General features: G+C 35.4%; 1 protein-coding gene across 1 annotated transcript; it reads right to left on the bottom strand.

Annotated features, from left to right (window-relative positions):
* Positions 1-11,148: 11,148 nt before the first annotated feature.
* Positions 11,149-51,112, bottom strand: LOC136027755 (repetitive organellar protein-like). Its single transcript, XM_065705213.1, has 10 exons — positions 50,852-51,112; positions 49,317-49,427; positions 46,313-46,435; positions 36,069-36,192; positions 33,888-34,067; positions 27,669-27,832; positions 23,623-25,209; positions 18,297-18,511; positions 15,376-15,503; positions 11,149-11,535 (listed from the first exon to the last, which is right to left on the bottom strand). Exons 1-10 carry the CDS (start codon positions 51,110-51,112, stop codon positions 11,504-11,506), a joined length of 2,925 nt encoding a protein of 974 aa, XP_065561285.1. The 3' UTR covers positions 11,149-11,503.
* Positions 51,113-72,089: the final 20,977 nt, after the last annotated feature.

Here is a 72,089-nt window from a genome sequence, read left to right on the forward strand (position 1 = left end):
GGGAAAAAATTAGTTTGTTTTGTTCTGTTGGTATTATTATTAGTTTTCTATTATTATTAGTTTTCATAACTAATTAGTTTTCCTAGTTTTTTTCCCAGTTTATTTTCCCATTGTTCAACGGGTATTAATACTTGTCATTTCTGCTAAGAGGGCAGTTAAATGCTTTGTATGTTTGTAAAAACAGTTTTTTATAAATGACTGCATGAATAAAATTGTTCTTATGTTCAAGTTGTGTTTCATATGTAACCAATGTAGCCTGTAACTTAAACGAAGAAGGGAAACTTTTTTCATTATATATTAGTGCTACCCACTACCAAGTGCTGCCCACAGATGAGAATGTTTCTGAGTCTGAAATAATCTTGTTAAAACATACTTTTCCATTAACTAGCTTACCTCGTATTCAAAGCCGTATCCTGGACATTTTTTTTTGGGGGGGGGTATCATATAAATGGAAAAGAAGGGGTTTGCCTTCCCTGCCTGGCTGTTTTAAGAAAGGGTTTTGTTTACTTGCATTCATAAGACAAATTTACAAGTCACAGCTTCTCAGTTTTTTAGAAAGATAGATTCCAGCTACATTTTTCAGTTGAATTTACGAGTCAGAGGCATATTTCAGGGAGGGACGTGCACGTATTGAAATATAGATGGGGTGCCGTGTCTCATTAAAAGCCGATTCAAGAAATTAGGAGGTCTGTATGAAAGTTCTTATCTGGGGTCCTTTTTTAGACGAAATTTCTCAAATATGCTATCATAGTACATTTGTCGACGGAAGGGAGCTTCATGCTTCTGCTTTTGAAACCCACTTTATTATTGGGAGGTGTTTCATTGGTTTTTGGCCACTCTAGCTTGAAATGGGTATTATCTCGTTTGGGTGACCAGGAGCAGAAAAACGCTTCTGTTACGTTAGCAATCCCTACAGTTATCTCCGTGTCATAATTGCAACCTTATGTTAAAACACCGTCAAGATACCGAAATTCGCCAAATTCTTCAATGTCTAAATGCCAAACATGAAGGCCAGCCACGAAATTATAACTATTGAACAGGACTTGTTTTGCTGGCATTGATCTGCAGGCCAGTGGGGATCGCCTTCTCTGCTAGCTGATCTATATTTTTCTGCATATCTTCTTGTAAAGGCGATAGATGGGCTACATCATCTTTATAATCCCTGTCGCAGAGCGACCGCTCAGCATTCAGTTCAATTCCTTTATGAGTGTTGTAAGCTCTTAAAACCATTTCAAAGATTATAGCAAAAAGTATCGTGGATAAGACCGTCCCTGCCAAACAATAGTTTTGACAAAAATCAGTTAGTAAAGCCTTTCTCAGTTTACGCTGTGCACAGCTGTTCCTCGTAGATATTTAATCAGTTGCTTCTTCATTTAATTCAGTTGCTTCTTCAAACATTTGCCTCAAGTCAAAACATTAGGTCAGAGCACGACCTAATAGGACGGAAGCCATACCGCTGGTTTCTAAGCAATTCATTAACTCGCAACTGTATTCTATTCCAAATAATCTGGTAGTGTCTTGCTGCCGGTGGACTGAAAAGTAATTCCTGTCCCTTTATCACTTAATGACCGTTTCCTCCCTTTAAGCAGTTTAAAAATAACACTCTTTTTCCATTTACAGGATGCTATACCATCAATCCATACACAGAATAATCCCCCAAAATATCTTCATTAACTCAATATATGACTTGGAGTTTGGTCGTAAAATCAATAAGGCTAGTGATTTTGGAATGGCATAAACTAGCCCAACCTTGTCTACATTAATAGGGATAAAAGCAAACAAGTAAATCTACTTTTTGGAAACGAGTTTGACTTTTTCCTTAGGTAGGATATGCATTAAAACCTAGTTATAATCAATACACTATTTGGTCATAAAATAGCCCATAAGTTAACATAGTATTCACATGATGGTAAGACAGCTCACCTTATTGATTATGTTACAGGTTCAATACAAGATACTAGGGTATATAAGAGTTCTGTTATTGATTCTAAAGGTAAAAATCATCATCTAGTAGTGTCTAGGGTTAATTTAAAGCTGAAATCTAGGAAGGGTAACTACCTTCCGGGAAGTGTTGGCGTTGGTAGACTCCAAAATGAGAATTCGAGCGAAACTCTCGAGTAAAAGTTGAATACTAAACTGGAGAGTTTAAAATTTGACAATGAAGAAGATGGATGGAATAATTTATAGAAACTAATTCTTAAAGTCGTTGATGGTGTCTTGGGGAAGGATTTTAGAACTACATCTTCTTTACGATAAGATAAAATAAAATTTATTTTTAAAAGTCAGCAAAACACTTTGCAGCACCTGCTAAGAAAGCATCAAAAAGTTTGTTGGCAGCAGGTGGCAGTCTTCTCTACTCTACATAGTACTAAATACAAACAAATAAACTACATAAAAACATACTATTCTTTTGCAAGGAAAAATCTCTTAACTGCAGCCTTGAAGGATGCCAGACGACTCGGAATTTCTTATTTCAATTGGAATAATATCACATATAGAGGGGCAAAATTTCTGATTACAAAAGAAGCTCTAACTGTATTTCTAAATGGGTGCACCAGATTTGATGCCCCTCATGTCAGATTTTTGTTAGATTTTGACCGATTTTTTTACATGTTGTATACAATTTTTTCCGGTCCGACTGATACTAAAATCAAAACTTCTGCAATTTGTTTGAGGTAACTTCCAAAATTATATTGGATTGACTACTATAAGGGTAATTAAAATAGTCTATCAATTCTATGAGCTAACGGCAATTGGAGACTAACGTGCAACTTCAGGAGCGAATGCGCAACCACAAGCCATTATGGATCTGAATTTGGGATGCTCTGTCTGATGATGCTAACTTCAAATAAATGTACATACCTTTCGTGTTATGGAATGATTCTTTCTCTGTCCAAAGTTGTTGAGGAATTCGAAGAGCTTAATTCAAATTCAAATTGCACAACTTAAACCCTTTCCCCAAGGGCTGTTGTGGGTCATGTTATTCCCAAAGAAATAATTATTGGATCTTTCAGCTATGCTGATTCAAATGGTTATCTCAAAATTTTAATCGGAGGTCTTTGGAGAAAAAGGGGTGTGGGATGGGGGCTAGTTACCCTCTTATCTTTTTGGTCACTCAAGAAGGGCACTATAACTTCTTATTTTCGTTCAAATGAGCCCTCTCCCGATCTTCTCTAACCATTGGTTTGAGACAATCCTTCGTGGGGTTAAAAAACAACACCAAAAATAAATAACCAAACTTCCATGATCTTTCTTGTAGCAAAAAAACACAAAATTCTACATTTTTGTAGACAGGAGCTTGAAACAACTGATGAGAATTTCTCCGATATGTTGAATCTCGTGGTGTGATTCTCATTAAGATCGCCTGACTATTTGGGGTTGTTTTTCCCCCTTTCTGATAATCGGGCTTTTTGATGGGTAACATTAAACTTAATGAATCTTATATATTTGGGAACGGCATAAAAAGCCAGTTTTTATGGTTTATCAATTGTTGTCAATATTCCATTTTTGGGGCTTTGATTACTACTGGGCTGACTCGGTCTTTACTTACAGTTCATCAACACAAACTGTTTGATTTTAAAACTACTAAGATTTAGCTAGCTCTAATTTGAGTCAATCATATTTTTCACAGCACTTTCTGATTGGCTGAAAAATTCTATGAAAAATACAGTGTTGATGATAACTGTCAATGCACTTTAATGTAAAACTTAAGGAGTTTTTTTTATTGCTTCTGTATTAAGCACTGAAAGTCTATAGCTTCTACTGTCCAAAATATAGAAGTTGAAACGCTGACTCTAAACCCCAACAGTAGAACTTCTTTGGACACTTCTCTCTGGATACTTTCTCGCAGTGGCAGGTACATTACATTTTGTTGAAATTAGAATCAGGCAAGGATTTGGAATGTGTATGACCGGACCTCCTGTATGTGTAAACTCTCATCATAGGCTCTCAATGAGAGGGGGAGGGAAGAAACACCTGTGGTAAACAAGAAGATATAGAACTATATATAAAAACAGGAAAATAAGATATTCCAATTGAAATTTCGTTTTTCGTTTTATTTTTCCTTGGAGTCAATCCAAAAATAGAAGCAAGTCTTGCAGAATAAAAAACAAATAATAAATCCTGGATTTATTATAGATAGTAAATTCTCAACCTTTGTTTTCAAATATTGTTTCATTATCTAAGGAAACAAGACGAAAAGTATAAACTGATGTTTTCCATTAATTTAGTATATTATTGCTTTGATCGACTTGCAATGTACAGGTTCTATCTGCTAACAATTGTTAATTTGGCGGTTATCTCTCCCATTTGGTATGCCTTTCAGTTACTTTTAGAACCTCAGGCGACTTGAATTCTAGTATTACTTTTGAGAGTTCTTTTCTTTTTACGATACCACTTCAAATGCCGCCACTAGTGGCAGTTATAATACCACTATTTGTAAGACAAAAGAAAGAAAAAACAATAACTTCCTTATCTATATAGTTCTACTAGGAAGCAATACTAATTATTGTTGTCATGTCAGTGGTCATCCAACCAAGAAGTGATTTTCTATAGCAATAAAAATTGATTACATTGAAAGCAATGAAAAAAATTGAAAACAAAATTTGAAAACATAAATCTGGAAAAATAGGAGCTAGTGGCTTAGTTGGAGATGTTTCCATACCCCTAGTCTAAGAATCTAAAATATATATTTGTTGATACACAAATTTAGTAAATAATTCACACATCCAAGGAGACTCACGGGCCACGCAACCATCCCAAATACCCGTTTTTTCGCAATTTAAATGCTTTATATTTATCGTGTTGCAACTTTATTAATTATACGACACGTTATGACAACTTGTCATTGGAACATATTAGCTTGGAAAGCAATTTTCATGGATGAATTGGTCATAACATGTTGATAGAGCGAAGGACGTGAGGAATTTAATTCTTTGGACAAAGTTTAGTAGAGAAGATTTGGTAATTAGTATGATTATGACAGCATAAAAATACCAGAAAAGTGATTATTGTGATGATGATGTCATGAACTACTAGAAGTGATTATGTCATGACTACTTGTCTTTGGAACATATTAGCTTGGAAAGCAATATTCATGGATGAATTGGTCATAACATGTTGATAGAGCAAAGGGCGTGAGGAGTCTAATTCTTTGTGCAAAGGAATCACTATGACGTTCGAGGTCAATAAAAATGGAGTCACAAATTCTGAAAAAGAGTAAGAATTTTCAAACTCAAGTAAAATAATAACACAAAAAAATATCTATTAATCACAACAGTGGTGTGAATATGGCATACCACCTACTTGTAGCACGACACAAGCTCGTTCGCCATCCTCAATGGCATGATATGGTAGACTAGAACCAATTCAGGACAATACAGGGAAGTGTCTAGTATATATGAAGCAATCGTGACATGCAATTGAAAAAAGTTTAAGTAGGCTTTTCTTAAAATTAACTTTTTAAAAAGTTTTTGAAAAAGAGCTTTCCCAAGAAACGCAAAGGGTCGTATAAAACTTGAAATCAGCAGAAATAAATTTATATAATAATTTAAACAGAGAACGTTCAGATATTACTGCTAAGAAACAAATGAAAACCAAAACCGAGAGAAATTAAATTAAACGATTATAGCAAAAATAAAGATAACAGGTACCAATACAGATTAATAAACAAATCTTGAAACGAGTAAAAATTGAATTGAGCATTCAAGTCAAACATAACGAAGAAAAATCACTAGAAACAGGAGATTGGCTACTGCCCCCTACTTAACCTTAAAAGTCTAAAGCCTATTGTGTCATTTGTGTTTAATTGGAAACTATATGTGTCTTGTTTTTTAAAATATCGACAACAAACAAACAATATATCGCTATAATAATCAAGATGACTGGTCAGAACTAATGAACATACACTGAAAATTTAATATATGATTATATTAGTTCCTGGCAACTAAGCAATTCAAGATCACACTTCGATGTCTACAAGGAAATACCAAATTGACTGAAGAGCAGGCAAAAAACGGACTCCTTAACGAACGCTACAGATGGGCTGATGCTACGGTTCCTTACGTCATAAGTGGTGACTTTAGTAAGTCCTTTAACCTCAGATACATCTAGAATAGCATCGTTTTTAAAGTAAATACTTTTTAAATGATGTTAAGGATGTGAAAAAAAGAGCATTGCAAATATTTTAATTTTTTACTTTAATAAATTGAAAACTATTAAAACTAGTATATGTACACTAAGATGAAAATCCACAGTCATTTAGTTTTTTCTTTTTCAGTAAAGTGTAAATTGTATTCTGTTCTTGAGAAGAAATGGGGGTTGTCAGTTCTAATCGTGATAGTTTTTGCTCGTTCTGTTATTTGACTGGCTTATTTATTGCAATTTCTTATCTTTTTGGGTTTCATTTATTTATTGACGGCGATTTGTGATAGTCTTACACTTGGAAGATTATAAGAGTTTATTTCTGCTAATTTTTGGTTTAACGTAGCTCTTTTTTTACTTTTCTTTGAAGAACTTGTTTTGTGGAAAAAAGTATTTTTATAATTTTTGTCTTGTATTTACATAGTCTTTTTCATGGAAAAGAAAATATATTTATACCTTTTCGGGTTTTCTATAAGAATCCATCGTTTGGCTTGCTATTTGTATGCTGGAGGAATTTTCTCTACAACTTTTAATCCTGACACACATAGCATTGTTTAATTTAATGATATACCTCCTCAAGTTAACCTTAAAAATAAAACTCAATACCATTCCCAATAAATTCTATCTATACTCATTGACAACCTAGATACCCTTATACTATTTTATTTTGTTTAAGTTGTGAGAGCAGAAGTAATAATAGTAGTAGCCCGGAAAGTTTCAAATTAATTTCCCCAGTCGTTCTCGATCCATTAATGAGGTGTCTTATTGGCAACCATACACAGAGTGTCTTTTGATTTAGTTTTAAAGCATACTCGGCCAATTGCAGAATTGTGAGGGGGTTGACATATACAATATCTCTAGAGATATACTTACTGGACCGCTCTACCATACTAACTTATTTACTTAAGTCCCGTCCATCCTCGTGGGACGTTTAGGGGCCACTCCTTTTGACAGGGCATGAACTAGGGCTCGGTGCGTTGTTCTATCGTGTGCAGTTCGATTCGAATCTACGATGCACTTTCGGTCAAATTTTCAATCCACCCCTTGTGAGGTCTTCCTCGCGGTCGAGACCCATCTATTGTTCCTTCGAGGGAGATTTTTGGTAGACGGTCGTGGTCCATTCTCTTGACATGCCCAAGGCATCGCATTTGTTGTAGTTTGATTTTATTTAGGAGTGTGTCGAAGGACTTCAGCCGTCTTCGCACCTCCTCATTGGTCACTTGTTCAGTGTAGGTGATTCTTGCGATGCGGCGGGGACATCTAATCTCGAATGCAAGTAGGTTGCGCTCATTTTCAATCTTCAGGGTCCAGGTCTCACATCTGTATATAGCAATTGGCACAATCAGGCTGTTGAAAAGTTGAACTCTCAGTTGGTTTGACAAGTTTCGGCATTTCCAGATATTTGTGAGTCTCTTAAAACTGGAGCTAGTAAGAGCTAGGCAGCGTTGGATGTCAGAGGTATGACAATTGTCTGCTGCGAGGAGAATACTCATGTAGACAAGTTGGTTGACCGTTTCAACTGGCTGGCTGGCAATCATTATGGAGGGAGACGCTGCTTGTTTTTCGCGTGACGTGACCATAACTTCCTTTTTTTTTATCGTTAATTCGCATGCCGAAAGGTTTTGTGGCTTCGTTGAGGTAGTCTGCTTGTCTTTGGAGATCAGGGGCTGTTGTAGAAAACTGATCGATGTCGTCAACATAGGTAAGCTTGTTGATAAGGACTCAACCTATTTTGGTTCCATGTTTGTCTATCAGTGACAGTATGGCGTGAAGAAACAAGTTGAATAGGTAAGGCGACAGGATATATAAGAAAGAATTTGTTTATGTAGTGACTATCAAAGAAAAAAATCTTCCACTGAGATTATCAAAAGCACAAGACCTGTTGCAATAATAACTGTATCAATAGTCATGTAATCAACATTCATGATAAGCAAAAGTATGTTAAAGTGACCTGCCTGTTCATTAAATCCAAGAACCTCTCCCCCTCCACCTGCCAACAAAAGTTGGCGATATATTTAACTACCAAGGCAATCTGAAGTAGAATTGAATGAGATCTTTTAAACCAGGTTTTTATATAGAATTTGGGTAATAAGCTTGGATGTCACTATTTCTTATAGAGAACTTGTTCGGAAAACATTGCTGAGAAAAGAACGCCTATCTGTTTTACTTGAAAGTCAGGGCTGGTGGACCCCTTTTCTGTTTGTCAGGAGAAATAAATATTTTTATGAACAAAAATTAACGATTCTCAGAATCGTTTTAGCCTGGCATAAAGTGCACAAAAAGCAAACATGGAGAAAATTTTTAATAGCTTGTTGGAATAGCCTTTCTCTGATGATATTTGTAAGACAAAATAGATCATTTGACCTCTAGCTCATCTTCATGATTTTCCAGTGGCCTCGTGGCATTCGGAGAAAAAGTGGGACACATCAGTGCAGTAAATACAAAATGATTTTTTTTTTAACCTAGGGGACAGTAAATAACTATTAGTACTGGCGGAAAGATAAAAGGGAGGAGATGCATCAGTACTACCCATGGGAAAACGGCTTTCTTGCTTTTTCAAGAAAGAGGGTGTAAACCTCCAATTTTTGGTTTCCGACGATTGGGATTTCTATGATGTACATTAGTTTTATTTTTATTCCACGACATGTATGATGTTGAGTCATCGACTCCAGTCATTTCTTTTTAAAACCCCTTTTAAAATTTTTCAGCTGTATATTTAAATGTTCGGGCCATGTTTTTCTCCTCACAATGATATTATGATATTCCAGCCAACTGTTAGTACTGGCGGAAAGATAAAAGGGAGGAGATGCATCAGTACTACCCATGGGAAAACGGCTTTCTTGCTTTTTCAAGAAAGAGGGTGTAAACCTCCAATTTTTGGTTTTCGGCGATTGGGATTTCTATGATGTAAATTAGTTTCATTTTTATTCCACGACATGTATGATGTTGAGTCAAATTCAAGCCTCAGATTCTGTGATATTTCAGGCAAATTTGAGTGGGATATTGAACTAAACCAGAAGACACTATTTGTATCCAAAATATCAGAAGGGTGCATCTGCAATATTCCAGGAACGACTAAGTGTATGAGGTTGATACTTTCACAGCTACTGCTACTACTTCTACTAATACTGCTAGTAATAATACTGCTTCTATGACTGCTTAAACTGTCCCTCTGACTACTTTTGATTATGACTACTTACGATGGCATTTATTCTTGACTGTGACTGCGACTAGCTGCTGATCCGGCTGATTGTGACTGCGACTACTTGTGATTACAATTGAGACTACTTGTGATGGTGACTGCTTGATACCACGACTTCAGCTGTGACTTCAGCGACTGTGATTACTTCTGCCTACAGCTACTTGTAACTGTGTATACTTCTGACCATGACCACTTGCAACTGTGACTGCTTAAAATAGCAATTACTCGTGACTACGACTGTGACCATTTGCGACTGCTGTTGACTGTAACTGCTTGCAACCAGTTGTGACCACGACTTCAAATACGACCACTTATGATTGCAACTGCTTGTGACTGAAATTGGGACTACTTGCACCTGTAAGTACACTCGCTTACGACTGTGACTACTTGTGACTGCGACTACTTGTAACTCTGATAGTGACTAATTGCGACTCTAATCGCTTGTGAATGCAACTACTTGCGACAGTGACTTGACTATTTGTAACTGTAACTATTTTGAATGGAATTACTGGCGACTGCAACCATTTACTACTTATGTTGTGACTACTTGCAACTGCGACCACGGGTGACTGTGACTATTTGCGACTGAGGCTACTTTTGACTCTAGTTACTCTAGTAACTAAGACTCTAGTTACTTGCAGCTGCAATTACTTGCGACTGGAAATTTATATTATGAGTTTTAATCAGTAATAGTTCTCGGAACTTTAAAAATATATGTCTTAGTTACTTTGTTGTCAATGATTGATGTGAATCTTAATTTTTGAATGAATGAAAACGAAAAAAAGATGGTAATGGCAAATTATTCTGAGGTATTTTTCTGAGGTGCAACCTTTACATTAAAAACAAAATTAGTTAATAATAGGTCTCTTCCTGATGATTTTGACCAATTTGAGGACCAATTTGCTTGTAGTGCTGAGGCAATTTGGGATGAAAGTCTAGCGTAATTGTAATTGTGTAATGTAATTGTGTTTGTACTGGTTTATCCACACTTTTTAACTACTAAGGTCCTTGCGTTAGCCAGGCAGTTTTGTACAGCTTAGTTTTAAACTGTGGGCCCCGCGTTACTCAGCCAAAATCAAACCTACTGCGCCATCAAATGTCTTGTCATTGATATCCTTACTGAGTGGTTCCATTTCAACAAGTAGTGGCATCTAGGATTAGTTGGTCACGGTATGTCTTTGATTCAAAGCGATGACGCATTATGTGGCCCAAATCCTTTTAAACGTGTTTAGAAGAAATAAATGGAATAGGCTTAATCAGGCTCCTATAATTAACTAATGATTCTGTTCTAGCTACCCAAAAACGCCACTCTATCGAGTGCCCAAATAAGATGGGTTCTAGGAGGTTAGCTTTTATTCTAAGTATCGTGTAAGCCTTAACAGCCTAGTGTCTTTCTTTTCTATAAAGTAGCCTAGGTTTAGGCTAGGAAACTGCTTTTAACAATTTTTGTGGATCATCTAATGATTCTGTTGATGAAATCTAATGGAGGATTTTATATAAAAATTAAAGAAATCGGCTGAAGCTGATATAACAGGAAACTGTAGGAAGTCAAATTCTAGACAAGCTACTTTTTGCTGCCTTGGTAAATGGTTAGGTTAGGAGATAATAAAATTCTAGTTTAGTGACTTCTTGCTATCTCAGAAAGGGGTTAGGTTTGGAGAATAAAACTTTCAGGGATGGGTCTACATGCTAAAGTATGTCATGAGAAGGTATTTAGAAGTACCTACCTCCACTCCCTCTCCCTCTAGAGGGTCCTGACCTTTGATGACCTTTAAAAATACATGTGTTATAAAAGTGAAAATACATGTGTTATAAAAGTAAAATTTTATTCCACGCATTCAGATTCAATTAAACAGTGCAACAACAATAAAAGTCACTTTTGGAACAAAGTCACTCGTGTATCACAATCACTTTTTAGAAGCTTTTCGAGTCAGTTTCTTCTCAACTAGACGGTGTGCCGGCTCTTCAGCGACAGAAGAGACTGGGGAACTATCTAAAGGGTCATACGATGCGGTGAATAGCTTCTTTGATGACTTAGGGACCTGACCCAGGGGTTTCTTGGTTGGGGTTGGTGAAACTGGGAATTCAGCTGTTTGGATAGTAGAATCACCTTGATTTTCTTTCGTTTCTTCACTAGCTTCCACTTTAGAAACATCCTCTTCATTTCTTTTTTCTTGGTCTTAAACGTCTTACTAGAAACGACAAAATCTAGATTAGTTTAGGTTTATCCTTCATTATTATCACTTATTTTTTCTTTTTTATTTAACCTATCTCAATTACCAATGTTCAACTTTTTACATTTAGTTAGTTAGTAGGCTAGTAAATTTTGTTGAGTCAAAACAAACCTCTTAAGCTTGTCACCGTCAATAATCTAACAAGGTCCTTAATAATCCTTAAAAAAAAAAGAAACAATAGCTTCTAGACTCTCAATATCAGCCCTTCCCATTCTTTAAGTTCTAATATTCTCATTTTAAAACGAAAAAAGGTTCATATTCACTACTTTGTAAACTCGCCTAAAAACTGAGAATGTTAAGGTGGGACCGAAAACATTTTAAATGATCATGTCCGTAAGATATGCACACAAGTTTCTTTTTTTTTTCTTCTTTTTTTTAAGGGGCGGCCAATGACAAGAAACGAATTTATCCATGATTTGAACCAGACTACTACTACTACTACTACTAACAACTCTCTGCAGTTCTAAGCCGCCTGAGGCCAATACAGCTACGCAAGCTCCTGCTCCATCCAATCTATTCAAAGCCTCCTTCTTTACACCCTCCCAGGAAGTTCCTATTTCCCTTGAATATTTCTTTATGACACCCTCCCACCCCAACTACGGACGACCTGCTTTCCGTCTAGTCCTAGACGGTTGGGCGAAAAGGACTATCTTCGGTAATCTGTCATCCTTCATCCGCAGAAAGTACCCTAGCCGTCTTAACTTTTCTCTCATTGTAGCCCTAGAAAGCATGATTGAGCCATGTTTTTCATACAGTCTATTCTTTGAGGTACGGCCAGTCAGTATGCCAAAAACAATGCGTAGGAAATTTCTCTGGGAAAAATTTAATAAATAAATGAAAGTGTTCATCTATTTGAAGTGCCCAGAAATTCGAGATAAGTTAGAATTTCAAGAGTAAGGTTCAACACCCATGCCCTCCGTATGCGTCCAACCCTATTCTATACATAGGATATACACTCTTTGTAGAGATGATATATATGTATAAACATGCCTGGATTTACCAATAGACACACTAGGCCCGGTCTAGGGGCACAAAATACCAGGGGGCGCAACAAATCAACACTGAGTGATTTTTTCTTAGTAAAAACTGGACTGATGTTATTTATCGTCCAAGTGCCAGGTGCACTCCGTCGTGCCATTGCCTATTCTCAGAAAAATGATTTAAAACAACCTAGGAATTCCGTGGCCACTTTTCCGTGAATTCACAACTCCCTCTTTCATTACTTTTGGCTCATCCGTTCTGTTGTGTTCACTGGTTCAACTATCTCAAAATTTTCGGGTATTTCCCCAAAAATCTCATAAAAACGGAGCGGCAAAAAAGCTTGGGCCAAGTAGCGTTAAAGCTTCAAATCCGGCCCTGGGTAAAGAATATATAGATATAGATATATCTATATATAGATATATATAGAATATATATATAGAATATGTAGATATATACAATATAAAGAATAATGCTTCTATATATCCGAATATTTCTGAGGAATTTTTCTCTCCTCAAGTCATGTAGAAATATAACACTGGAAAAGTTCTTTTGTATTTTAATTGGTAATCAAAATACTTGAAGGGCTTTTTTTAAAAATAGGTTAAATTGTGTTTTCTCGCTTGCATAGGAAGTTGTGAACACACGCTTTTCATATCAAGAATTGTATTTGCTTTGTCTAATAGGTTCAATTTTTTTTTATTTGTACAAACAACTTTTAACTAATAAGAGAGAGAGAGAAGAAAATAAAACCTGATTGGCGTTTTTCCAGTTTATCCGCTTTTTCTGCTTTCCTATACATTCTAACAGTATAATATAACACATTTTGACTTTCTGCACATACCCTTTCTATTTCTATTCAATGTTTCTGCTTTTCTAACAGCATAATAAAGCACATTTTGACTTACTGCACATACCCTTTCAATTGTGTTCTCAATAGAGAACATAAATGTCATAGAAGACCACCGCTGATTAAGTTCCCCTGTCAAATACAATTCAATATGGCTCTATTAAACTCCATGAAAAAGAGAGAAAATAAAAACCCCAAAAGGCAACCGATTTGGCAATCTTGTCAGTTTAACATATTTGCGGGCATGAGTTTCTTATCTTAGTTATACTCTTTAGCCTTGAGTGTTCTCGTTAGCACTGTTGCCAACCGAGTATTATTCCCGTCAATATTACCATTTCTAAAAAGTTAAAATTTTTGTTTTTGACTATTTAGAAGTTAATATTTTTAGTTCGCGAACGAATATTTACAAAATGAAATCTACAATCAGCTTTATACCAGAGATACCAGTTTTTTTTTTTTGCGGGGGAGCAACAAAACATTTAGGGGACCAAATGATAATAGTTTGTTTACGAACAATTTTGAGCAGCCTTGAATAAGAAGTGCCTAGAAACTAAAGGGTAATTTCAGGGTAGAGGAGGGGGGTGGGCCCGAAATCAGCTAGAAAGATAATTTGACGATTAGAAGTTGGACAAGTAAATAAAACTCTTAAGTTTGACAGCCACATAAAACTCTGGAGAGGCTGAAGTTTCGATTTGAAAATCGGATAACTAGAATGACATTAAAGAAATGTGACGCTTTAATTTTTAGAAAATAAGACAAAATTTCAAAGAACATTTATTTTGAAAAAATTACATACAAAAAGGTAGGAACAATCACAAGTTTTCTAGTTTCAGGCTGTTTTTAAGGACCCGTTGAACAATTCTAAGCGTTTTAAGGGCGTATTCGAACAAATGATAAGCTGGCTTTTTCGCAGAAAAGGTTGCGTATTCTTGGCAAATTATTTTAAATTTCTAAAACATTGACAATGAATAAAGATAACTTGCTTGTCAAACTATCAAGTAGCATATTAAATGAACTAGTAAGTCCACAAGTCTTAAAAAAAAAAAAACAATCCAAGAAAATGAGAAAATCGCTCAAGTTTAACAGCTAACCTTAAAAAACGCTCAAAATGAGCGTTTAACTGGCGTGAAATACGGATTTTTTGAATAAACACGAGACCGTCTTTAGCCTGAAAACACATTTTTGTACAGTACATCTGGGTAGCCGGGTTGGTAAGAAAATATTTATTCTGGAACAATTCGGAACGTTAGAAATATTTCCAAAGAACGCATTACCTTATAAAAAAAATACCGTATTAAGTGTAACAAAGTATTATTAAAAGAAAACAAATTAAAAATGAAAATAAAATCTAAAATCAAAGACAAATTCTTCTTTTTCTTTTTTAAATGTGTTTCAAATTCTTACTTTCTCAACGCTGAGGATTCCGTGCTGCATACAGGCAAAACTTTCGTTTCAACATTTTGATTAAATTAAAAAAAAACTAGTTTTTTTTTAACTGAAAGTAAGCAGCAACATTAAAACTTAAAACGAACAGAAATTAATCCATATATGAAAGGGACTGTTCCCTCCTCAACGCCCGGCTCTTTACGCTAAAGTTTGACTCTTTCTCTAAACTCTACTTTTAAAACAGTAAAACGCTTTAGCGTAAAGAGCAAAGCGTTGAGGAGGGAAAAGCTCTCCTCAACTCAACTCCTCCTCCTCAAGATTAAATATGAAACTTATATATTTCAAATCACCATTAAAATGCGATTCTTCTGATGTAACTATTGGTACCAAAATTCCGTTTTTTAGAGTTTCGGTTACTATTGAGCCGGGTCGCTCCTTACTACCGTTCGTTACCACGAACTGTTTGATTTGCCAGGTTTTTCACACGTTCTTTTTTCAAAGTTTTAATCTACAGCTTTATTTTGATAAGCCAATCTGGCTTTATATCTTTTTATATTCCTACGTACATTAACAAGATAACTAACCAGTGGGAGGTATGAGTTCATCATCTGCTTCAATTGATTTCCGGGTTGGTGTCTTAGTTCGTCTACCGCGTTTTCCTTCATCACCACGAGAGGGTTTGCTGCCACTCTTGGAGGAATCACGAGCAGGGCTGTAGAAGTGAAAGAATTTCAGATATTTTATAAAAATTCCAGACTTTATTGGAGGTTTAAATAATAAAGAAACGATAATAAAGTAAATCTGACACTGAAAACCTCCAAGCTGTAATAACTTAATTGAAAAAAGCTTCCAATTAAAAGTAAAGAACAATATCGGTTGGTATTACGATTTGTAGACTGAAGGTTTCAGATGTTACGAACGTGGAACATCATCTATCTGCTATTTTGATCAAAAGTGACAAATTTTAACGTAAACTACATAAAACAAGTTAAAGATTTTTTTTCAGTTCCTTCAAATAAAATGTTTTTAGACAAGAAAAATAAAAAAAAGATTTAGTCATAATTAATTGATCATATATGGAATACATGGTGCTAAAAACCAGAAGACACAGCTTGCATCCACGTTGTCAAAAAGATATATCTGCAATATGTTAAGAGGTACTAAGTTGAAACACTAAGAGAATATTTAGGGGGATCAGGTGGGATTGATTCAAATTTTAACTTTAACTGCATATACTAGATCAAATCATTAGAGCACCTAAACTGTTTTTTTAGGAATAGTGAATTAGAACCAAAACAAATTGTACACGCTTAAATAGTCGTTTCAAAGGGGTTTACTAGCTCTGATCCCCCTCCCCTCAAAGAGTGTGGGTAACTCATGAGTGGAAACTGGCACTAGTGTCGGCAGGAAAATCAACGCCATCTAGCTTTTGGCTTAGCTTGGCATTTCTTCAGTCGTTGTAATCGTTTTCTGTCAGAAACTGAGATCAGACGCTTATTACTACACTAATTTTTACCAATTACACACAATAAATAATTATTCTCATTAATACACTAAAAAAAAGAAAAAGCCAATTGTCACCAAACGTTAGATCAAGTTGATTTTTTTTTTGTCGACACTAGCGGCAGTTCCCATTTTTGTAAGTTACCCATACTCTTTCATCCTCTACCCTCCTCAGACATGTAAACTACATATGAATATGTTACACATTTTTATACTTGAGCTTATCACTTAATTTTTGAATTTTCATCGGTTACGCACTTTTTATTTCAATGTTCATCGATTCCAAATTTATTTAATGTCATAGAATTAATATTGTGATATACTATTATTATATTTAAAATTACTGTCAATTAAGCTATGTTTTTTAGTAGTCCTGCCCGGAGATTTAGCACGCATTCCTTTTTGAGATGGGAGAGGGGGGGGGGAGAATCAGTAAAACAAGGTGAAGTAAACGATCAATATAAGAACTGAGATTAAAAATTTTGGCGTCCATACGCGAAGGCCCCTTTACCCCTCGTGTACGACTGAATATTGCAAAAGTCTACGATCATTAGAGCTTGAGTTTTAAAGTCCATATAAATCGTTAGTTAAGGTTTTCACAAGACATTCTCACTAGAAGTTAAATCTTTGAAAAATAAAGTATTTAACCATTCACTAGATGGTTCGAGAGAAAGGTGTAAAAAAAGAAAGAAAAAAAGATGAGAGAAGACCTCTTCAATCCCAATGGGGTATATTCACGTTACCAATACCATAATCCAAAATAGTAAGAAAAGCTTTTTTGTGATTTTTTTTTTTATTCTCCAAGTTTCAAGGCTTTTTCTGCCTCTAATCGTGGTTGCCTACCGAAAAACTTGTAATAAAACCTCAGCAAATCTGAGTGGTACATTAAAATTTGGTAAAAATCTCCGCTAGTTCTGTCAAAAGTCCTAGAAACACACGCTGTTCCTTCACAGAACCATATGTAGATCATAGAAAAAAAAAGAAATAAGCCATAAAAGAAGAAAAAAAGTTAAAAAAAAAACTACAAATAATATATTAAAGAATAAGTTAGAAAGAAAGTACATGACGATAAAATGAAATAGATTTCAAAATTCGTCGGTTCACTTTACATGCAAAAATTATTCAAAAACACTAAATATACATTGGACAGAAAACCCACACTCAATTCAATTTCCAAAATTTCCTAAACTTTCCAAAAAATTCCTCACAAAAGACAAAAGGAAATTGGTTAGTCGGAGAATAAAGAAGAAAAAGATAAAGGTAAGATATAAAACCGCCTTTAGAATGAACCATATTTTCTGAGCAATCTTATCCTCCTCTTCCTCCCCTACTAATAGATCAATTGTAAAATCAGTCCCTTTAAGACCTTCCTATGATGGATACAATTTTCTGTAAGAACTGAAGCAATTATGGAGAGAAATGCTGATGAAACCAAAGCACAAAATTTTCAAAACTAGAACTAAAACTTGGCAATTTCGTCGTTTGAGAAACGCCTACACATTGTTTTGTGATTTACAGTATTGTAGTTTTACACTTATTTTGAATGCTCCACGAGTTTGAACGGTTTAAATATTCCAATCTTTGTTTACTTACTGGTAGTCCCACTTATGGGTAGTTCCACTTATTTTCAAATTTTTTCATTGGTTCCGACTATTCATCAGTCAACGTTTATGATCTTACAAGATACCAGAACCTTGTCAGTGAACTAGAAAAACATACCTTTTGCACTTAAAAAACAACAAAACAAACGAATTAAGAGCTATATATATAAATATATATATATATATATATATATATATATATATATATATAACTAATTACTGCTCTTTCGTAAAATTACCTAGTTCATTGTAACTTAAAATAGTTATGCATAAAATAATTTTATATGAATTACTAGGAGTTGGATCTTACGAAATCCCAAATTTACCTATTTTCGAAAAAAAAGAAGAAAAATCTTTTACGAAAGTGCCTAGAATAATCTAGTAAAAAAAAGAATAAGAACCTCGGTTTGGTAATTCTTATAGAGATGTCACTCGGCAGCATGGATATGCTCATAAAATTGTCGGTTTCTTCCTCGGTTTCTGTTACCTCTTGAAAATAGAGGAGTTCCTCATGGGATAATGTGATCTTTTTGTCGATTTTGTAAACGAGACTCTTCAGCCGTGCAACGTCTGATTCACTAGTCTCTGCTTTGTGCTTCGATTCCTGAAGCTGTTCCTAGAAAAAATAAATTCATACAATCGAATAAGTACAAAAAATAACACGAAATGAAGCAAAACAAGACAGAAATGGTAAAGAATTGAAAACATTTCTTTATTAGTTGGCTCTTTCAGCAGAATTTTTTTTTCTATTATACACTCAGTAGAATATTGTATTGTATTTAGACAGTCAGATTTTCTGTATCAATTATGAAAATGTAGGCAAGTTGAAAAGTAATTTTTTCCCTGTTACATGGAAAAACCGACATTTTTTAAGACCCTAAATGAATAGGGCAATGATAAAGAAATTTTTCCATTAATAGAAATAAATATCTAATGACTGGCCAACACTATCGTTTTTATTTTTAAATTCTACATTTTTCTGGTTGCAAGGGTTTGTTTCCTACTCTTTAGTGCATTTGCAGACCAATTTTTTTTTTAACTTTAAAATTTCTTTTTGTTTTTCATTCCCTTTGTTTTTTTTCCTTTAGAAGGGAAGAATTAATATTTTCGTATTTTATACAAATGCTGGTCGTACAATTGATACTTTAACATATCTCGTTTGTAAAACTTCATACCAAGATCACACCAGCCTCTTCTTCGAACTAACAATAAACAACGACTTGTAACTTCCATGTCTATAATGTACGCATTTCTATGAAATGTACGTACTTCAAGCTCTATCTGAATTGGCACAGGGACTTAAGCGGCTTAAATTAAGATGTTATAATTTTCAAGAAGTCTCCAAGCCTTGGGTTTTCAAAATGTAGAAAACCCATACAATATGATAGGTATTTCTTTATCCCCCCCCCCCTTTGCAAAAAAAGGAGTGGCCATCTCCTTGGTTGATTGCACGATACGGGTATACTGTGAAGCACACCTTTCAGAAATTGAGTGCATAAAGGACATACTATTTTGTAATTGAATAAAAAAAAAAAAAAAGTTTTTCAACTGAAAGTAAGAAGCAACATTAAAACTTAAAACAAACACAAATTGTTACGTATATGAAGGGGATTGACCCCTCCTCGACATCTCACTATTTACACTAAGATTTTTTAGTACCTTTAAAAAAGCTTCTTATTGTTCTGATTAAACGACCCTTGTGCCTCAGGAGTCGTTCTTAAAGAATTGGGACTAAATTAAAACTTTAGCGCAAACAGTGGGGTATTGACAAGAGGGCAAGACCCCTCATATACATATTAATTTCTGTTTGTTTTAAGTTAATGTTACTCCTTACTTTTAGTTCGAAAAACTTGTATTTTTTAAATTTAATTTCTGATCGTTTTTTAAATAATCCCAGGATATCTGGCCCCCTCCACGGAGAAATTCCCCTCCCCACGAAAATATCCTCTAGACGATTTAATCCCGGTGAAAATTTACCCCGGACAATTACCCTTAACAACTCGAAGAGTTAAATTGAGATAAAAAAAAAGACAAAGCAAGAGGTATAAAAAGAATCTTGTATTGGAATTCTGGCAAATTCTCTCAGTGTAAAATTCTCCCTCTGGAAACTCCCCCACCCTTGCAAAATTCTCCTGTGGAAAAAACCCAAACTGGAAATTCCCCCCCCCCCCAAAAAAAATGTATACATACTTCCCAAAAGCAAATACTATGCATAAGCAATGGACAAATTTTAAAACTTAAACACATATCCCCTGGTGTTATTGGGGGCCATGTAAAGTCCAAAGACAGGGTTTTATTGGACCTTTCAACTATGGTGAAGAAAATAGCGATCTCAAAATTTTGATCGAAAAAAACACAAATTTTCTCAGACTCGTAGCCCTTGATGTGTAACACTAAACTTAATAAAACTCATATACTTGTCATCACAGTAATAAACCGATTCTTTGATATATCTATCGGTATCAAAATTCCGATTTTTTAGAGTTTCGGTTACTAATGAACCACGTACTGTTTGATGGATATCCAATAAATTTACTGGAATCATTATAGAGAAAAGGTTAAAAAAGCAGTAAAAGATACTAAAACAACACAATCTCTAATTGAAAGCATTGCAGTCAAAATTGGGAGTCAAAAAGAAATATTTTACAATTTTGCCCTATTTTCCAAAACTGGGAGACCAACCGAAAAAGATTCTTAAAAGCATTCAGTGGCTCAGATAAACTACACAACATCTACAACTATGGGAAGGGTAAAAGCAGCCCCATGCAAGGGAATGGTATTTACTGGATACTCTGTTCTTGCCATCGTCTCTATATTGGTAGAACCTACTTCAAGTTGTGAGAAAGGTTGTTAGAATACAATTCTTAAATCGAAAAATCGACAAGCCACGCTAAAGGCCCGAGAATTTTTATTCTGCCTCGGCCCAACAAATGTAGGACAACCTACATCATCTTATTTTGTTTGAAAATATCTCCATGATTGCTTCTGTTAAAGGTCTATTAAAAGTTTTCAGAGCAGCCGAAATAAAAAATATACACCAAAAATTAGCCCTCAATAGAGAGGAACTTATTGAGCCCCAATTATATGAACTTATTAGTACAGATTTTTCACATTTACATCATAATAATTGGCAACCTAATAAAATGCCAGATGATAGCAGACCTGGCAAGCAATTAACTTTTGAAAAGGCATCAAATAGAATGAACCCAGATTTAGTTTCTTTAATTGCCATTCAATATCTTTAAGCAATAAGTGCTATAAGTAAAACTAGCATTATTTTAAGTATGGAATTATAAATGTTTTAAGAGTGTTTTTAGAGTCAAACCACCTACACCCTTGTCTGCCCAAATGTATCCAATCAAAACTTTAAGATAGCCATTTTGTCCAAAATAGTCCAAAGTTCAAATAGCTATGCTTTTTGAGTTGACTAGCCCCCCCCCCCAGCCTGCGGTGCAAGGGCTGTAAGTTACGCAAGTTGATCATTATTAACAAATACAATTTTTTAATTGAAAAGAGGGCATGTTTATAATGCTAGTTTTACTTATTCCATTTTAAGTATTACTTATATATTCCAAGTAGCATTTGTATTACACACACACACAAAAAAAGAGAAAATAACGAGGAAATTTGGGAAGAGAGTGAATACAACCAAAGCGGGTGTGTCGACTATGTAAGCAACAGCTGTCAGGGGCTAAATACAATACAAATAAATAAAAGAAAACAGACTTGCTCCAAAAATCTTATCAATAAAATAAATTTTAAACCAAAATCATAAAACAAGTTTTGAAGAAGAGTCTCAGCTTCCTCACCTCATCTTGGTTTCAGTCAAGACGGAAAAAGATAGTTCTTCATTCCTGCTACTTAATTTGATTAAGAACTGGAGCAATCTCCTTATTTCAATATTGGCCCTTTATGCTTCTAATCTCGTATTCCTTTTGAAAACAAGTTCATATTCATTGGCTTCGGATTTTAATTCATTCTTTATTAAATACTTTTTTAAATAATTAATGTTGTGTGCAAAGGTTGAGCTTCTACTCCTAAAAATCTCTATTTTGGGATGTGTTATTATTGCATTTTTCTTTTTATTTCAATTGCTTCACGGACAATTTGCTTGATGCCTAATTCGATTCTAATTAGATTCTAATTCTACTTCCTAATTAGAATTGTTTCGTCTAACAGCAGAGAATGGTTGGGGTTATCGACAACGTGGTTGTTTAAAGGGACAGACTGAATGCCAGTTTACCAAAGATTGCCCTTTTCGGCCAACCATCTAGGAATAAACGAAAAGCCGGTCGAGCTTAATATGGTTGGGAGGATGTCGCAAGGAAAAATTTAAGGAAAATGGGAACTTCCTGGGAGGGTGTAATATACGGAGGCTTTGAATAGGTTGGGATGGAGGAGGGGCGTGCGTAGCTGTTTTGTCCTCACGCGGCATTATTCTGCGGTGAGTTCTTAGCAGTAGCAGTAAAGCTGAATCAAACGATGTTGAACTATTAAGATGTTTAACCGTATGCCATCCGCGAATGTTTTATTACGTATGATAATTTCGACTCGTCTTAGGTTTCGACAATGCAATATAACCAACACTACGCCATTATGTCTTTAGTTCAATCAGAAATAAACTTACAAAAAAAACTTTTTTTTTTATCGAAGTCGCGATAGAACTTGAAATAAGAAAAAAAAAACTCCTAAGGCCATAACAAATACAGAACAAATGAACTGAAAAAAATGAAGATACGCACAAGGCCGTATCCAGGGGGATTACCGGATTTGACCCCCCCCCCCCGAAACTTTGTTCAACTCTTAAAAAAGTAACAAAAATGCATATAAACAAATTTTTGACACATTTTTTTGTAACCCCCCCCCCCAAATACCCCCGCCCCTTCCGAACAAAGATCCTTGATGCGCCCTTGGATAAGCATCTCAAAGTGAGGAAATGATTGTTACATTTACATATAAGGATTAGGTAATAAACATTTTTCAGAAAGAAATACATTTAATGGGCCATAGGCCCACTTCAGTTCTCTAATCTAGCAGGCTGAGTGCCCTTCAATAATACAGACTAAGCTTCTATGCATCACTAAGTACTTAAAATAACAAAGACTAATCAATTAAATTATCGCATTAAATATTACTTGATCAAATTAATTATTTTAAATTAATCAATTCGATTTAATTTAATCAAAATTAATTAGAAAAAGCAGGGAGAAACAAAAAAACACAAACTAATGGATTAATTAATTGGCTCAATAAGACAGACTAAGCCCCCTTCTAGTTAAAAATAGAGCAACATGCCTACATTGCAACAAAAAACAGTTGGTGGTGGAATTGTGGGGGAGGGGGTGCCAAAGGTTGACTTTGACGAATCCCAATCGTATATCAACATGCAAAACTTCATCTCAATGTTAAAGCGTTTTAAAAGCTGAAGGTATTAATCAGAAAATACTTTTTTTTTAAAATTCAGTTTAGGTTCCTCTAGCTTGACTACCACTTAGGGCACATGGTTTTGTAGCTAGATAAAGATCAGTTAAGTGTTACAATTACAAAATCTTATTGAAATCCCCCAGAGATTTTTTCTCCTTAAAATTGGAAAATGGCAGCCAAAACTGCGCATTCGTTCACTTTTCTCTCCCCAACCCTCTCACAAGAAAATTCTCTGATCTACCCTTCTACTCCGAGGACCTGACTGGTGGGTAGTATACAGAGAGAAGAGAATTTTCCACTTACTTTATTAGTGTCAATAATTATATTCAGTCTTCTTATATCTTCTCTTAGTACCGTATCCTTTTCACCACATCTGATGATTTCAGATTTGAGAGAATGGATTTCATTTCCCGATTTTGCTAAAATTTCCTCTTTTTCTGCTAAAATTTCATTTTTTTCACTTTCTAATTTTGATACTTTCTCTCGAAGTGACGTTAAGTCATCAATTTGCTTCACAATTTCACGTTCTTTGTCTGTCAAATTGACAAGTTTCTTTTCTAAAGTGTCAATCAAGCGGCTTTTGTCTTCAACGTCTTTCTTGAGGCATTCTGAAGCAATTTCCATGTCACTAATTTTTGTTTGGAGATCTCCAATATAAGACTTGAGACATGAAGTCTCTTCTTCATTTTTTGCAACAGTCTCTTCCTTTTCTTTTAAAATTCGACTACATTCCATATTCAGCTTAGCAGCTTCCTCTTTTAAAGACGACACCTCAAGTAAGGCTTCTTTGAGACGACACTCATCCTTCAAAATTTGCTCTTCCTTCTCTTTTAGAACATTGTCATTCTCTGTCTTCAGCTGAGTAATTTCCTCTTTCAATACTGAAACTTCACTTAGAGCTTGCGTCAGCTGCGACACATCTTCCAAAAGTAGTGTATTTTCTGTTTTGAATCGAGTAGCATCCTCTTTTAGCGATGTAATTTCAGTGAGAGTGATGTTTAGTTGAAGCTCAATATTAGCGAGTCGTTCATTCTCCTTTGATAATATATCCTTTTCAGTTTGCAATCTAGCAATTTCTTCTTTCAACAGTGACATGTCAGATAAAGCAGCTGCAATTTGAGCTTTAATTATGCGAGACTCATCATTCAAAATCTGCTCTTCCTTCTCCCTCAGAATATTGTCATTCTCTGTCTTCAGCTGAGTAATTTCCTCTTTCAACGCTGAAACATCACTTAAAGCTTGCTTCAGCTGTGACACATCTTCCAAAAGTAGTGCATTTTCCGTTTTTAATCGAGTAACATCCTCCTTTAGCGATGTAACTTCAGTGAGGGTTGTGTTAAGCTGATGCTCAATATTAGCAAGTCGTTCATTCTCCCTCGATAATGTATCCTTTTCAGTCTGCAATCTAGTAATATCTTCTTTCAAAAGTGAAACGTCGGATAAGGCAGCTGCAAGTTGAGCATCAACTATATCATAATCAGTTTTCAAAGAGACAATACCGTCAGCAAGTTGCTTCTTTTCACCTAAAATTCGGTCTAGATCCATATCTGTCTTCTCCATTTCTGTTAACCTCCTGAGAAGAGAATCCCGTTCTTCACTAATTACCAAAAGCTGATTCTTGAGATCGGCACACTCGATGTTGAGTTTTCCCATCTGACGGATAAGATTTTCTGTCTCAATGGGATTGGTAGAAGAACCTGAAGGTTTCTTCGGAGTCTTAGTTTTGGCAATCTCTGGGGCTTGTTGAAAGTGTTGAAGCTCCTCGTTTAATTGAATTATTTCAAGAGATTGGAGTTCAAAGTTCTTCTTCAGATCTTCCATGGCTTCTCTCAGCTCTTCTATTAGATTGTCTTTGTCCTGCAGGTGTTGCTTCATTGCAGAAATTTGTTCCTGAAATAGTAGGAGAAAATTACAGACATCGAAAAGAGGAGCTTCATAGGAAGAAGAAGAACTTCAGAAGAAGAAGAAGAAGAAGAAGAAGAGGAGGAACACGTTGTCTATGGCTCTGATTACCTAACGGGTGACAATCCTCAAAATAATAATCTAGAAATCTAATAACAGAAAAGAATAAAATCTAGAACCGTCTCCCTCAAAAAAAGGGTTTAAATTTCATTCAATCCATCAGTTTATTTAAAGGAAACATAGAAAAATTACAAGCCTTTAAACCCCCAAAAAAGCTCTTTGGCCTTTAAGAGTGGGAGGCTAAGTATTAAACTAAACAATATCACTAAAATCAAACAGAAGGACCAGAAGAAAAAAGGGGAGAGAAGAAAAAAAGGGGAGAGGAGAAAAAAAAACACAGTAAACAACACCATACATGATGTCATAAAACAATCATTCGTTAATAACCATTATCAAATACAATTAACAAAGGAGATGGAAAAGAGAATATAATGGACTGAAATAGAAAAAAAGAAAGAAAAAAATCCTCAATACAGTACGTATGGGAGATCTGAGATTCTTATAAAAAGCATGACTCGGTAAGTAGTTGTACCTGCTCTCTTTGTGGGGAGTATTGGAATGGACTGGAACATTTTCTGAGTAATTACCAAGGTTTGGTGAATTCAAGGTTTTGAGGGGGTATACCACTCAAACCTTACAGCCCCTGGGCTGTACCACTACAGCCCCTCAAAGCCTAAAGGAGCAGTCTCCCTAAGGTTCTCTTGAACGACAGGTTTCTTCGATAGTTTCTCACAATCGTAATAATAAAGGAATAGAAAATATATACACAAACTAGGAACTACAAGGAATGAATAGAGAAATGTATTCATGCAAAAAAAATAACAAAGAAAAGAAATTGGGAACAATCTCTGCAAGGTTCTCTGTTTAAATTTTTTTTTTTGTCAAAACAGAAGTGATAAAGGAATAGAAAGGACAGACAAGAACTAAGGTTCGCAAGAATGAGAACTTCCTCCGAATATCTTGTCACAACTCTATTCACAAACGCACAAAATAGATAGACAAGACTGGGAACGAAAACGAGTGAATAGAGAAATGTATCTATGAAAGAAACTGACAGAAAAAAAGCGGGAACAGTCACCACAAGCTCTCCTCTGCTTCAATTTTTTGTCACGAAAGAAGTATGGAAAGGAAGAATAGAGAAGAACAGAAAGGACAGGGAAGACGAAAACTAAAAACTAAACGAAACGACTAGAGAAGGGAACGAAAAGAAAATTGACAGACAAAAAAATGGGAACAGTCCCGCAAGATTTGCAAGAGTGAGACCTTCCTTCGAATATTTTGTCTCACTTACAAAGGAATAAAATAGATAGACAAAAATGGAACGAAAACGAATGAATACAGAAACGTATTTACGAAAGAAACTGACAGAGAAAAAAATTTGGGAAAAATAACCACAGGCTTCTCTGCTTCAATTTTTTTTGTCAACAAAAAAGTACGGAAAGAAAGAATAGAGAAGAACAGAAAGGAAAGGAAAGACGAAACTAAAAGCTAAATGAAAGGAAAAGAGAAGGGAACGAAAAGAGAGCTGACAAAAAAAAAAATGAGGAAAGTCCCGCAAGATTTGTAAGAGTGAGAGCTTCTTTAGAATATTTTGTCGCAACTCTACTAACAAAATAATAAGATACAAGGACAAAAGCTAGGAACGAGTGCAAATGAATAGAAAAAATGTATTTATGAAATAACCAAAAGAAACGAATAGAGAAAGGTTTTATCAAAAGAAAATTACAGACAAAAAGGGCAACAGTCCCCGCAAGGTTCACAAGAGTGAGAGCTTCCTTCGAATATTCTGTCACAACTCTACTCACAAAATAAGAAAATACATAGACGAAAACTAGGAACGAAAACGAATGAACAGAGAAATGTATTTATGAAAGAAACTGACAGAAAAAAAATGGCAACAGTCGCCAAAAGCTTCTCTCCTTTGATTTGTTTTTCGTCACAAAGGAAGTATAGAAAGAAATAAAAAGAAACATAATATAGAAGAACAGGAAGGAAAAATGACAACCAAATGGAACGAACAGAAGGTTTTTATAAAAAGAAAATTGACAGAAAAAAAGGGAACAGTCCCCACGAGGCTAGCTGGAATGACAGCTTTCTTTAAATATTTTGCCACAACCCTAGAAATAAAGGAATAAGATAGGGACAGATGAAGATTACAAACTAAACCAAAAGAAGCGAAAAATGCATTTATGACAAAAAACTGACAAAGAAAAAAAGAAAGAGAACAGTCTCCACAAGGCTCTCTAGTATGACAATTTGCTTCGAGTTTTTCATCACAACTGAAGTGATAAAGTAATACAATAGAAAGACAAGAATTAGGAACTAAAAGGAATGAATAAAGAAAGGCATATAAACAGAATACGAACAGAGAAATTGTTTGAACACACCTTATCTGCAGAATCTTGTTCATCAGCTTTTTCAATGGATTCCAGATACAACACCTTGAAATTTTCAAGTTCAGTAATCTTGTCTTTCAATTGTTCATTTTCGGCCTCCATGAACTGGCGAGTATTTTCTGACTTCTCAAATTCTTCGCTAAGCTTCCGGTGTTCTACAAAAAAAGGTTGGTTTAAAAACTCATTTTTCAAAATGTACAATGCAAAGGCTTGTCAAAAGAAGTAGTATCCATCCTTTATAAAACACATCCACTATATTATGAAAAAAGAAAGTGCAGTAAAGAAACTTTCTTTGAGTTTTAAAGCTTTAGTTTAGGGTAACACACCACTTTTTGGACACGTAAATTTTAGCTTTTGAATTTTACAGGATAGGTCTTTTAATAGGCCTTTCACTTTTACAAATAGATTTTCCACAGACCTATAATTTGTCAAATAAGTTTACCAGCACATCGACCAAATTTTAGCTCTTAGATTAATTACTGAGAAGTCTGAATCATCAGATTCCTTTAGTCTTCAGCGTTATAAATTATAAAAAGGCATTCAGTTAATAGAAGAGCGTTAGCGAAGGTTTAACGACAAGAAATAAAATGTCACGCCATCTGCTATTTGATGAAATTTGACATTTTCACCAGTGTAGTAAAAAGAAAAATCAGTTTTTTTCGGATAATTGGTAAAGTTAGGGTTATTATACGATTACAAAGTTTGAAAAAATGCCAAACGTCGCCAAACACCAGAAGGGGCAGATAGTATTTTCTGGTCGATACCAACACCAGTTTCCACCCTTATAAGATATCCACACTTTTTGGTCCTATTCTTGTAAGTTGTACCAGATAAGCAAATTAAAGTGATTTGTTCTATTTACGAGAATAATATTGCTGCGGTTTATGACGTGAGGTTAGCAGTTAGTTTGGCAATGAATCAGGAGTTCAGCAGGGTCGTGTTCCATCCCCCTTAATACGGATCATTTTGATTGACTTTGTCTTAAGGAGTGCAGGAGAGACAGTGGGAGAATGCAAAATCAAACAGGGCTGAAAAACTTTCCTGGACTTACATTATGCTGACAATTGAAGCATCCTAGGAGAAAGTGTGAGGAAAATGAACGAGCATTTAGAGTTTTTGCGAGTTCAGGGTGCTATAAGAAGTTTGATAATTGATGTTAAGAAGACTAAGTCGCTAAGGCTAGGAATGAGTAAAGATGGAAAGGGAACGTTGGGCAGCGAAAAGATTGATCAAGTGGACAGCTTCACTTACCTTGGTAGCATTATTAGTAAAGACGGCGGGAGCAGTGAAAATGGTAAAAGTAGAATAGCAAAGGCCAAGGGTATTTTTTCACAATTAAAAAAAGTTTGGAAGAATAGAAAGATAAGTCTGCGAGCCAAGATTAGAATATTGGAAGCTACAGTGATAGCAGTGGTCAAATAGGGTTCTGAAACATGAGCACTCAGGAAAACGGACAAAGATTTGCTAGATATTTTCCAGAGAAATTATCTACGGATTGTTCTGGGTACCCACTCACTGACCGTATTTCAAACAGCAGGTCTTGCGAAAAGTATGGTTCAATCCGGCTTTCTCAAGCTATAATGAGAGAAAGGTTGAGATGGCTAGACACCTTCTGCGGACGAAGCAAAGAAGGACAAATTGCCGGAGATTGTCTTTTTCGGCCAACCGAAGAGGGCTAAACGCAAAGCAGGTCGTCTTCTATTGGGATGGGAGAATGTAAAGGAATATTTAAAGGATATAGGAACTTCCTGAGAGGATGTACTGAGGAAAGCTTTGAATAAATTAGGATGGAGAAGGAGCGTGCGAAGCTGTGTTGGCCTCACGTGGCTTGTTGCTTCGGTGAGTTGTTAATAGAAGTAGTAATTTACCTTCACGGAATACAGGAAATTTCTTTGTAGCCTATATTTCAAATAATGTAATACTAATACCCAAGGGTGTATCCAAGATTTTTGTTGGGGGAGGGGGGATATTTTATACACCGCTTTCCGGACAGGTAAATTCTAACTCTTGAATTTTTACCAAATAGGTCTTTCAATAGGCCTTCAATTTGCTGATTAGGTCTTCCAGTTTAAAAAAAAGTAAATAGAAAGAATCCAGAACATGTGCTAAGACCCTTCATCTATCTAATGAATCATCATGGTGGTTCCTTAGTCATGTACGGTGGTTCTTTAGTAATTTATGCAATGCCAAAATTACGCTAATTGACGGCATACATACTGCAAATATGCTTAAGTGAATCGCAGCCTAAATATCTTTAGCCCCTCCCCCATTTTTCGAGATCGACTTGGTGCGTCCAATGCCCCCAAAGAGTTTTGGCTTTATTCAACGAGCCTTCTCTGAGATATTACAGAGAGACCAGTTTATAGCCTGGCAACGCATGATGTATTTCTATTTATCTTTGAATTCTGTTTAAAACAAAAAACATTTTTACCCCCCCCCCCAAAAAAAAAAAAAACGAAGTCCCCTTACCCCCTCCCCTTAAAACTACCTGCCAAAGGCTTCAATTCTACCCCCATACCCCCGCCTTTCCCGAGATACTGTAGTATTGCTAATTTGACAATCTTGATATACAAAATGTGTTTCAATTTACCTCTGCCCCTATTCACCAGTTAAAACTTGGAATGAAAACCCTTTCTTTTACATGCGATTTTCATTTAATCTTAAAGTTATTCTGTACGGCTTCGACGATCATCAATTTGCTTTTGTATCGTTCACATTTTTTAAAGATTTTTTTTTGTTATTTATTGACAAGTATATGAACAACTTCCTTCAGACAGATAGGGAAAAATATTTGAGGTAAGGAGATAAGGATATAAATTTTCTTAACTTAACTTATTCTTCCTCCCTCCAATAAAGTTGCCAAGTGTGGGCTCTTAACCTCACCAGATCTATCTCAGTTTTCTTTTAGTTTCTCTTTCATTTTATATTTAACGATAATTAATTAATCAATGAATCAATTAATTAAGTAATTCCCGCACTGATTCTCTTCAGCTTACGTCCTTTTTCACGATTACATAAAAAAAACTAGTTTTTCTAACTGAAAGTAAGGAGCGACATTAAAACTTAAAACGAACAGAAATTACTCCGTATATGAAATGGGTTGTCCCCTCCGCAATCCCTCGCTCTTTATGCTAAAGCTTTTAATTGTCTTAAAAAGCAGAATTGTGGTAAAGAGTCAAACTTTAGCGTAAAGAGCGAAGGATTGCATTTCATATACGGAGTAATTTCTGTTCGTTTTAAGTTTTAATGTCGCTCCTTACTTTCAGTTAGAAAAACTAGTTTTTTATATAATTTCTGAACGTTTTTGAATTAATGCATGTTTGATTTTGGCTCTCCACACATAAATTATTAAAATGAAATTTATATTTTAATTCCTTTTTTGGCTAAATGGCTTTCTCTTAGTTCTGATCAGACGATTTTGAGAAATATGGGATGGGGAAGGAGGCCTAGTTGCCATGCAATTTTTCGGTTACACAAAAAGGCAACTATAAATTCTAATTTTTAACGAATTTTTTTATTAGTAAAAAATATTCGTAACTTAAGAATTAACTTACGTAACAAACTTTTATATTCTTAAATTTTTATTATGTATATGAGGGGGTTTGTACCCTCGTTAATACCTCGCTCTTTACACTAAATCGTAAGTTTTGTGCCGATTCTTTAAGAATTACCCCTGAATCAGAAAGGCCGTAGAATAAATAGTTGAAATTACTAAAAATACTTTAGCATAAAGAGCGAGGTATTTATCTCCTCCTAAATACCTCGCTCTTTATGCTAAAGTATTTTTAGAACCCCTCATATGCGTAATAATCTCTGTTCGTTTTAAGTTTCAATGGTACTCCTTACTTTCAATTGAAAGAATTTTTCCATGTTTATTTTTTCATTTTTTTTATAGTAATTTAGAAAATCCTGCGCCCTTTTCATTGAATTTCTGTTCCCCCATGACATATTTCTCCAAGGAAAGATCCTCCCACATAGCCCCCTCCCCTCAGCCCCACCTCCAAAACCAAAAAAAAATCCCCTGAAAACGACTGTACATTTCCCAATAACCATTATTATATGTAAACAATGGTCGAAGTTTGTAACTTGCAGCCCCTCCCCCAGGGACTGTGGGGGAGTAAGTCATTCCCAAAGACATAGTTATTATGGTTTTTGACTATGCGGAGCAAAATGGCTATCTCAAAATTTTGATCTGTTGACTTTGGAGAAAAAATGAGCGTGGGAGGGGGCCTAGGTGCCCTCCAATTTGTTTGGTGACTTAAAAAGGGCACTAGAACGTTTCATTTCCGTTATAATGAGCCCTCTTGCAACATTCTAGGACCACTTGGTCGATACAATGACCCCTAGAAAAAAAAAAAAAAAAAAAAAAAAACAAACAAATAAACACGCACCCGTGATTTGTCTTCTGGCAAAAAATACGAAATTCCACATTTTTGAAGATAGGAGCTTGAAAATTTTGCTACTGGGTTCTCTGATACGCTGAATGCGATGGTGTGATTTTCGTTAAGATTCTGTGACTTTTAGGGGGTGTTTTCCCAATTTTCTAAAATAAGACAAATTTTCTCAGGCTCGTAACTTTTGATGACAAAGACCAAATTTGATGAAACTTATATATTTAAAATCAGCATGAAAATCCGATTCTTTTGATGTATATTTTAGCATCAAAATTCCGTTATTTAGAGTTTCGTTTACTATTGAGCCGGGTCGCTCCTTACTACAGTTTGTTACCACGAACTGTTTGAAATAAATTTTCACATCTTGCAGGTTTGGCAAATGTAAAAATTTCTGATTCTTAAAATTAAAAAAAAAAAAAAAAAAAAAAAAAAATAGGTCTATTTTTCTATTCTAGGTCTATTATAGACCTATCTCCTAAACGTTTCAACGCGATACCCTTGGTGCCATTAGTTACAGTATCCGTAGAAGAGATATCAAAAGTATTCACATATTGTCTTCTAGCTAGTTCAAAATCTTTCTCAACTAACCCTGAAATGTCTAACTTATTAATATAGGCCACTATAGTGATATTGCTTTGTCACCGTATTGACAATCTATATAAACCTATATCTATGTCTAGACATGGGGCAGAGGGATGGGACGCAACTGTGACAGTATCGATTACGTTTGGGAAAAAACTATTGAACGGAAAAAAAAATTAGTAAACAGAATTACTCTTTTGTTGCAATTGCAGCTACTTTTGTCGCTACAAAAGAGTAAACAGGATTGCTCTTTTGTTGTTATGTAGTTACTTTTATTGCTATTGCAGCTACTTTTGTTGCTATTGTAGCTACAAAAGAGTGAGCAGAATAACTCTTTTGTTGTTATGTAGTTACTTTTATTGCTATTACAATTACTTTTCTAGCTATTATAGCTACAAAAGAGTAGACAGAATTACTCTTTTGTTGTTATGGTAGTTACTTCTGTTGCTATTGCAGCTGCTTTTGTAGCTATTTTAGCTACAAAAGAGAGTGCAGAATTGCTATTTTCTTGTTAATGTAGCTACTTTTGTTACTATTGTAGCTACAAAAGAGTAAACTGAATTACTCTTTTCTTGTTAATGTAGTTATTTGTTGCTATTGTCGCTACAAAATAGTGAGCAGAATTAATCTTTTGTTGTAATTGTAGCTACTTTTGTCGCTACAAAAGAGTAAACAGGATTGCTCTTTTGTTGTTATGTAGTTACTTTTGTTGTTAATGTAGCTACTTTTGTTGCTATTGTAGCTACAAAAGAGTAAACAGAATTACTCTTTTGTTGTTATCTAGTTACTTTTATTGCTATTGCAGCAGCTTTTGTTGCTATTTCAGCTACAAAAGAGTGTGCAGAATTATTCTTTTCTTGTTAATGTAGCTACTTTTGTTGCTACTGTAGCTACAAAAAAGTAAACAGAATTACTCTTTTGTTGTTATGTAGTTACTTTTATTGCTATTGCAGCTACTTTGGCTGATATTATAGCTACAAAAAAGTGAGCAGAATTACTCTTTTCTTGATAACGTAGCTACTTTCGTTGCTAATGTAGCTACTTTTGTTTTTATGGGAACAGCATTGTAGCATGCCCTTCTGCTCTCATTGCCAAATATTTCAAGTTTACTGTTATAACCCCCAAGACACACTATTACGGGTAACATGCCTTTCTTCCCCCCCCCTCCCCCCCCCCCGTTTGCTATTTATTCAATACAGCTTAGGCCCTACAAATAAAGTGTAAGTCTACTTACCTGTTTCAAGCTCATCAAGCTCAGCAATCACCTCCTCCAAGTTTTTACCCATGTCCTCATATTTTTGCCTTATATCGTCATACTCACGGTTTCTCTTTTCAAGTTTGCGCATAACTTCATCGAAAGTCATTTGTATATCAAAAGGGGTTTCGGTACGTGAAAAATCGAAATTCTTTTCACCTGTAATTCAAAATAACATATTCATGTTTCCTTCATTCTACGAACAGATCTGTGAAACTAGTCAGGGAAGAACTCTGGGACTTATGGAAAACTCTCCATAAGTCCCTATTATTTAGGGACTCCATATTATTTCTTTTATGGCAAGTATATAATTAATTTTTAAACACAACAATAATTTGTTATTAGCACATATGGAACGTTCAGAATAACAATAGGGGTGGATATAGAGCGAAATCTTGGGGGGGGGCGGAGAAGACGCCAATAATTGACCAAATTGAACAACTTGTTAAAAAAAAAGAGTGAAAACAGAAAAGACAAGGAATGAGCCAGTCATAATAAATCTTGGGAGGGGTGCTTCCCTTAATTCGCCAGTGGGATCATAGGAAAAAAAAACAAAAAAAAAAACAGAGAGTGGAATGAATTCCAAAAGAATTCATATCGCCCTTTTTATATTAACGCATAAATCAGCAGGTATTTTTTTTTTTTTTTTATGTGACGGAACATGGACAAATATGATCCAGCTATGCTCTCGTACTCAAACTGTGCCTTTCAATGTCATTTGTTTATCTAATAGACTAGTCACAGTTCCTCTTTGACAGTTCTCGGACAGTTTCGCTCGAAGTCATTTGTACATCAAAAAGGATTTCCGAACGTGAAAAATTGATTTTTTTTTTCTTCTTTTTTTACTTTTAAAACGAGACATGTTTCCCTATTTTTGTTCTTCTGAGCTGGTTCACAGTCTTTTATATTGAATTATAAAATCTATAAACCTATATAAAACTTAATAATGAGAGACAGGGACGCACGGAGGGGGATATCTGCCCCTCCCAGTCCATTATCTCAGATTTACTCCAGTGAATTATTCACAGTTCCTCTTTGCCAGGAAATGAAAATTTGATGTGAGGGTGTACACAGGGAGGCTCTGAATAGATTGGGATGGAAGAGGAGCGTGTGTAGCTGTGTTGGCCTCAGGCAGCTTGGTGCTGCGGTGAGTTGCTAGTATATATATATATATATATATATATATATATATATATATATATATATATATATATATATATATATATATATATATATATATATATATATATATATATATATACTACTACTAACAATTCACCACCGCATAAAGACACCTGAAGCCAACACATCTATGTACGCTCCTCCTCCATCCCAATCTATTCAAAGCCTCCTTTTTTAAACCCTCACATTAAATTTTCATTTCCCTTAAATCTTTCTTTATGACATGCTCCCACATCAACTGCGGACGACTAGCTTTTTTCCACTTCAGAAATAATAAAAGCATGAATATAAAGAAAACAACGGAGAGAAGGTCGAGAAATAATGATAAATAAGGTAAAAAGAAAGAAAAGGTCAAACGTAAAATAAAAGGTACCTTGAAATGCTTGGCTAAATGTTAACATTATTATTTCCCATTGGAAAATAATGAGAGTATGGAAATAATGGTTGGGAGACTGGGGGGTTGGAAAATAATGGGAAATATAGTAAAAAAAAAGAAAAAAAAACGAACATAAAATAAAAGGTACCTTAGAATGCTTGGCTATAGCTGAATTTCATTGTTTTCACTTGTGGATAATGAAAGTATAGAAATAATGGTTGGGAGGTCGAGAGCTTGGGAAAAAATGGCAAATATGGTAAAAAAAGAAGGAAAAGATCCAACATAAAATAAAAAGTACCTTGCAATACTTGGCTATATTTTAACCTCATTTTTTTTCTCTTCAGAAATAATAAAGGCATAGAAATAAAGAAAATAATGGTTGGGAGATTGAAAAGTTAAAAAATAATGGGAAATATAGTAAAAAAGAGAAAAAGATCAAGCATAAAATAAAAGGTACCTTGCAATGCTTGGCTATATTTTAACATAATTATTTCCCCTTCTGAAATAATAAAAGTAGGTAAATAAAAAAAAATATTGGGAGTTGAGAAATAATAGAAAATATGGTAAGAAAAAGGAAAAAGATCAAACATAAAAGAAGTTACCTTGCAAAGCTTGGCTGTAGGTTAACCTCATTATTTCCCCTTGGGAATCAGCCAATGCTTTCTTATGGTCATCAAGAGTGCTTTGCAGTTTCTTTAGCTGCACTTCCAAGTCTTGGTTAGCATTCTTAAAAAAATAAAATAAATCATATCAAAATAAAAGTCATGGAAATTTGTTAGAAAAACTTCTATTTGAACGAAAAAAGCAACGAGTTACTTTACACTGACATACATCCAAGCCAACTACATCACATTTTTTTTGTTTAATAAAGGTGACATCCAACAATGGCAATGACAAAGAACCAGAAAAAAACATCATTTTATTCCAGCAAAGGGTGGGGGAGGGGAATACACGAAAAACGCAAGAATCCGTCAACGAAGGTTACTAGCAAAGTCCTGTGCGAATATGGTCCCCTGAATATCAGCACGGACCTGCCTTCTACCAGTGAGACACGAGAAGCAGCAAAGAAACTGGAAAATCACAAGGATTGGATCGTATATCATGCAGAGGCATGTTGATAAAGGCATCAACATACACACGTTTGGTCTTTACTCTTCACTCGGACAACAGCCAAAGTACAATCAGACTGGCAACTCACTCATTAGGATACTCAAAAAAGCAGACGCTATTGAACCAGGCAACTGGCGGGTATAAGTTTACTGTCAATACCCGCGAAGATTCTCTTATCCGTTATCCTACAGAGGATCCGAACACAAATTGATTGACACCTCCGAGGCGAACAGTATGGCTTCCAGCCAAATCGCTCATGTACAGACCTTAAATTCTCGATTGGACTTCTAGCTGAAGAAAGCAGAGAGTGGGGTTCGAAGATCTATATGATCTTTGAGGACTTCAATTCCGTAGATCGTGAAAGTCTATGGAAGATTCTCATCCATTATGGAATCCCTGAGAAAATGTGACGATTATTACCACCATTTATGAGGGCAGCTTATGTTGCGTAAAAACACCAGAGACGAAAACTCGTTTCGTCCGCATTTTGTCGGGAGTAAAACAGGGGTGTGTTCTATCACCATTATTTTTTGTGATAATGATTAATTACATCTTTCAAAGCACAGAGACAGGAGGCATCAGATTCAACCCCGAAGTCCAGGTCAATGATACTGATATTGCAGATGGCATAGCAGTGTTTGAGTCAAGAAAACCTTTCAAGAGGACGTATCCCAAATATCCGCACCTTCTGACTCTGTTAATGTCGGCTGCTAAAGGTTGTCGTGTCTTTTCATAGATGGTTTGTCATCCTCTGTGGCCAGTGGATGCACTGGCCTTTGCTCTGCAAAGACACAGCCGGTTTTTTTTTTTTTCAAAAGTCAGAACTGTTATTCTTGGTTCAGGTACCATGTTTCTGCTGCATAAAGTAGGAATTTTGTGCCTCATGAGGCTGCCTAGTTCAGTCGGTCCTACAATTTCCCCTGTCACACACAAGCGTAAGATCTTGAATTTCTTCCCGAAGACTCAACGCACGTATCGTGCCAAGCCACTAAATGCAGCATGTATAAATCTGTTCAAACAGACAGCGTCACGACAGCCCCTCCTTACAACCAGATTTTACAAAAATATTGACTTTAAAAGAAGAATTAATGGATGTGTTAATGCTTATTGCAGATTTTTTGTCAGTTTATAAAAGTGATTCAATAAGCCAACCTATAAATAATTCCAACCCAAACAAGGTAAATAACACTTTAGACTCTAATCATCAAAAAAGTGCATTGTCTTAAAGCTCAATGAATATTAATGAAGGAAGCAGAGGATTAAGTTCATTAATTTTAGCCACTAAAAGTGATATAAATCTAAGTTCAGAAATTGTACCTGACCTCAATCTCACCTCGATTCAACCTAATTAGAATCCTGACCTTGAGAACACATATGCCCAAATTCGTTTTGACAGTACGGAAGTGAATCTGTCTAATAACAATGACTTCCCTTCTAATATTCGCAAATGTGCTCCAAATTAGGATATAAATGTGATTTTGGGTATGACCGTGTTCCAAGCAAGCTGCAGGAAAAAGGTATTCCTGATAATAGTGTTATAAAAATTGCAAGTTTTTTAAGCAAGGAAATTGCAAATTAGGTCCAAAGTACCCCTATAACTATAGATTTATTATCCATTACCTAAAAAAACGAAATGCAGCTCGTCCAAAATTTGTTCCCGTTTTTATGGCACTTGGAATCTACCAGGTGACATATGGCGATCGCAAATTCTGTCGGTTGAAAACGTCGCAAACGCTTAGAACCGGAAATCTTGGAAAACACTTAAAGCGGAGAGATTAGGATGAAACTTGGTGGGAAGAATAAGCACAAGTCCAAGATACATGACTGACATAGCCGAACTGGATCCGCTCTCTTTTGTGGGGCTGGGGGGGATTCGGAAAAATTAGAAAAAATGAGGTATTTGTAACTTACGAATGGGTGATCAGATCTTAATGAAATTTGATATTTAGAAGGATCTTGTGCTTTAGAACTCTCATTTTAAATTGCGACCAGATCCGGTGACATCGTGGGGAGTTGGAGGGGGAAACCAGAATTCTTGGGAAATCGTGAAAATCGAGGTATCTTACGAATGGATGATCGGATCTCAATCAAACTTGATATATAGAAGAATCTTATGTCTCAGATGCTCCATTTTCAATTCCAATTGGATCCAGGGACATAGAGGGTTGGAGGGGAAACCAAAAATCTTGGAAACCGGAAATCTTGGAAAACGCTTATAAATGTTGTAGATACGTGATTGACGTAACCAGACTAGATCCGCTCTCTTTGGGGAGTCATGGGGTGGGGATCAGTGCTTTGGCGAGTTTAATGTTTCTGGAAGTGCTAGGACGATGAAAATTGGAAGGCGTGTCAGGGAGCTGCACAAATTGACTTGATAAAGTCATTTTCCCCGATTCGATCTGAGGGGCTGAAGCCAGAGGAAAAATTAGAACAATTGAGGTATTTTTAACCCACGAGTGGGTGATCGGATCTTAATGAATTTTGATATTTAGAAGGACCTCGTGACTCCGAGCTCTTATTTTAAATCCCGACCGGCATTAAGCCTCTGATTTTCTTTACAAAGCAATCTATTGCTTCTTGGAATTTTGCTAGAGCTCATACCATATGAGCTCTTAGCTCTGGTTTACATAACACGTGAAACCCAAAAGAAGTGCTCGTTATTGTATTTATGTCGTTTTTACTTCACTGGCAAGTGTTCTAAAGCAAAGTGTAATTTTATCCATGTTCTTTTATGTAAGTTAGCATCAAACGGGCGTTTTTTCGGGTGTGATAACCTGCATATTTATGTTCCCTCTTTAATGTTGCAAAAAAAAAAAAAAAAAAAAAAAATCAAGCTGCAAACAAAAGCAAAGTGCATAAACTTGGGCAGTACCAGCTGTTATAGGTCGAAGATTCCATACTGGAAGGACCCTTTTTTAAGGCAAAACTACGGATCCCTTTCCTCCCTTATTAGATACTTCTTATTACCTCCCTCCCAATCTTCGGGAAACGCCCCTCCAATCCAGAAATTTACTCACCGCCAGTCAAATCATCATCACACCCAAACCCTACCATAATCCCCTTTTACTCATATCCCTCCGAATCACAAACCCCATTGCATATCATATCCGCTCCATGCGCCCAAGATGTTGTTGACTTATTCGGGACTCCACCCATCATTTTCTAATGTAAATCAGACCTACCTTCTCCCAGAAAGTTCCCATCTCACTTCCCTTTCCCAGCACCTTCTTACCTTCCCATCTCCTCCTTTCCGCTCTATCAAAAATCCTCCCAATTCGACTCCTTCTTACACTATCTCCACGAAACCTCACCTCCAGTCCATTTGTTTTCTCCCTCGTGCCTTCCCTGTCAACGAGACTCAGGTCTGAGACTTTTTGCATTCAATAATTGTCTTGTAATAAATCCTAATTGTTCTCACTTCCCGTCAACTGGAAACAAGTTGCACCTTCCTCATCATGTTTCGTCCAAATCCTTGACCACCCTCACCTCCAAATCCCCAAGTTAAATCCTTCTCTTACCCTTCTTCTCCAAAGCATAATGACGCCTGACAAATTATTCCGAGTTTATTAATCTCTAGACTCAATCCCCCCCCCTTGTCTTTGCCCCCTCTCCAGTAGGTGGGAGCTATCATCTTTCGATTCTTTTATCCCCCTCCTCACATTTTAAGCATTTTTTCTCTGTAGCTTATGGCACTTATCGCCCTTTTCAAAATTCTGGTCTTCTTTCTTTTGGTATGTGGCTGATTACTGAAGATTGGCCTGATATTTAAAGTTTAAAATATCTTGATAAGAAAATGGCTACGTTCCACAAAAAGCTAATTGATAAATATCAAATTTGTTTCCCTGAAAAGAGATTTAAAAGGTGCTCCAAAAAAGGTAAACTGGATGAAGACAATAAACTCAGAAAATCAATTAAAAGAAAAATTCGCAAATTGGCACGATCGTACTACAAAAATAAGGTCGAAGAATCGCTCAATAATTCACCAAAAAATTGGTATTCCAAGGTTAAAAAGCTGTGAGATAGGAGGCTTGAGCAGCTTGACCTCGACCTACCCGAACCCCTTGATGTTACTGCCGATAAACTAAATAAATTTCTCGCCTCCATTGTCCAGAGCCTTCAAGCATTGACCGGCCAATTATCAACAGGAGCCCTATCCCCTTCTTCCCCATCTGAGATAAATAGAAGAATTGAAAAACTAAGAAAAATGAGTCCTTGTCCTTTGGACATCCCATTTCCTCTTATTAGTGCCTATGGTGACTTCCTTTCTAAGCCCTTGTCTTTCCTGTTTAACAAGATTACCGAGTCTGGGCGAATTCCAACAATTTGGAAACATGTTTTCATAACCCCTTTGAAAAAGAAAACGGAAAGCCTGGCGTTGAAGGCGTTCGTTCTATTACTCTTACTCCTATTTTCTCAAAACTTTATGAAGGATTCCTTGCAGATTGGCTAAAGGAACAAAATCTTACCTCTTACCGACCTGATTCAGTTTGGGAGCATAAAATCCACTTCTATTTCCCACTACCTCGTTTCTCTTATTGACCACGTCGAGAAAATCCTCAAAAAGCCTAATTCCTGGCTTAATTTAATTTCCATTGACCTTCAGAATGAATTTGCTTTTCTTAACCACATTATTTTAATTGAGAAACTTGTCAGCGAGTTCAATTTCGATCCGTTACTGGTGAAATTAGTTGCCACCTTCTTAACAAATAGTTCGCAGGGTGTCAAATACCAGAATCATTATTCAAATCCTCTCCTTCTCTGCAATGGTATACCCCAAGGTACTGTCCTAGGTCCCCTCTTCTTTTCAGTCATGGTTAACAGCCTCGCGAAGGAATTTCATGACCGATGGAAATTTGTTGATGACCTAACGGTTGTTGAAACTTGCTTCAGGAATTTAATAAGCGACCCATGAGCATCCTCAATGAAATTGTAGATGAGGCCTTGGATTTAGACGTGACAGTAAACCCCCCATAAGTCCATGATAATGCCGATTTGTTTCCTCAAATCCTCGCTCTGTTTTCTTAATTCTATCCCTCCTGAAACTTCTGTGTCCTCATTTGAACTACTTGGCGTCACATTTTCTTCAAATTTAAAGTGCTAAAGACATCATCCATAGAGCTAATGTTTCTATCACCCTACCTAAGCTTCTAAATAAATTTAGCGTCCCCGTTTCCCACTCCTTAAGGATTTACAGGTCTTTTGTCGGCCCACATCTCGAATATGCTTGTCCAATTTAGCACCTTGGTATCTCTCGCGAAGAATCGGAAAAAGTAGAATCAATCCAAAACAGAACCTTGCGAATAATTTTCAAAGAAGGCAAGGTGCCTTTCTGCTCCTAAAAAAGCTAGTTTGGAAACCCTTGAATGAAGGAAGGTTACGTTGTGCCTCTTTTGCAAAATATACATTAATAAACACTTGGACGGCAAGTATTTTCCCCAAACGTCACTCCCAATCCAGATTACGGCCACTTCTAGCTGTTTATGAGCTCATCCTTATTTTGTCCCCATTCGCTGCATTACTTCCAGATATAAGTAAACTTTTATTCCCTTCATCACAGAAAAAATTAATAAAATATTCCACTAAACTCTCCTTTTTCTTCTCTCTTTGTTTATTGGCTGATGGTGCTACCCAGCTTGTTGCACCTATTTGCTTGTTTCATCCCCTCTTTTTTTTGTTTCCCTTTTAAATATTATATATTTTATATTTCGTTCTCTTTTTTGTGTTTATTCATTTATTTTTGCCCCCCCCCTTTTCGACCATTTTTTATCTTTTTAGCTCTTTTATTGATAGTATACAGTTAAATATATATATATATATATATATATATATATATATATATATATATATATATATATATATATATATATATATAGACATATATTCCCCACCCCCTTTCCCCTTTTTTAATGTCCCTTTTAATTCTTTTTCTGACTTATGTTTGTTTAAGTTTAGTTTGACCAGTTTTTACCTTTTTAAATTTTGAATTGACTTATTACAGTTTAATTGTTGGCTCATAAATGATTATTCATTATGATTTTTCTTTTTCGTTGTTGTTTTCCGACTATTTGCCAGTTTTAGCAAAACCATGTGATTCGTCGACTCCCAAGTCCGAATTCGGCCCTTTGAGGGCTTATGATAGAGTTTCTTTCGAAATAAATATATTATATTATCCAATGGAATAAAATTGCTTTTGGAAAGGCGTGGCTTCAGGTGCAGAGAAAATCTCTGAGATCTCCGTACTTGATGTAGGATGCTAAAGGCACCATTTGCCTATTGGCAAATGACCAAAAATTTCTCTCACTGTCGAGCTGTGTTCTCGATGATACTTTCCAGGTATTTGAACTGGATAATTTGTTCAACATCTTAGTTGCCCCATTTCCAGACAGAGGAGAGTCAATTGTTGCACTTGGTTTTCTCTGCATTTGGTTTTCTATCACTAGTAGGTTAAGATGGTTTCACCGTGATCTCGTCTAGTAATTCTTGAAGCTGCTTTTTTCTTAACTCTAACACTACTATCTCGTCTGCGAAATCAAAATCATTAACCTGGACTTCATGGCTTAATCTGATCCCCAGCAGATCCTTTCTGAGCCCTCATTATAAGCGAGGGTAAGTGTAATTACTAATTCACCTTTCTGTTGCTAGGGTTCAAATTAGTATAGGCAGAGGCAGAGACAACTATCCAAGAAGTAGATCCTCAAATTGCTAGGAAGAGATGAGGAGCATTCTGATCTTAAAGATGACGACAGAGTGAAAATACCTACCATACCAACTAACAAACATGAAGATGTTTATGAAACTATACTGATAGTGATAGAGGAGATAGAGGCTAATATTTATGGCGAAGAAGCAGATGCTATGTCTCCCAGTCTTGAAGAAGATGAATGACCACTGGTAAAAATACACTAAGTTGTCGAGCTCAGCGATGGCCTTTGAATACTCGAATACTCGTCAACGCTACCAGAAAGCGTAAATGATATGTAGTAAAGACAGACTTTGATTAGTTTGGGTATATCCCTCATCAAGTCATACCTGAATGTCCACAAAACATCAATTCACTGCACCGAGAACCTCACCGCTATCACATAAAATGCATGGAAATTTGTCGGTTGATACTACAGTGCTTCATCAGAATCTGGTCGCAAATCCAAGCGATTTTTCCTTTTGTTTTCATACAGCCTATCGCTACAGTTTACTACAAGGGCAACACCAAAACACGTGGATTTTGTCAAAGTTTTATAGGAAAATAAATAACAGATCGTAATAATCTGATATTTAAAAACAAGCTAAAACTAATAACTAGTTTAATTAACTAAAAAAAAAAGAACAATTTGGATTATTATTTACAAGAACTTATCATTTAAGTACCATGTAAAAGCTATAAGTAAAGTATTATCGCGGAATTTAGGGATTATCCGTAAATTAAAACATTGTTTTCCTTCATATGCATACGGTTATTATATTTTTCTCTGATACATCCGAATCTTTTGTATTGTTCGTCTGTATGGCTTGGTACTTTCCCCTCAACACTTTGCCCAATCCGCATACTGCAGAATAATACCATTAGATCATTTTGTGGAATAGAGAACCGGAATTTGGTCAGGTCAATTAATATAGTATAATGAACACAGTATAATTAATATAATAATTAATAATATACTATAATAATATAATCATATACTATAATTTTTATAATTAATAATGAATACAGTATAATTAATATGATGCTTGCAGCTGGATTGCGTGATTTTTATGTAAAAGTATTATCATGGCTGCCTTCCAGACTGTTTTACCGGAATATTTCGGGAAAGGTCCAACGTCCATTATCACGGAACTCGGACAAGTGGAGATATTGAGGTTCCTGGCCTAGTTTCAGGTAGGGCTGCTTTTTCAGTTATTTACAGAGAGGCTAAGCTGTGGAATACGCTTGTCCCAAGAACCAAGGAATTACCCATTAGTCATTTCAAATCTGAGCTGCGTGTGGGGTCGCTTGGCAAGTATACATTCGAAACAGACTGAGATCGATGGAATTAAATTTGATAATAATTATTTATATTTTTTTGCTTCGGGATTATGATATTATGTTGTTTTATTATGTATGAATTATTGATGCAAGTTTTCTTTTCGGTAAACGATTTCACCCTTCTACTTATTATAAATTAACTTGTTTTTGCTTTTTGTTTTATGTTTTTCTCTTCTATTTTTTGTTCTTTTTTGTTAATAACACTCCCTCGCAAGCGACGCTTTTGGTGTGCTACCAATTGATTTTGTCTCTGTAAATTTTTTTGATAATAAATGTGCGATCACTACTAAAAACTAGCAGCAAAGCCTGTCAGCGACAGCCATAAGCAAAGGAAAAACGTAGCTTTACTTTTTCATCAGGACCAAAAATTTTTTTTCCCCCTTCCTCCCAATTCAAAATTCGAAGGGGTTTATCAGGGACGTATGCAGGGGCAGGAGAATTGGGGCCTAACAGTCCCCCTTCCTTTCAAGAATTCTAAATTTACTAGATTTCTATGGATTTCTCACCCAAGTTATATAATGAAATTTACCAAAGAATTTTTGAGGGGCTTGCAAAAAGAATAAATATCCCTGGATACGTATTGCTTCTTTTGCAAGTTTATATATTTTCTTTTATTTTGCAGATATGACAAAAACCTTGGAGGGTGATGGGGGGGGGCAAACCCCTTGAAGTCCAAATCTAAAAAAATGTCCTATATGATCCTGTGGACAGTTCATTGGAAATTGTCTAGTTCTCTCCGCAGTGCCAGCAAGGAATGACAAAAATTTAGTGCAGTTATATGGGACCTAGTGAAATCAGGAGTGGTTATTATATTTGGAAAGATCATTGAATACAGAATTTCATTACATAAATTTGATTTTCCTATTTGATTCTCACCTTTTAAAAAACCTTTTTGTCCTAAGCTATACTATACCTGCCCTTTTCGAAAATACTTTTAAGAAGACACATTCAGTTTCCAGGTTCTAAGACATTTTATAGGATTATATGAATTTTGAAACTTAACATTAATTAACGTATTTATAATCCATGTACACAAAAAGAGTATAAAGATAGAGTAAAAAAAAAAAGAAAAAGAAAAGAAACAAGAGCAAAAAGTATGATCAAAGAAAATATTGCAGAGCCACAACCTCTTAACAGTTTTAAGAATCTAAACAATTTTTGCAATTTAATAAAACCTGAATATTAAATATTCAGGTTTTAATATACTATACTACAATATCACGCTAAAAACTGTGTCATTGTCAGAAATGCCATCGCATCAATTTTACTCCCACAAAACCGACGCTTGCGATCGTCCAAACTGACCGCAATTATGCCGAGAATACAGTCACGTCCGAGATACGATAATTTACTCTACTCTTTGGACAATAAATTCCGCTATAGTCAGAAATGCGGCCGCGTCCATCTTACCAATACTTCCATAAAATTAATTTTTACCATTTTCAGAACTCGTCGCAGTTGTGCCCGAAATATGGTCACGACCGAGATGGGATTATTTACCGCATTGTTTGGCAAATCCATCCCAATAAAAGCAATTATTAGTAAACAACTTTTGTTTAAAATCAATTAAAACCCAAAATATATTAACAAAATATTAACACCCAAAAATATTAACAAAACTCTTAACCTAAAAACTCTTTAATATAAAAAAGGAAACCTTTATGCCTAAGCAGGACGAATGATAAATAATCATAAGAAAAAAAAGGGAGGGGATACCTTCAACGCTCGATTTTCCTTCACAAGGTTTTCATTAGCTACAGGATCCTCTCTCCTTTTCTTTATGAATTCCTGCTGCGATCGTAAACGGTTTTCTGCTGTTTCCTCGGCTCTTTCTTGAAGCTTAAAATTTATAAAACATAAATCATTAAGAATCAAAAAAAAGAAAAAACTCATGTGCCACTTGTGACGAGGTCTAAAGAGCCAGGAGCTCATATGGCACTTGTGACAAGGTCGAAAGAGCCAAGAGCTTCTTCCCACTAAGTTTCATTACGATCCCTCCACTCTAAACGTTTTCCAAGATTTCGCTTTCTCTCTCCAACTCTCCTCGATGCCACCAGATACGGTCGAGATTTAAAATAAGAGCTCTGAGACACGAGGTCCGTCTAAATATTAAATTTTATTAAGATCCAATCACCCGTTCGTAAGTTAAAAATCCTTCATTTTTTTCTAATTTATCTGAATTACCGAATTAGGTGCCCCCCAACTCTCCCAAAGAGAGCGGATCCGGTCCAGTTATGTCAATAACGTATCTAGGACATGTGCTTGTTTTTCCCACCAAGTTTCATCCCGATCTCTCCACTCTAAGTGTTTTCCAAGATTTCTGGTTCCTCTCCCAACTACTCCTCCCAATGACAATAAATCCGGCCAGGATTTAGAATAAGAGGTCGTGAGTTACAAGGTCCTTCTAAATATCAAATTTCATTAAAATCCGATCACTTGTTCGCAAGTTAAAAATACCTGATTTTTCTAATTTTCTGAATTAACCCCCCCCCCATTCTCCCAAAGAGAGCAGATCCGTTCCGGTTATGTCACTCACGTATCTAGGACTTGTGCTTATTTTTGCCACCAAGCTTCATCCCAATCCCTCCACTTTAAGCGTTTTCCAAGATTTCACGTCCCCCCCCCCCAACTCCCCCTAATATCACCGGATCCGGTCGGGATTTAACTAATAGCTCTAAGACACGATATCCTTCTAAATATCAAATTTCATTAAGATCCGATTACCCTTTCGTAAGTTAAAAATACCTCATTTTTTCTAATTTTTCCGAATTAACCGTCCCCCACTCCCCCCAGATGGTCAAATCAGAGAAAAAACTACTTCTATTTTAATCTAGTTTGGTCCTTGATACAGCTGCCAGATTTCATCGTGTTAGCTTATCTGGAAGTACCCAAACTAGCAAAACCGAGACAGACCGACAGTATTTGCGATAGCTATATGTCACTTGGTAAATACCAAGTGCCATAAAAATAAAACAAAACAACATCAACTGAAATTAATACAAAAAAAGATATTAAGCAAAAAAACATAAGGCGAAATTCAGCTAGGGGGTTTCTCTACGTTTTCTAAATTATCTTCGAAGATGAAAAACAATTATTTAGCTGATCATCATCATTTATTTTACACTAAATATAACAAAAACAAAACCGAGCGAAAAAAACTGGGTCCCCAGAAACAGACTTATGGATATTTTCAATAAAAAGAAGAAGAAAAAGATAAATGTTGGATGGATTTAGCACATTTCAATGCATAAAAAGACAAAAAACCAATGAATACGAAGGCCAAATATATAACCAAGTGAAAAAGAATTTCAGAACCAAGGACATCAAATTAAAAACCTTTTTTGAGCCCTGGACCCTTGCGACTATTCGCACATGAAAAGAACAAATTGCTAAAATACTTCTTGGGTTGCTTCAAAATTATGAAGTTTATAGGATAGTATCATATTTCCGTCAGTGTTGCCACACTGGAGTGTTAAAACAATTAGACAAAACATGATTTTTAAATTTATCAGCACTTTCCTTCGGCAATAATTCAATTAGTAACAATCCGTCGATTCGTGCAAGAACTCTCTTAACCTATTTGGTCCCTAATATTTTTACCTGCCTTTTTGCTGATCTAAACCCAAGTACCTTTTTTTTTTAATTGGGCACTACCCACACCGCAGTACTACCAAAACCGCATTAAATGCAATTAGAGTTATTTTTCAAAAAAAAAAAACTGAATTGTTGACTATTCCAGATTTTTAAAGATATTTTTCTTTGTTTTTAGAATATATATATATATATGTATATATATATATTTACATATAAGTATGTATATGATTTATTTTAATTTATATATTATATATATGTATATATTTATATTATATAAATATATAATATATATATATTTATATTTATATATTATTTACATATTATGTATATGATTTATTTAATTTAAGGTTTATACTGTGTAATCCACTTTACATTCAAACAATCGCACATACATATATATACATGCATTCAGCCATACTTTCGTATATACACACATACCTCACATACATACATATATACTTTCAAACATTAATTTCACTTTCATATTTTTGTACTTTAGTCAACGTAGGTAGAAGAATTCAAATAAATTACAAAAAAGTGTTTCCATCTATTAATACTATCAAATATGCAATTTTATGAGGAGGTAGAATTGCATGACTACCCAATATCAAGGCAAACTGTCAATAATTTTCAATTTCGCTCTGTACAGCGATGCCGATCGAGATTTTATCTTTACGCTCATGTTTACTTAACATCTAAGTAAACATGAGCGTATCAATAATAAGCGTATCTAATGTATCAATACATTAATAGTATTGCAGTGTGTTGTTAAAATATAAAGCCCATGAACTTTTCGCAAATACGATAAACAAAACCATTCTTTTTATAGAACTTTTTATAGGAGGTCAAAACTCAACCCATGTCGTCAAACGTTCTCAAGCCTGCTTATTTACAAATCAGTGTCTAGAGATTATCAATTTAGACAAATCACTTGGAGTATTTTCGGTGGGCGGGTATTTTCCGGGGAGGGGTAGACACCGGCTCCCATTTAGGACTGCTCGCACAAGAAAAAGCAAATTATGACAAGTCGATAATTATTAAGCTTATATATTGCATACCTAGCTAAAATACCTTTGTGAATGGGGCTTTATGGTTAAGCTGTACTCTACACTCAAATTGAACTTACCTCTTCCACATATTCTGTGAAGGCTTTTTCTCGTTGAGCGAATATATCCTCATATTCTTTGCTAATCTCTTCTCTTAAGTCAATTTCAAGGTTTTCGTTTTCTTCTTCCATCTAAAATAAGCAAATCCAAGTCAATATATTAAAAAACAAATAAAAGCTGAAATAAGGATAATTCCTTTTACTAGACAGTGAAAATAGATACAAAAGTTCTGTATATTTTGATGAAATGTAAGTGATCGTCATCAGCAGACAAACTAAAGTGTTAAAGTCAATGATTTGTATTTATTTTCACTGTTAGTAAAAGGACTTATCCCTATTTGAACTACTATTTCTTCGTCATAGAAAGGCAATACGGTCTTCGAAAAATATACCAATATATTTAGGATAAAAAAAAAAAACTATTCCATATATGAAGGGAGCTGTCTTTCTTGAAAATTTTTGACAAAAAATTAAAACTTTCGCGTAAAGAGTGAGGGTTGAGGATGGAGCGGCCCCTCTCATACATAGAATAGTTTCTACCCGATTTAAGCTTTAAAGTTACTCCTTACTTTTAGTTGATTTTTTTTTTATTATTTCTGATCTTTTTCAAATAATGACAGGAAATTGCCTTCCTCCTTCTCGTGTAAAATGTCCCCAGAAAAATTACAATATGGAAAATCTCCTCCCCACGGAAAACACTATTTTGGAAAATCATCATCACAGAAGATACTCTCGAAAAGTCTGCTTAACTCTCCAGTAATAAATAGGACCAGACTATGTGAACAATGCGAAAATTGCGTAACTTACAACCCTTTCACCAGGGACTATGGGAACTTATACCGCAAAGACATAGTTATTGGAACTATCAACTATGTTGAATCTAATTGCAATCTTAAAATCATGACTAGATGTCTCCTGATAAAAAGGCGCATGGTATGGAGGCTAAATACCCTCCAATCTTTTGGGATATAAAAAAGAAAGAAAAAAAGTGAAAATGCATCCGTGATCCTTCTTCTAGCAAAAAAAAAGCAAAATTCCACATTCATGTATGTAGAAGCATCTACAGCAGAATTCTCAGGCATGCTGAATCTGACGGTGTGATTTTCATTAAGATAACTTGATTTGCACAGGGTGTTTTCCCCTTTTTTCGAAAATTGGGTAAATTTTCTGGGTTCGTAGTTTTTTATGGGTAACATTAAACCTAATAAACGTAGTATATTTTGAATAAGTATGAAAAACCACTTCATTTCATGTATATATTGTTAACAAAATTCTGTTTTTAAAAGTGTCAGTTATGATTGAGCTGAGCCACTCCTTACTTACAGTTCGCTACCAGGAATTATTTGAAAAGTCAATTATAAGGACAAATTTATATATTACTTTGTGGCCACCATTTATGGTTATATATCCCATAAAGGACTTTTTATCTAGGGTAAATAGTTATTGGTTTTTAAGGTCTGCATAAAGGTCATATCCTGGTCATATCCATTAGCATCATTTTAAGCAAAAAAAAAAACAAAAAAAAAAAAAAAACAGCTTTCTCTAAAACAAATTACATTAAGAAGTAGACCCCGACACCATGTCAGTTTTCTTTCCGGCAGGGCGAATAGCTGATTTTTAGGGAAAACAGTGGCAAGCTGTGACACGCCATTGATTTTCTCCGGTAGCTTGCTGCCAGCTAACACTGATTTTCTTGTTAGGAACGAGTTTCGAATCTTTTCAAAACACTCCAAGCGATGTATCGTTTGAATTCGAATAAACAAGAGTCTGTAAGAGCCCTGTAGAACTCCAAGGGCGTGTACTACACAATGATACATGTAAATTTGTGGAAAATACGACAAAACAACAATTTTAAAAATCTGTATTATCAAGAGTTTTTTTTCACACTTTTTAATCGCTTCCTATTCAATAAACGGTAGCGTTCGCTTCCCTCAATGTCTGTGTTTTCATTGTGTTTCACTGTGTTTTTGTTGTACTCAATGAAGCCCAGTGATCACAGTATCATATCTTTCAAGCCAGTGTGTGTCATAATGCTGAAGCCGTTTTGTTCTTCGTGTGCCACAGAACACAAAAGACACTAAGGACTCAGTTCGTTTGAGAAAAGTGGAAGAAAAACAATAGACAAAAAGTCTTGCAAATACCTCATAGCAGTTACATTAGACCTTGTTTGGAGACCTCAACTGAGACAAAATTTAACAATGAAAGTCCCAATGCACGTAAAAGCAAATGAATGATATTTTCCGTCTCCATTCTATCAGGCAGGGGCGTCGCAAAGGGGGGGGGGCAATTTTTTAGATTCGGTAAAATCTAAATCAAAACTCTAAAATTACACCGAATCAGAGAGAAAAAAAAAAGAATAGTTACAGCAGAATCTCAGAAGGTCCAAAATTTTAATCTGATTGCTATACCAACTCAAATATCCGGCAGAGAAAATCCAAAATTTATTAGTATAATTTATTAATTCTGGGAAAGAAGTCTGGTAGTGATATGTTTAGCTATTAAATATTGTTAAGGCCCAATCAAAATCTATAATCATCCCGCAAATTTGAAAAAGTTGAGAATTTGGCTGAATTTTGCACAAGATTTTAATCACATTCCTCTCTTTTTTTCGAAATCCAAGTGAATTTTCTGGAACAAAAATGGTAAAATGACAAATTCGTTAACATGCATTTTCATAGTTTCTCCGAATCGGCCAAATTCAAACTGAGAGTGTAAAATTTTTTCCTGGCCTAAAATAAGTTATTTGCTTTTCAAACTGCTTTTGCATAACTTCGACCCAATTAATTTTCATCTTTTTTCATCAAAGTTGAAAAGTGAGCAATAAAACAAATTAACCAAAACAAGGCCTTGGTTGCAAGAGTTCAAGAATATAATTTTTTTCTCTCGGCTTGTTAAAAATAATCTTAACTTAGAATCGTTGATCTGAGCTCAAGTTTTCATCTGCGTTTTAAAACAAAAATAACGACTGAAGGTATTATCCCCCCAGTTTTTAATACACAAACTTCAGAACAAATCAAAACGGATGTGGCTTTTTCAATACTATCTTAGGTTCTGGCCGTTCAAATCTTTTGTTGATACACGACAATGTGGAGTCGTTTTAAGAAGGAAGATAATTTTTACGGAAAACGAAAGTTTGTAATCCTCAACATTCCAAATATTTTACCACTTCATGGCACACTGAGTCACTTGAAAGACGGAAAGCTTAGTCCAAGATTCAAATAAATTTAGAAAATTTTTTACAATGAAATACAGGGATGGGAAAACTGAGGAAATGACAAATTATGGTTCATGATGTAAGATATATCTTAAAAGTAAAAAATAATAGAGGTACAAAAGCAAAATAAGATCTGTAAAGGGAAAATATTTATTGCTGCAAACCATTTCGAATAAATTATCAAACTATACTGTAAGAAATCAAGAGGATTGCAGTAAGGGATAGAATAAACTTTTTAAAAGAACATCCCAAATTTCTGGGAGGCCTGGGAGGCTCTGGGGGCGTTCCCCCTAATTACACCTCTGCCTACTCTGTTTCTAAGCTCTAAGAATTCAATGTCAATAAACTTTTACAAAGTTATGTAGCACGCTAGGTTACTTAGTACACCGAAATAAACAGGTTACTGTAAAAACGTAAGGGTAAATACAGATAGACCGGCGGTACATTGGCGCGTCAACGGTACAGGTGGCAAACCAGCACACCGCGAAAATATTTCTCGATAAAGGCGCGTCTTTCACTAGCGGTGCGTGGACGGGGTCTATTACAAAGGCTGTTTTTCTTTGTTCTCAGAAGAATCTGGTCTGTTTGTAGGAGTAAACAAGGCTTTAATAGAATAAGGCAAGTTTAGTAAATAAAATACGACCAGTGTTGCTTTAAGAATCACTGTTCGCCCATCTAACTGAAAGTAGAATTAGTGAAGTCTTCAAAAAAGTCTTGAGACACTCAGATGCACCTTACAAGATACAAAATAGCCCCTATGTTTAAATAAGCCCATCACGTGGAGCTTTAATATTCAAAATTTGGTGAATTAGCCCTCTACCGATAATAGGGGATAGCAAGACCACATCAAGGGCCGAAATTCACTGTTACCGCTGTCGATTTAGTCAGAATGTAAGACGAGAAATGAAACTAGTTTAATTCATAAGATTTTGTAACTAAAGTTGAATTAAATAAATTAAAAAATTCAATTCAGTAAAATAATGCCAAAATTTAAAGATCAAACAAGGTCAGCCTAAAAGGAACCTCAAGCAAAAAAAAATCCTGACTAAGATGCTCTTCCGGAGAATACAAGCGATCACCGCTCATGTTATCGACGAGTATCAGCCTGGGTTTCGACCAAGACGATCTATTATTGACCAAATCTTTACTGTGTGCCAACTGATGGAACGCAACATTGAGTTTAAAAGAGAGCTCTATAACCAATTCGTTGATTTCCGACAGGCTTTAGACATCATATGGAGGAAAGGTCTTTGGCATATCTTAAAACACTATGGTGTCCCAGACGAAATCGTCAAAATCGTTGAGGACATGTACAAAAAGTTCATGCCAAATTCTGACAAAAGATGGCCTGTAATAAATTCTCAACAACTTCTAAAATCGTCCAGGGATGCATTTTATCCCCATGTCTGTTCAACCTAATCCTGCATGCTATTCTCGCCCTGACACCCATTGGGTGTGGGGCGAAAATAGGTGAGATCCTAATCTACAAACTAGCGCACGCTGATGATGCCGACCAGCTAGCCACGACCCCCCAAAATCTCCAAAGACGGGAAGACAACATTTCGAAAGCAACGAATTCATTTTGGATGCAGATTAATAAAAACAAGACATAAGTCATGTTTACATCATACAAAGACCAGGTGCATGCTATTGCTATTCTCCCCCCCCCCCCCTCTGTAATAACTGATGGGGAGCAAGTAGAAACAATCAATCGATTTCTTTATCTTGGTAGTTTATTAACGGCTGATAATGCCACACTACCGACATTAAACGCTGCCTTGCCCTAGCCAGATCTAGTTTAAGAAGACTAACAAATTTATGGAAATCTTCCTCTCAAACCTCATCTTTTTAGTCGTCATCTGAAACCTCACCTTTTTAACAGCCTGATCATACCCATTGCTCTGTATAGGTGTGAAACATGGACAATATAAGATGAAGACTAGCGAATCCTTCTTGTATTCAAAATGAGATGCCTACACCGGATAGCAAAGATTAAATACATTGACCGTGTCACAAATGAAGAAGTCCGTAGAAGAGTAAAATCACTAGACAAATCAAACCACCTAAACAAAGTTAATAGACAGCAACTACGCCGGTTTGGGCACGTCAAGAGAATGGAATCCATTCGACAACCCAAGATCTTGCTCGATGGGCGTGTTGAAGGGCGTTGACCAAAGGCTTCGACGATGGAAGACCTCGTAAGAGAAAATTAACAACTTTGATTGGCAACATATCACAACTTACGAATTAACTTACGAAACGAGCTTCTATATTCGTATACGTATATGAGGGGGTTCGCCCACTCGTCAATACCTCTCTCTTTACACTAAAGCTTAAATTTTGTCCCAATTCCTTAAGAATGACCCCTGAATCACAAAGGCCGTAGAATAAATAGTTGATTACTTTAGCGTAAAGAGCAAGGTATTAGGAGAAAGTGAACCCCTCATGTGCGTAATAATTTTACATTTTAAGACATTAATTAATTTTACATTATTTTGAAGTAATTAATTTTACAATTTTACATTTACATTTACAATTTAACATAAACATTTTAAGTTTTAATGCTGGTCCTTACTTTCAGTTGAAACAACTTTTTCATATTTATTTTTTTCTTTTTTAATGCAAAAAATCCTTCATGGAAATTTTCTTCCACCATGAAAAATTACTCCAAGGTAAGTTCGCGTGGGAGGGAGCCTAGGTGTCCTCCGATATTTTTGGTCACTTAATTCCGTTAGAATTTAATTTCCGTTAGAATGAGCCCTCTCGCAACATTCTAGGACTTCTGGGTCGATACGATCACCCCTGGGAAAAAAAAAAAAAAAAAAAAGAGAAACACGCGTCCGTGATCTGTCTTGTGGCAAAATATACAAAATTCCACATTTTGTAGGTAGGAGCTTGAAACTTCTTCTGTAGGATTTTCTGATACGCTAAATCTGATGGTTTGATTTTCGTTAAGATTCTATGACTTTTAAGTGGTACTTCCCCCTATTTTCTAAAATAAAGTAAATTTTCTCAAACTCGTAACTTTTGATGGGTAAGTCTAAACTTGATAAAACTTATGTATTTAAAATCAGCATTAAAATGCAATTCTTTTGATGTAACTATTGTTATAAAAATTCAGTTTTTTAGTTTCGGCTACTATTGACCCGGGTCACTCCTTACTACAGTTCGTTACCACGAACTGTTTGATTAGCCATGGTTTGACGTCAGCAACTATTCGATTTTAATTCGTTGGATCTCTTGAATTCTCTTGAAATTTTTTCTTGAATTTACTGGTCATTTTGGGATACACATGAAAACAAGAGCTAAGAGCTCATATGGCACTTGTGACAAGGTCGGAAGAGCCAAGAGCTCATATGGCATGAGCTCTAGCAAAAGTCTAAGAATCAATAGATTGTTTTAAAAGGAAAATCAGAGGCTTAATGCCGGTTGGGATTTAAAATAAGAGCTCTGAGTCACGAGGTCCTAAATATCAAAATTCATTAAGATCCTATCACCTACTCTTACGTTAAAAATACCTCAATTTTTCTAATTTTTCCCCTCCCTTCAGCCTCCATATGGCCGAATCGGGGAATCAAGGAAATCAAATCAATTTGTACTGTTCCCTGACACGCCTACCAATTTTCATCGTCCTAGCATGTCCAGAAGCACCAAACTCGCCAAAGCACTGAACCCCACCACCTAACTCCCCCAAAGAGAGTGGCTCCAGTCCGGTCACGTCAGTCACGTATCTACGACATTTATAAGCGTTTTCCAAGAATTCCGGTCTCCCCCTAATATACAACAGATTTGGTCAGGATTTGAAATAAGAGCTCTAGGACATGAGTTCCTTCTAAATATCAAATTTCACTAAGATCCAGTTAAAAATACCTCAATTTTTCTAATTTTTCCAAATTAATAACCCCCAGCTCCCCCAAAGAGAACGTATCCGTACCAATTATGTCAATCTCGTATCTATAACTTGTACATATTCTTTCCACCAAGTTTTATCCTGATCTCTCCGCTTTAACCGTTTTCCAAGATTTCCGCCCCCCCCCCAATGACACTGGATCCGGTCGGGATATAAAATAAGAGATCTGAGTTTCAAGGTCCTTCTAAATATGAAATTTCATTAAGATGCGATCACTTTTTCGTAAGTTAAAAATACCTCATTTTTTCTAATATTTTAGAATTAAATCTCCCCCCCCCCCCAACTCCCTCAGAGAGAGCAGATCCGTCCCAGTTATATCAATCCCGTATTTAATACTTGTGCTTATTTTTCCCACCAAGTTTCATCCTGATCCCTCCACTCTAAGCATTTTCAAAGATTTTAGGTTCCGCCCCCCAACTTCCCCTTCCCCGGATCCGGTCATAATGTGAAATAAGATCTCTGAGACATGATATCCTTCCAAATATAAAATTTCATTAAGATCCGATCACTCCTTCGTAAGTTAAAAATAATTCATTTTTCTAATTTTTCAGAATTAACCCCTCCCCCCCCCCCGCAGTTCCCCGAAAGAGAGTGGGCCTCTCTGATACGTCTGCCAAATTTCATCGTCCTAACTTACCTGGAAGTGCCTAAAGTAGTAAAACCGCGACAGACCGACAGAATTTGCTATTGCTATATGTCACTTGGTTAATACAAAGTGCCATAAAAAATATAGACTATCAATGATAGCAAGACCGAACCCAGGAACCAGGACTAGGTCCCCTCCCTCTCCCTCCAAAAAATGTTTATCCAACACAAAAAGATGTTTAAAGCATAAAACGTGTGAAATCCAACATTTTATGTATAAAACGTTTTATGGTCGGGTGGAGGGGGATACGTGGGAGGATCCTTCCAAGGGGTGGATTTATCACGGGGAAGCGCATTTCCAAAAAGGGGATGCTGGATTTTCCAGCTTTATTTGAAAAAAAAAACATTTTTGGTTACTTTTTAAGTAACCAAAAAATTCGAGGGAAATTAGGCCACCTCCCCCGCCCCTTATTGATCAAAATTGTCCGATCAAAAGTTTGAAAACACAATTTAGCCATACAAAAATAATATGCAAATTTCGTTTTAATTATTCAGTTACGATGCGCCAAAATCAAAATCTACATTAATTCAAATGCGTTCAGAAATTAAATAAAAAAAGTTTGTTTCCGTGAAATTAAGGAGCGGCATTAAAACTTAAAACGGATAGAAATGACTCCGTATATAAAAGGGGCTGTCCCCTCCTCAACGTCCCGCTCTTTATGCTAAAGTTTGCTATTGTTTTAAAAAGTACAACTGTGACAAAGAGTTAAATTTTAGCGTAAGGAGTGGGGGCGTTGATGAGGAGACAGCCCCTTTCATATACTGAACCTATAAAGGAGGATGAAGGGATTAGACCTTCCTGCTCCCCCCAAAAAATTTCTCCAACACAAGAGACGTATTAAAAATACATTTGTTTTTTAAGGTTTCTTTTTGCAACCCCTCCCCCCAGCAAGCCTTAAATGGTATTAAAGTTAAAATAAACCAACCCAAGTTTTTTTTTAAACTTTTAATAGACTTCTAAATTGCATTTTGAGATCCGATGACAGAATATGGTTTTAAACCGACAAGACCGGAAAGATAACGAACAAAGTTTGTGCGTAATGTATCAAGAAATAATAAATATTAGTATTATTAATAAATATTAATAAATATTAGGTGGCATTTCGGGTTTGGTCAAAGCACCTGCTATTGAAAGTTGTGAGAGAATTAATAGTAGATCTGAAAACGCTTTGAATGTGTAATTGTTTTGAATATGGGAAGCAATTAATTTTGGGTTTACTCCCAAAGCAATTAATTTACGTGCACGGAATAGTTCGTACAGTCGAGAAAATACTAGGGAAATTATTGAAGAAAAATTATCGTTAATACAAGAAAGTTAGAGAGATCTGGAGTGCGTGTTGATGGGGGATTTTAATGCGAATACCGGTATGGAGGCTGAGATCTTAGATGTGTTGATATCAGATTTAGGTGATTTTGTCCCAATTTGTTGTAGAATACCACGAAGTAACAAGGATGAAAAAACAAAAATAAATATATGGTGAAGAAAGCTCCTGGCGCTTTGTGGGGAACATGATCTGATGATTACTTGCCTTTCGGGACCAACTCCTAGTGTTGTAGATTATGCGCTAATTAAAACGCAATTTGTACCTGAATCAATTAATATGGGAACATTAGCTTTAGTTAGATCTGATCATAGAGCTATTAAGCTTCAGCTGAAGGTTGGGCAGTTTCAGTAACGAGTAAGAAATTTCTACAATGTGGGGTTTAGAAAAGTAGGTTTAGAAAAACGAATTAGAAATTATTTAACAGATAAGATATTGAGGCATTTAAAAGAGAGCTCTTGGAATCGCATGTAAAAAATAAGTTGAAAGCGTTAGAGTACAATGAAAAAGATGCACATGGTGTAATTATGCAGTTAAATGAAATAAATGAGCAGTTGTGTAGAGTCGTGTGGCCTGCCAAAAAAATATAAAAAAGAATGAGCCATATTTTGATTTGAATTGCAAGTTAATTAAATTTAAAAAAACTATTTTTTAGTAACTGAAAGTAAGGAGCCACATTAAAAGTTAAAACGAGCAGAAATTAGTCCGTGAATAACAGGGGCTGTTCCCTTCTCAACGCCCCGCTCTTTACGCTAAAGTTTGACTCTTTCTCTCAATTCTGCTTTATTAAACAGTAAAAAACTTTAGCGTAAAGAGCGGGGCGTTGAGAAGGGAACAAACTAGTTTTTTATATTTAATTTCTGAACATTTTTGACTTAAACTTAAAAACGAACTTAAAACGAACAGAAATTACTCCGCATATGAAAGGGCTTTTTCTCCTCATTGCCTCGCTCTTTACGCTGAAGTTTGACCCTTTCTCTTAACTCTACTTTTTAAAACAGTAAGAAACCTTAGCGTAAAGAGCGGGGCGTTGAGGAGGAAAAGTCCCTTTCATATACGGAGTAATTTCTGTTCGTTTTAAGTTTTAATGTCGATCCTTACTTACCGTTACATAAACTTGTTTTTTTGTATTTAATTTCTGGACGTTTTTGAATTAATGCATTTTTTGATCTTGGCTCTCCGCACATAAATAATTAAAACGAAATTTGCATATTAATTAATTGCAATTAATCGGAAGATTTTGAGAAAAAAGAAGCGAAGGAGAAGGCCTAGTTGCCCTCCAAGTTTTTGACTGCTCAAAAAAGCAACTAGAACTTTTAATTTTTTACAAACGTTTTCATTGGTAAAAAATATACGTAACTTACGAATTAACTCACGTAACAAACTTCTATATTCGTATGTTTTAATTGCGTATATGAGGGGGTTCAACACTCGTCGATACCTCGCTCTTTACACTAAAGCTTAGATTGTGTCCCAATTCCTTAAGAATGACCTCTGAAACACAAAGGCCGTAGAATAAATAGTTGAAATTACTAAAAATACTTTAGCGGGAAGAGTGAGGTATAACGAGGTTTTAATGCTGCTCCTTATAGACATATCTTTGCATGAGCCCCTCAACGAAATACAAAGTGATGAAATAATGCATGCAAAATTCAAAGGTGAAAAGTACAATATATGGAAAACAACCGACATTGCTACAAAGTACCCTTTGCTCTGGGATAAAGCGCAAATCTACGTTATTGCTTTTCCTACGTCTTATCTTGTTGAAGCGGCATTTAGTCGTGTTTCTCAAATGTTATCAAAAGATCGCAATAGACTTGACATTGTGAAAAGGGGTGATCTTCGACTATCATTAACATCAATAGAACCAAATATAAATAAACTCGCCGAGAAGAATCGACCACTGGGATCTCATTGAATATTAAATTAAAAAAAAAAAAGTTTATTGTAACGGTAAGTAAGGAGCGACATTAAAACTTAAAAACGAACAGAAATTACTCCGCATATGAAAGGGCTTTTTCTCCTCAATGCCTCGCTCTTTACGCTGAAGTTTGGCCCTTTCTCTTAACTCTACTTTTTAAAACAGTAAGAAACCTTAGCGTAAAGAGGGGAGCGTTGAGGAGGAAAAGTCCCTTTCATATACGGAGTAATTTCTGTTCGTTTTAAGTTTTAATGTCGCTCCTTACTTTCATTTCAAAAAACTTTTTTTTTTTTTTATTTAATTTCTGAAAGTTTTGAATTGATGCATGTCTGAATTTGGCTCTCTATACATAAATTATTAAAATATAATTTGCATATTAATTTTTTTTTTGCTAAATGGCTTTCTCTTACTTTTGATCAGACGATTTTGAGAAATGAGGGGTGGGGAAGGAGGCCTAGTTGCCCTCCAATTTTTCGGTTACTTAAAAAGGCAACTAGAACTTTTAATTTTTAACGAACGTTTTTATTTGTAAAACATATATACGTAACTTAAAAATTAACTTACGTAACAAACTTTTATATTCTTATATTTTTGATTATATATATGAGGGGATTTGTCCCCTCGTTAATACCTCGCTCTTCACACTAAATCTTAAGTTTTGTCCCAATTCTTTAAGAATAACCCCTGAATCAGAAAGGCCGTAGAATAAATAGTTGAAATTACTAAAAATAATTTAGCATAAAGAGCGAAGTATTTATCTCCTCCTAAATACCTCGCTCTTTGTGCTAAAGTATTTTTAGAACCCCTAATATGCGTAATAATCTCTGTTCGTTTTAAGTTTTAATGCTTCTCCTTACTTTCAATTGAAAAAAAATTTTCATGTTTATATTTTCATTGTTGTTTTTTTTAATAGTAATGCTAGAAAATAATGCGCCATTTTCATTGAATTTCTCTTCCCCAATGAAATATTCCTCCAAGGAAAGATCCTCCTATATAGCCCCCTCCCCTGAACCCCACACCCAAACCAAAAAAATTCCCCTGAAAATGTCGGTACACTTCCCAATAACCATTACTGTATGTAAACATTGGTCAAAGTTTGTAACTTGCAGCCCCTCCCCAAAGACGTAGATATGGTAAGTCATCCCCAAAGACATAGTTATTATGGTTTTCGACTATGCGGAACAAAATGGCTATCTCAAAATTTTTATCCGTTGACTTTGGGAAAAAAATGAGCGTGGAAGGGGGCCTAGATTCCCTCCGATTTTTTTTTTTGGTTACTTAAAAAGTAACCAAATTTTTTTTTTAAATAATGCTGTAAAATCCAGCAACTCTTCATGAAAATGCTCTTCCCTGTGGTAAATTCACCCATAGAAACATCCTCTCACGTATCCCACTTCCCCTGACCATAAAATTTTTTATACATTAAACGTTGGATCTCACACGTTTTATACTTTAAACGTCTTTTTGTGTTGGAGAAATTTTTGGAGGGAGGGGACTGTTTCTCTAACTTGTTTTTCTAAGAAAAATGTTTTTCTAGCTTGTAAAAATGAATAGAAAAATATACATATATATATATAATATATATATATATATATATTTATATATATATCGGATTTTCTGATTTTCCGATTTCCCGAAAATATTTGTCGCACGTTGGGATCCCTCATGATCTTAAAAAGGATCACAACTTAAGTGAAAACAGATCTTTCTTCAAATATAAGTATGCTACAAGAGTAGCCTATGTTTGAGTTGGAATCGTAGCCTATGCAAAAAAAAATATGGAAGGAATTAACAGCTAGAATTTTTTTTATCAGAATGTTTCAATCCAAAATTTGAGATAGCATCCTGCTTTCTATGGCTGTAATAAGAGAAAGGTTAAGATGGCTAGGGCACGCTTTGTGGAAAAAGGATGAATTATTACCAAATACAGTCCTTTTTGGCTGGCCGTCTAGGGCTAAACAGAAAGCTGGTCATCCGCGGTTGGTGTGGGAGGATTTCATGAAGAAATATGGGGATTCATGGGGAATATGGGGAGGATTTATATATATATATATATATATATATATATATATATATATATATATATATATATATATATATATATATATATATATATATATATATATATATAGCAGGCACGTACGCAAGCATTTTTTTTTCGGGGGGGGAACCTCGAAACAGCAGATATAAAGTAGCAATTTTTTATTTAGTAATGCAAAAAGCACGTATATCGGAAAATACAGATTAACTTTAATTTGTAGTATTGTAGCGGATGGGGGGAAGAAGACTGGAGCCTCAAAAGTACGTTTTAGGCTCAGGTTGTGTTCATAGCGATTTAGAACAAGTGATTAATCTATTATATCCCACTGAAAGGGAAGTTTTAGGGTTAACAGTGCGATATGGGTGTTGCAGGGGGTAGTTCTCCTAATGCAAAAACGTAGATTTTAATGAAAAATAATAGTTTCCAAAATTGATCCATAAAAGCTGTACTTTATCCTGAAAAGGGGGGATAAACGCCCTAGTATCAAGGATAATTCTATTTTGCCGTGGAAAGCAAACTCTCTTTACAAAAAAACAACAACAGTACAATTGCTAATTACTTCAAAGAGGGTAAAAAGTTGGACAGAAAACGTATTAATAATTGGGCAGTGACTTGACCGGATAATTGCATGCTGTAAAATCCCCCAAAAAAGGCTTCACAAATGTATCTAATTCTTAATAAACGTCCTATTTTTGCCAGAAATCCCAAGAAACCATTGTGAAATTAAAAATTTCACAAAGTTTCAGGCTAAACAAATGAATTTCAATTAACCTAGGAAATGACAACAAGCTACTGTTGTCGTTTCATGTGCAATTATTTGGTTCCTTGTTGGGTTTAAAATATTCAATAGGATATCACCCGCAAGGCGATTAGTTATCTGATTGTTTCGTACTTAGACAGGGAGATGATTCACAACAGTGCATTTTAATGTCAAAACATCCCAGCTCTCATTGAACCGTCAGATAAATAAATAGGGTAATTAACTTGAGTGAAAACAGATCTTTCTTCAAATATAAGTAGGCTATTTTTGAGGTGGATTCGTAGCCTATGCAAAAAGAATTCTGGAAGGAATCCACAACTAGAATTTTTTTTATCTGAATAGTCCAATCAAAATTTTGAGATAGCATCCTGCTTTCTATGGCTCTAATGAGAGAAAGGTTAAGATGGCTAGGGCACGCTTTGCGGATGAAGGATGACAGATTACCGACGATTGTCCTTTTTGACCAGCGGTCTAGGGCTAAGCAGAAAGCTGGTCATCCACGGTTGGGGTGGGAGGATTTCATAAAGAAAGCTTTAAATGAAATGGGAATTTTCTGGGAGAGTGTAAAGAGGGAAGTTTTGAATATATTGGATTGGAAGAGGACTGAGCTTAGCCGTGTTGGCCTCAGAGGGCTTGGTGCTGCGGTAATTTGTTAGTAGTAGAAGTATTTTTTTGTTCAGAATAGTTGAAAGGCCGAACAATTATACCTTTCGAGATACCACGATCCTTCTGGGAATAGGTCTAAGTTATTAAATTTGCCCGTCGCTTACGTAGCCTATTACAGGGAAGTATACATACATTTTTTGAATGCGGGAGTATTTTCTGCAAGTGAAATTTTTTACGAGGAGAATTTCCCATGGCAGGTAAGTTACTAGGGGGTAAATTTCTCATGACAAATTTTACACCAGGGGAATTTGCTAGAATTCTTACACGAAGTTTTGCCGTAACACCACGATCCTCCAGGGAATATGTCTAAGTCGTACATTTTGTCTGTTGCTTACGTAGTCTTTTATAGGGAAGTATACATACATTTTATGACTGGGGGAGATTTTCTGCTAGTAAATTTTTTCACGGGGAGAATTTCCAATGAGAGGGAAGTTTCTAGGGGGTGAAATTTTCAGGAGAAATTTAACACCAAGGGAATTTGCTAGAATTCTTATACGAAGTTTTACCGTAAAAAGCAGGGCGATGAGGGAGGGACAATCCCTTTCATATACAGAATATTTTCTGTTCTTTTTAAATTGGAAGATATACTATCAACCATAAGTTGTCGAGCCAGCTCTTACTAGGTTTTATTTCTCGTTTAAATCTCTTTAATTGCATCTTCAAGATAGATCATTGGCAGGTGGTGAGAACTCCTTGATGTGGCTGAATTAGCGCATTGGATGTTTCCTAAATTTGTGAAGATACATTTGTTATATGGTTTTAAGATATATTAAATAAAAAAACATTTTTTTTTACTGAAAGTAAGGAGCGACATTAAAACTTAAAACGAACAGAAATTACTCCATATATGAAAGGGGCTGTTCTCTCTTCAATATCCCGCTCTTTACGCTAAAGTTTGACGCTTTCTCTCCACTCCATTTTTTAAAACATTAAAAAACTTTAGCGTAAAGAGCGGGGTGTTGAAGAGAGAACAGCCCCTTTCATATACGGAGTAATTTCTGTCCGTTTTAAGTTTTAATGTCGCTCCTTACTTTTAGTTAAAAAAACTTGCTTTTTATTTATTTAATTTCTGAACGTTTTTGAATTAAAGCATGTTTTGATTTTGGCTCTCCACACTGGAATAATTAAAACGAAATTTGCCTATATTTTTTTTTTTTTTTTGGCTAAATGTTTTTCTCATAGTTTTGATCGGATAATTTTAGAGAAAAAGGAGCAGAGGAGGCCTAGTTACCCTCCAATTTGCGGCTACTTAAAAAGGCGACTAGAACTTTTAATTATTTACGAACGTTTTTGTAACTTACGAATTAACTTACGTAACGAACTTCTATATTCGTATGTTTTTACTACTTATATGAGGGGGTTCGCCCCCTCGTGAATACCTCGCTCTTCATACTAAAGCTTATATTGTGTCCCAATTCCTTAAGAATGGCCCCTGAATCACAAAGACCGTAGAATAAATAGTTGAAAATACTAAAAATACTTTAGCGTAAAGAGCGAGGTATTAGAAGGAAGTGAACCCCTCATATGCGTAATAATTTCTGTTCGTTTTAAGTTTTAATGCTCCTCCTTACTTTCAGTTGAAAAGTTTTTCATATTTTTTAAATGCTGGAAAATTCGGCGCCCCCTTCATGGAAATTCTCTTCCCCATGGAAACTTTTCCCCACAATCGCTCAACCTCCCCCAACCAAAAAATTCACCTGAAAGCGTCAATACACTTCCCAAAAACCATTACTACATGTAAACACTGGTCAAAGTTTGTAACTTACAGTCCCTCCCACGGGGACTATGGGGGAGTAAGTCGTCCTCAAAGACATAGTTATTAGGTTTTTCGACTAAGTTGGATAAAATGGCTATCTCAGAATTTTGATGCGGTGAATTTAGGAAAAAAATGAGCGTGGGAGGAGGCCTAGGTGCCCTCCATTTTTTGGTCACTTAAAAAAGGCCCTAGAACTTTTAATTTCCGTCAGAATGAGTCCTCTGGCGACATTCTCGGACCACTGGGTCGATACGATCACCCCTGGAAAAAATACGGCAAAAAAAAACAAAATTCAACATTTTTGTAGATAGTAGCTTGAAACTTCTACTATAGGGTTCTCTGATACGTTGAATCTTATGGTGTGATTTTCGTTAAGATTCTATCACTCTTAAGGGGTGTTTTCCCCTATTTTCTAAAATAAGGCAAATTTTCTCAGTCTCGTAACTTTTGATGGGTATAACTAAATTTGATGAAACTTATATATTTAAAATCAGCATTAAAATTCGATTATTTCGTTGTAACTACTGGTATATAAAATTCCGTTTTTAAGAGTTTCGGTTATTATTGAGCCGGGTCGCTCCTTACTACAATTTGTTACCATAAACTGTTTGATTAAATTTGTTTTAAGCATTTGAAATTCACTCATGTGAGCGTCTTCACCTCAAAGCAGCCCAGTCTTCAAATGACAGCTAAATCTTTCATTCAGAAAAGGGGCGGATCCAAGGAGGGCACGGGAGCACCCCCCCATGACATGATGTTGTATTTTTGGTTGGGACTGCTTGCTCTGGTTTGGGCCTGGACGAAAGTAATTTTTCTTTGTAATTGATTTTTAATAGTTGAGTTTTTCATAAATTTTTCAATATTAAGACTGTTTTTTTTTTGTAAACCAGTTTGAAAGAAGATTTTAGTCACTTTGTGCGGTGTTTGTTAAGTTTTACTAATGTCGCATACCGCCAAAAATTATTTAATTAAATTTAGGTTTATCAACGGAATCTGTCCGTATTACTGCAAAAGCCAACTGCAAGGCGAAGATCTTCATTTTGTAGTAACAAGGAGGAGAAATTAAAATCATAACTTCTTTTTACTGTCAAAAATTTGTTTTTGAGTCTGTCTTGCTATGGCACTAAGGCAAAGAAATTGATACGCCTATCATTACTTTTTTGGTAGTCTGTTTTGGTTTTTGGGGTTTACTTGTTTTGCAAAGAGGGATGGCTTTTACAACACAGCCTAGTAGTTTTTTTAGCGAATTTGTATAATAGAAAATAAATGCATGAGAAGCGCAAAATTATTAATTTAAGTTTTTGTGAGAAATGATGGCCACTTTACTGCCTATTTTCATCTAATCAAAGCTCCGCATTATACAACATATCACCTCCTCTGTTTATCTTAAAACATTAAAATAAAGGCCAAACTCTTCAATACTTTAGACCATTTCCTCTACCCTACGGCGCATAATTGTTGAGGTTCCCTTTATTTTGCGGGCATTTTTTTGTTTGCAAGTTTATCTAAGCAACCTATTGTGAACCCCCCCCCCCCAAAGAAAATCCTGGATCCACTATTTTCTCTCTGAAAATCCAATTTAAAATAACAAATTTCAAGACATTAAAATGTCTAATAACCAGACAAAGAGCCTGAGTCATAGATCTCAGCAAAGAATATCTAAACAGGTTTTTCGGAAGTGACTCAGAAAAAGCAAGTCTCTGACTGAGATCGGGTGCTCGAGAGACCCAGTATTGGGCATGTTGCAATCTAATCAAAAATTCTGCCCAGGAATTAGTCTGTGACTGAGTACCGGTGGGTTTACCCTAAGCATATTTTCACATTAAGGGCAGGGTTAGGTGGCAAAGCTCATTTCTAATGTAAATGAATGTTAAGATTGGATTTAGGATGCAATTCTGACTACAGAGGTGAGGGTGGACATTACCCCACCACCTAATATGCTACCTAATAGACCTATGACCCCTGAATTGGAATATACCTATAGAGGTGGGAGTGAAGTTCCTTTCTAACCCAATTGAATGTTAGATTTGGGATACAATTCTGACAAGCCTGTAGAGGTTATGTTTGTTTCTTAGCTATCTGAATAATCCATTAGTATAAATATTATTACACCCCTTGGAATCTGGCAATAGGTCTAGGCTCCATAAGAAATAATATTTCAACAATTAAAAGCACTAGAATTTGACTTACCTTAATTTTTTCAGCCTCTTCAAAAGCTTCTTTCATGTTTCTTTTTGGGTTCCCTTTAAAAATGCTAGAGAATGTAATCTCAGAGGTAGCATGTTTTTGCTCCAAATATGTTTTTTCCATTTCAAGTCAGCCTACAATTTTCTGTAAATGATATACTTCTCTATGTATTAACGATATACACTTAAAGCAATAGTGTATAAGTCAATAGTTACAATTGACTTAACGTCTACTATTTTTAAACATTAGTTTTTTTCCGTTGAATGTCTAATAGGCTAGTCTTTTGCTGTTGAATTATTTAAATTCATTTAAAAGTTAACATTTTCTGCTATGCTGCCAATTATGTCCAAATACCATGAGAAACATCGAAAAACTCAGACAAGCGCAGAAATAAAGAAGAGCGAAACCTGGCACTGACTAGATTGTCGCCGTGTATTTGGTAAATAATTACCCTTTTTCTTAAATGAAAGAAGAGCGAATTCAACTGTTATGTCGAATGCATATTGTTTTTTCGTCCTGGGCACAATTACACAGGAAATATGCTTAATTTACTTAACATAAATTGTACTTTCACTTTGCTCACGTAACTAGTGAGTATTGCTACTTAGGAAGTATCCGTAACGAGTATCCTAATGCTACTTAGAAAGTTGAGTATTTTTCGGCTTAGTGATGATAACAGATGGCTCCCTTTTTTTCTATGTATTTAATTATTGTATTTTTTTTCTTATTGTATTTTTCTATTATTATTAGCGGCAAACTATAGTGATATACTCAAAGTTTTTAAGAGGGTTTTCGTGTTTACTGATAGGCTATAAATAAAACTATAGAGGCCAAATTCTACAACAATTTGTGGTAAGGTTTTGACAAATACGAGAAGTTTTGCCAAGTTACAGGATAGGAAAATTTGACCTTCTATACGTCTCACTAATTTTAATAGACTGTAGGTAAGGCCAATCTCGCATCATTTATTAAGAAAACAACTATATTTTTAGGTACTAGTGATCGTTACATTATGAAATTGTAACATTAGCAAGTAGTATGGAGTTTTTCAATTGTTGGAGGTGAACCTTGTGTCACTATAATTTGAAACAAGGGGCAGCAATTGATAAAAAAGTGTTGGCTACGGGATTGTAGCCAGTATGCAATTTTTTTTTAATCTAGCCAAGAAGCATTTTTTCTTTTATTGACCTTTTTAAACAAGATTCAAAATGTTCGCTAATTCCTAAATGTTATTTTTAGAATAATGACGATAGTACTTATGTTTGAATGTGGACGGGAAAATATCGATTGGAATAGACCCTAGCAAAATCACATAATTTACACTGCTTAATACTTACGATAATGAATATCTGGATAAATTAGTTGCACTTTTATATTGATGGAGCCACTGTGATTACTATTTAGAAGTTTTTGCTTTTCATAATATGATGTTCTTCGCTTTTTAATTCATGTAACACCTATTTAACTCTAGACAGATCAAAGACAACGATGCTAACTACGTCTCAACGAGCAATGTCATTTAAGAAGTGTTCATTCTCACTGATATAACATGATCTACGGTTCAGAGTTCTGAAAATAATTTGACAGTCCCAAGCCCACAACAGTTTCAAACCCACATGAAAATATATATTACATAGAATTAACTATCCATTAGTGACACGTAAGAAATGTTTTTAGTGGAAATGCTCAGACAACTATTCAATAAAACTTTAAGCTGTTTTTTAGAAAATAAATTTTGCTACTTATTCTCTCACGGGATAAAAAGCCCCAAAACTCCTTTGGTATCTTTAACTAAGAATTTTTTGAAAGTATTTTACGTTTCTGAAAGTATTATATCAAATATTAAGAAGCGTTTTGTTTACCAGCTGACTTCCAAGACAGTTTTAGTCGAAAACATATGTTAAAGCTTAATAAACTCAGAAGAAGGCAAAACCATTGCAAACATATCAAAACGAAGAAGAAGAGCTATACACCCCATAAATATTCCGAAGTTTGGCGTAAGAAATTGATTAAAAAACCATTGTTGATTGTATAAAAATCTATTGACTGCAAAAGAATTTTTTTTTTTTACTAAAAAGATATTCCAGCTTATCAGTATTTTATACTTTCTGAAATTAGTAACTGTTTTGCAGGTCGCATAATTTGATTTGCAGTTTTCGGGCTCAAACCATTCTACTAAAAGCATGTTAACTATTCATTATATCATCGATAAGGCTGTTTTTTATTCAGAAAGTAGTAGTATGAAAATGTCAAACTTTGGTGAGAAGAGTAATAAATAAGAAATTTGGGCGGCCACAAAAGAGCAAGGGACCGTGTCCTTTGAAAATTGGTATACAAAGTACTCTGCAGAAAACCACAGCCATTGTTTTCTATACGATGAATTTGGAAGAAAAGAAAAAAAATTAAGTTGTTCATAATAGTGAGTGGTAAGTGAATATTTAACCATGTTAAAATCCATTAATACTACTATTGCTACTAATAACTATGTACAACACCAATCCAACTGATGTTAGCACAGCTACACAAACACTCCTCCATCGTAATCTTTTCAAATCATCCCTCTTTACACCCTCCTAAAAAATTTATATTTTTGCTGAATCCCTCCTAACTAACTTATCCAGGGATTATCTGCTTTTTGTGACTAGATTATTGGCGTAAGGGGACCATCTTTGGTAATCTGTTATTTGTCATCCCCAGAGTATTACCCAACCATTTCAACCTTTCTTTCATCATTTCTAGAAATTGAAATTTTATCAACCGTTCTAGAAATTAGAATGCATCCACTTTTTTTTATCACGGTCTATTGTTTGAAATATGGTCAGTTAGACGGGTGCACAAAATGATCTTTAGGCAATTCCTTTGGAAAGTATTTAACAAATCCTCTTTTGTGATTCGGAGCGCTACCTTTCAGAGCCATACTGACCACTGTTATCGCTTTTGCTTCTAATATTATAATATAATTTCACCGACTTATGTTCATGATCTACCAAAGTTTTTTGAATTGTGAAGTAGAAATTCAGGCCTTTGCTATTCTGTTTTTGACATTTTCATTTTATCTATGAAATCTTTTCTAATAATTCCTTCTAGGTAAGTGAAGTTGTCGATTTGATCAATCTTACTTCTACGCAGCACCGCCTCTACGCCGTCAGTTATGAAGCGAACTGTTCTTCGCTCCAAGCTTTGTAAACTGCATCTCAAAGTCTAAAAAGTATATAATGCTAGGAAATTTCATTCCTTTTTAGACTAAAATGCCTTCTCTTACTCTTTACTTGAAGTTTCTTTCATTTTGTATGAAAAAAATCAAGTATTTTTTCATTGATATGTTTTTTCTTCTTTTTAGCCTAAAATTTGTTCTCTTACCCCTTACCTTTCACAAAAATCTTAGGAATGCCCTTTCTGTTTCTTAAACGTCCTTGATGATACCTCTGCGTTTAAATTTCCATTCGAACAGACAGTAGAACCAAAGCCGGTGAACTGTACAACTGTCCTAACACTCTGGCTAAACACCACTTTATATATTAGGGGCTGAATAGCAAAATGTTAACAGGCATAATATTGGTCTTGTCAGTTCACTTAACAAAAAAGATTTTTTGAAGCAAGAGCCATGGTCTCTAGTTCAGTCTAGAACTAAGTGAGACTTACATGTACTAGTGCTACATTAGCCATGCAAGACAACATCCTAAAAACTGTTTCCTGCAAGATTAACAACAAATGGCTGCACCACAAGTGTTTTGCAGAACACATAGTTTATGACACATTATTTTTGATCACTCAGGATAGTAGGAACGGCCAGATATGGAACTATTTCGGTCAGTCCGACCAAAAGAACTTGCATTTGGTCAACTGAAACTGATTCCGGATTGGTAACAGTACAAATTCAATTGCTAGCCCCCCACGTCAATTATGACGCAAATGTGCCTCTTAGTTTGGTCAAAATTACACGTTAGCTGCAAAACAAAGATGTGAATTCGCAAAACCAAAGTAACTCAAGTTACTCTTTAGGTTGTATGGACTCAGCCTGCTGCGCTGATTCCGTCTGCTAATATAAACTTAGCCCAGTCAAAGGTCTTGAGACAGATGTCTAGGAGAAAAAGTGGCAAAAATTAGCCTTTGAAACCCAATTGCTGTCACTTGTAAATCAGTCAGCAAGTTCTAAGAGCCCAGCTGGTTTTTTCAGTCATTGTCCATCCTAGTAAAAAGGCCAACTACACTTTCTTTCCGTATGCACGACTGGGAGGACCTTCGAGGAAGACCTCGACTCATATGACGGGACAGCCATGGTCAGTTTCTCTTAATGATCAATGACAGAAGATTACCAACGATCATTCAATGACAAACTGAAAGATGTCGTTCTCAAATTGTGACCACCAAT

The sequence above is a fragment of the Artemia franciscana genome, chromosome 5 (assembly GCF_032884065.1).
Source record: "Artemia franciscana chromosome 5, ASM3288406v1, whole genome shotgun sequence".
NCBI classification, from domain to species: domain Eukaryota; kingdom Metazoa; phylum Arthropoda; class Branchiopoda; order Anostraca; family Artemiidae; genus Artemia; species Artemia franciscana.

What these genes read in the sequence shown, in the direction of transcription:
- LOC136027755 (XM_065705213.1), bottom strand. Translation starts at nt 51,112, where the DNA reads ATGTATCATTGTGTAGTACACGCCCTTGGAGTTCTACAGGGCTCTTAC. An exon ending in CTACAGCCAAGCTTTGCAAG is followed by an intron (nt 34,068 to 36,068) that starts GTAACTTCTTTT and finishes TTTGAATTACAG; the next exon opens with GTGAAAAGAATTTCGATTTT. An exon ending in AACAAGATTCTGCAGATAAG is followed by an intron (nt 25,210 to 27,668) that starts GTGTGTTCAAAC and finishes CTACTATTTCAG; the next exon opens with GAACAAATTTCTGCAATGAA.